Here is a 72,089-nt window from a genome sequence, read left to right as displayed (position 1 = left end):
CTACTATCATACTGCCCCCTATATACAAGAATTTAACTACTATAATACTGCCCCTATGCACAAGAATATAACTACTATAATACTGCCCCTATGTACAAGAACATAACTATATGTACAGCGGTATTGAATATATAACATCAGGAATAGAAAAGCTATAATACTTCCCCCTATGTACATAGATAAATATAACTAAATATAACTATAATACTGCCACAATATACAAGAATACAGTTGCTATATTAATGTCACGATGTACTAGAATATTGATATAATACTGCCCAAAAAAATTACTTACCTTTAAGTCAGGAGAATATTAAAAATCCAAAACGAAATCAACAAATTGAAAAAATCACTGCAACAAACTGCGTTCTGAAAAAGCTCAGGTAGAGTGAATGGAAGCGCTACTGCGTCGTCTTTTGTTTGATACGGTCACCCAATCAGGCGACGCTGTAGTGATGACCAATCGGAACAGAGGGGCGTGAAGAAAGACAACGCAAAGCGCTGTAGCGATCACCAATAGGAACAGAGGGGCGTGAAAAGAGATAACGCAAACCTTATCTAGGGGTTAAAACCACACCTCTGACTCGTCGTGCAAAGACATGTCTGAAACCACACAACGACCGTCGACGTCGCTATGATCTCTGCTTCGTCGCTGCTTTATTTAGCATGTTTGACAGCTTACTAACGATCATCTATGGTCGCTGCAACGTCACAGAATATGGTGACGTTGCAGCGACGTCGTTGTCGTCGTCGTTATGTGTGACACCAGCTTAAGGTTGGTCCCGTAGATCAATCAGTCTGTGTGCTCAGTAGCAGATAGTAACTGAATAGAAGGTAAACACAAGATTTTACTATCCAAGAATCCCCAACCTGCTTTTGGCCAGATGCAATCATCATCAATGACATCAGCTTCGATGCGTGGCGTTCATATGTCCATAAAACAGACATTACTAAATAATTTGAATAGAATTTGAATAGAGGGCCACTGGAGCCGGTGGTGCTGGTGGAGGAGGAAGAGGGCAAGGCCAACATCCCAACGGGCACATTGTAGCTGACCTTTTAAAGTGCTCTCAAATATGTCTCAAAAAAGGAGGTGTGAGACAGACACCAATATAATGTATAAGTTACAGCCCTTTCTAATTGAAAAAGGGAGAAAAATGTAAAAAACGAAATGTGTGAACATAGGCTAAAGTGTATTTTTTTTAGGTCGGGGTTTGATTTTACGTTTTAATAAAATGATTAGGCACTACAAACTGTTTCTTAGCAATTTCCCCTCTTTTACTTTGGTTTGAGAGCTGTTCTGGCGACTACGTAAACGCCGCATGCTGCTCTGAGCATGTTATTCCAAGACACCAGAAATGCAGTCATGCACCTTCTACAGGCTCTGCCCATACTGTTTCAGCCTTTTCCCATCCATTTCAGCCTTTTCATCAGTCACCACAGGTCACCATTAGGTCCAGCCTGAAATTATTCGGGTTTCCCATAGACTTATATTGCACATCGAATATTCGCGAATAGTTGAATAGTGGCGACCTATTCGTCGGATATTCGTGAAGTTGAATATTTTGGTATTCGATCATCCCTAATAGAGTTCCATTGTAAAGAGCAGCATCTCTGTATCCTGTATTCTAGAGGGAGAGTAAAAGATTCTTTTTCTTCTAATAAAATTACTAAAAATAATAAAAAAATAGAATAATTGTTATGTCACCACCGGAGTCCGCTCCAGCGACTTCTGCTCCGATCGCCAGGCGACGCCGTGTTCCTGCAGTGGATGGTGCTGGTGATGGGAGAGGAGTCGATGCCAGCGGCACCGGTGGGCGCAGGTTCCGATCATCCACTGGGCTGGGTTATCTTGGGATCTGCAGTACCACTGACTGACTGTGGGGGGCGTGTGTCTTTCAGCTGAAGTTGCCAGCGTTCAGCTACAGCCAATGGGAAGACATCACACCCTTCTTAGTTCCTCTCCTGTCTGCTGACCTCTGCCAGAGATAGTTCTGATTTCCTGGCTCCTGATCCGTCCTATTCTGTTTTGTGATTCCTGTGTGCTGATTTCTGCGTGTTTTCTGACTACCCTTCTGCCTGCTGTTTTTGTACCTCGCTGCCCGATCTGGATTTGACCTCTGCTACGTTTTCTGATTACGTCCTTGCCTGCCGATTCTGTTCCTGTTCTGCTATTCCTGGTTTGACCCTGCCTGACAACTACTCTCATCGGACTGCAGCCTTCCACAGGTAGTGATCTCCAGGGCCCTGTGTAATTCCAAATCCCTGTATAGGGGTTAAAGGGTTTCAGGGTTCTGGGGGTCCTGCTTGGTGAGTGGCTTCCCTCTAGCCTGTCCATTACATCCCATCTGAGTCTGTTGATCCAGGCAGGCGTTACAATAATGTAATTTTGATTGCGCTTTTTTTAAAAAAAATAATAAACATCCCAAATCAGCAACTAACATGCACATATTTGGTGTCCCTGTAATCGTAACGACCTGAACAACAGAGATATAGGATTTTTTATGTGGATCAGTACATGGCGAAAAAACATGGTGCAACTGATTATTTTTCTCTATTAAAACACACAAAAAATGTATTCAAAATGTAACACTGAGGCTGTGTTCACATGCAGCGTGAATGCTGCATTTTTTCTGCAGGTGTCTACATAACGAGCGCAATAACAATCTTCTCTGATTATTGACTGTTTGCTGCGTTTTTTATGTGTATTCTCCAACATTTCATACATGTTTGGTGCAGATGTGAATTTTGGTTTTTAATGCATTTTAAGACTACGAAAAAGCTTTAATTCTGTGTTTAAACATACAATACAATGTATTGTTTCCTTTGTATTTTTTTTCAGGCTCCACAAAAAATCCTATAGAGAAAATAAAACAAACAACAAAACTGCACAGTTTAGCAGTTTCACTGAGAGATTATGTGACGCCCCTGGACTATTCAGGTCGTCACAGGGTACTGCACGCTCTTTCTCTTCAGTGCAGGATTCAAGCCCCCATGGTTCTGGGTCTCCATCCTACAGTACGGCCTCCACCAGCATTCACAAATCCTAGACACCTTGCACCACACCCTGTCAGGCACACCAGTGGGCTGCTTAAGCTGGAATAGGGCCACCCACCTAGGGGTCAGGCAGGGAGGTGGGAGGTGTCAAGTCTGTTCAGTGGTAGTCCTCGAGCTGGGAGGAGTTCTGAGGAAGCTGGGAGTTGTAGCTCCCAAGAGAGAAGCAGACTAGGTCGCAGACGGTGGTCTGGACCTAGAGGAGTCGGATTCCCGGTCACAGGGGATTGAGGCTAGGTGTCTTGGACCTGTCTTGGAGGGCGTTAAGCAGCCTGGGCCTAATCACCGGTCTTGGACCGAAGGCACAACGGGGTACACGGACCATAGGTCGGGGAGAAGCTTCAGGCGACCAGGCAATTAACCTGTGGAGGGCAGGGCCTTTATGGACTGTTCCCAGAGAAGCTCAGAGATCTGGGGCACTAGCACAACGAGGGTGATAGGGCTTTCCAAATGAGTGGCCCACTGAAATCCCAAGCGTGAGCTCCTGAGAGCAGGCTCCTTCACTTAGCCATAGTGGGGAGCGGGACCCGGAAAGCTCCAAGCTGACGGGCCACAAAGGACACTCTAAATTTTATGCCAGGATGTAGGTCATGGACCATTAGGCAGTGCTGCAGGGGATGGGACCCGGACAAGCTCCCCTCATGAGACAGCAGCAGTCAGACTTGGTTTATTCTGGTGTCAGCATCTGCTTTATTGCTGAGTGAGTACCCGACTGACCCCTGCAACCAGCGAACCTGCGCTCCCCCTGCATCCTTTAACACCATCCAGAGTCCCGGGGTCTTCCCCTACACATGGAAGGTAACATCTTGCTGCCCCACTCCAACACCCCGGGTACTCCCAACGGCAGCGGCGGTACTCCCAAATGCCATACACCACGGGTGGCGTCACGAACTATATACTTATCCTGTGTAAATACCCCCTCTTCCATTTGAGTGTGGCCCCTAGCCCCCGGGTCCGGAGACCCTCGAGCCACGAGTAATCACCACCCCCGGATCCGAGCGGTTCAACCGCTGCAGGGGCGGCACAATTTCATGACATCACATCTACTTTGCTTGGACATTTAGGCCATGTTCACTTGTAGCGTAAATGCTGCATTTTTTGCACATAAATTCTGATGTGTTTAACTGTCCAAGCAAAGTGGATGAGATTTCATGAAAAGCCGCCGCTGAACTGTGCAGTTTTGGTGGTTTTTTTCTCTCTAGAGGTTTCTATGTGGAGCTTAAAAAAACACATGGAAAAAAATCTAGTTATAGTGCGGAATCAAAAATTTTCTGTACTATAAAAACACTTAAAAATGCAAACTCACATCTGCACCAAAAATATGAAATAATGGGGAAAAGGCATAAGAAATGCAGCAGAAATGCAATCATCAGAGAAGATTGAAACTGTGTAGTTTGGTGTAGATGTAGCACCCACGAGGCATGGGTTAAATTACTCAACGCCGGGCTTTTGATGTTGGGTCTGGGATGTCACGGATGGCTGTTGTCCGGTTTCGTGGCCCTGAGGTGTACAATAAAAGGGAGGAGGATGGAGGATGATTGGGATGATGGGAGTTGTCTCGTGACACCACCTGCGGTATGCGGCCAGGGATTAGCCGCCACTGCGGAATGGTGTCACAGATAGGGTAGTTCAGCTTCCCGCAGGTGAAGCTAGGCCCCAGGGAGGATGATTGTGGTAGTAGTGACCGTTGGCGCCAAATCACGGGGCGATGGCGATGGCAATGAAGGACGGACACGGCAGTTACAGTTCCAGGTCTTTACTCACTGTCCTTTGGTTGCCCGGGGGTACTGGTCTCCGCCGTGATGGGCTCAAGCCGATCCCAGAGAAGTTAGAGGTAGCCACCGGTATTTTGAAAGAGTCCTTTTCCAAGGGATGCCCCTCCAGAAGGGAGGAACCCGGGCTCAGCCTCCTGCTCCAAGCCTCAGTGAAGAAAAAGAAGGCAGAAAGTGGTGTCGTGCTGCCAGAACTGCAGTCCCTGAAAGTTGTGTCCAGGTTGCTCCTACTTCTACCCCAAGTGGTGCCCGCCCCCCAGGTGGTTGTCCTAGTGACCGGAAAAGTCCCATGCTTCGTGATGGCCACCCCCCTGTCTACCCTAGTCCAGTCCCAAGTGAGAATGCACCTAAGGCTGGTTTTACACATCCAGCATTTCGCTGCTTTGCCAGATCCGTCACACTACAGTATAGTACAATGGTATTGGTAATAGTAATACAGTACAATGGTAGCGCGCAAGACAGCATGTGACCGGAGCTTGCCGAGATGCCATTGTACTGTATTGCACTGTACTGGAGTGTGACGGATCCGGCAAACCGGCGAAATGCCGGATGTGTGAAACCGGTATAAGCTGTATGTAAGGTGAAATGTGGAAACACCGGTGGTTAACCCCCTCCTTACCCGATATAAATACTGCACTTTAAGTGAGGTGCAGTACCCTATGGCAACTGGTGCCACACGGACAGCGGAAGAAAACAAAAACACTTGATTTCTGCAACGTGTGAACACGGCCATACAGACACAAAAAAAGCAACATCATAGAGTGACGTTTATATAAATGTGAGAAAGTTCTGGCTGCTACAACTGTGAATGAAGGAATAGTCCGAGCGTCTGCCGAACATTCCTCACTCCAAATGGGTGTGGCTTGGGGGGTGGCTAGGGGTGTGGTCAAAATTTGCCAGGGCATGCTACGCGCCACATGCTTTGTCTGTATGACAGTTTAATTGTAAGGACTTTAAGTGTAATATTATACTCTTAGTGTATGTAAACTTTTGACTTTACAGAAAGTAATAAAATTTTAGGATTTTTTTTGCATTTATTTGTAAAAGAACGTAAATTTGATGAAAATATTGTAGTTTTAAAACTCTGAATTTTTAAACTAAAGAGTTATATAACTAAATTAAATAGATAAAAACGATGTGGGCTTCTGCCCACTTTTGATAAACAGTGCAGATAAAGCAGACATCTGTGGAGTGATATTCTCAGGCTGAGAAGATCCAGAGTTATTGGCCCTCCCCATCCTAAAATAACTGCCAAACAGCCTGGTTCATACTGACCTAACAGCCTAGTTCACAGTGCCCCAACAGACTGGTGCATACTGTCCCAACAGCATGGTGAAAGCCCTAATAGCCTGTTGAATACTGCCTAACAGCCTGGTGCATAGTGCCCTAATAGCCTGGTATGTAGTGCCCTAACAGCCTGATGCATAGTGTCCTAACAGCCTGGTGTACAGTGCCATAACAGCCTAGCACAGACTGCCCTAACAGCCTGGTGCACAGTGCCCTAACCAAAGCCTCTTCTCTACTGACATTTTTTTAAGGGAAAAAATGAGGAGAGGATTAAATAGGCAATGTGATGCTGCTGGTGTTGGTGTAGCTGCTGAAGGGAGAGGACATGGTTGATCTGTGCCTGGTGCGTGTCCAAATGAAACACCTTCCTCTGGTACATGCAGGTGACAGGAAGTTCTGTGTCATTTCGTAGGCCTAAGTACCACTGAATGTTGAGACTAGAACATGTTAAGGCTCTTTTAGATTGGATGGCTGAGAGTGTTTTTAGTTACTTCACGTTATCTTCCACCCAGTCCCCTGCTGGCACCTGTGGATCATGCGCATCTGTCTTCCACCTCACTTTAAATCAGCCAAGCAGTCAGATTCCAAAATCATACAGCAGTCACTTCTGCTTTTTGATTACTCCGCTTGCTGGGGGGGGGGGGAGCCACTTGGCCCTGCCCCAGAAATGGCAGAGATTGAGCGCAGTGATGCCTAACCACTTGTTCTGTTGGAGGATAAGTACATGGGTGGGATGGTGCACACGGTCAGCAGATCCCCTCAGAACATCTCTGCTGATGACACACAGGTGCCAACTGCTGTAGCATTCTGCAGTGTCCAGACTTGCAAGGAGGGCAGGTGTGAGGAGTGATTGGAACATGTTGTGGGGGATGATGAGGTTCTAGACCCCAAATGGAGCGAAGGCCATCCGAGTGCATGTGCAGTTAAGAGGAAGTGAAGGTGGTCCCGCTACCACAGCAGCATAGCAAAAGAGGGAGCAGATTGAAAAAGTAGAGACCAGCCCTTAGCCAGTACGTTGGCTACTACTGTTCACCGAACAAATGAATGGAGCACACAAAAGCCAGCTCAAAGCAGCTCCTTGGTGTGGCATTTTTTTAGGCAATGTGCTGATGACAAGAGACTGGTGGTTTGCACACTGTGCTGTCAGAACCAGAAGTGAGGCAAAAATGTTCCGAACCTGAGCATCACCTACATATCGAGGAATCTGAATTCAAAGCATGAGCTGCAGTGGAGTAGACACCTGAAAAACCAGGAAAGATTTGAGTCTCCTCCTGCACCCTCTTCTGCTATGGTCTCAGCCTCTTCCTCCTACTCACGGTCAACAGGGCCACCTGCCTCCCTGCAAAGACAAGATACAACAGAACCACCACGGCAGTGATACCAAGCATCTCTACACCGTCCAATGGAAGTGTTCAGCTGTCCATCCCCTAAATCCTGGAAAGAGGAAGTACCCCACTCACTACCCACCAATGAGCCCTGATCCTGAATGACAGCATTTCAAAATTCCTGGCCTTTGAAATGCTACCATTCTGGCTGGTGGAGATGGAAAGTGTTAAAAACTTATGTGAGTTGCTGACACACAGTACTTTGCAGCCGCCACTACTTTTCCCTGCCATGCACACACATTTTGTGGACCAAATCAGGTGTTCACTGTGCAATGCCATCAGTGGCAAGGTCCACATAACCTCTGATACATGGACCAATAAGCACGGGGAGGGAAGTTATATCTCCCAAACTGCTCACTAGGTAAATGTAATGGCGGGATTGGCCTAAGATGAAAGGAGTTCTGGCACATGTCCTACCACCACCGAACACTGTCGAATGTTTCTCTGCCAATGTTGTCTCTTCCTCCTACTCCACCTCCTCATCTGGTTAACACGAGTACCACCAACTTCATCACAGTCAGGGACAACAACAGGCTGTTCTCAAACTCATCTGTTTGGGGAACAAATCCCGCACCGCACAAGAGCTGTGGACAGGGATCAAAAAATAGACCGATGACTGATTGGTGCGGCTGAACCTCAAACCCAGTCTGGTGGTATGTGATAACTGGTGAAATATCATAGCACCTATGGGTCTAGCCGGTTTTATGCACATCCCTTGCCTGGCTTATGTGCTGAATTTGGTGGTGCAATTTCCTTAAGGATTACCCACATATCAGAGCTGCTGCTGTCTGTGCTCGCTTTCGGAGATCTCACCCTGCAGCTAGCCTGTCTGTACTGCAGCGTCACTTAGGGCTTCCCACACACTGCTGTTGGAACTCCTCGTTGCATATAGTGGAGAGACTGTGCGAGCAGCAGGCAATAGTGGAGCTTCATCTGCAGCACGCACAGATAAGGCTCAGCGTAAAAACACTTTACTACTGAGTCAGCTTCCATGCGGGACGTGTGTGCCCTGTTGCGCTGCTTTGAATACTCCACCAACAAGACCAGCGCTATTGACATCATCATCATTGTTACTATCCCACTTCTATGCCTGCTAGAAAAAATGTTTCAGGTGATAATGAATGAAGTGGTGTCACAGAAGGAAGAGGAACAGGGACCATTCACACCATTACCAGGTCAGTCGTCCACACATGGCTCAAAGAGTGGGTCCCTGTACCAACAGAGGCCAGGTACACAACTGTCCAACCAGGAAACAGTTTTGGAGGATGAGGAGGGGGAGTCAGAACTGTGTTCATAGCAGGGTGGCACTCAAAGTATCTCATGGGCATCACTGGAGCATGGTTGGAAGGATATAGAGGACACAAAACATACATCTGAAGAGGAAAGCTAGTTATTGCCTCTGGGTAGCCTGGCACATGGAAGCTAATACATGCTGCAGTGCCTGCACAACAACTTCCGAGTTGCCTGGATTCTTACCAGTGCTGATTACTGGGAAGCCACCCTGCTACAAGGACAACCTACCATCTTTACTTCCATCACTGGCGCAGAATCAGAAAATGCGGAAATACAAATGCATGCAGGTAGAATAAAATAAAAAAAAGTGTTTACTACCTCCTCCTTCAACTCTTACCTACCATGCCATATCCACATCCACCTCCTCCTCCACTTGGATCATGCTATTGTATTTATTTTTGTATTGTTTTCTATGTTATATTAAGTTATTTCCCTATCCATATTTGTTTGCATTGCAATTGTCCTACTCTTGGCCCTATTTGCTTTCCTTTTATAGCCCCCTTGCTCTTGCTAGAGCCATTTTATAGCCATTTTACAGCACAGCAGTTTGGGTACCTATTGACTTATATCGGTTATGGGGTACGGGGTCAAGATTGGGGTAAGCCCCGATCCCAAACCAAACTTTTAACTAAAGTCCCAGCGAACCTGTACTTCCTTTGAATAATTTGCAACAATCTAAGTCACTGCTATTAACTGGTTAAAATAACACCATTTTGTCTACGGGGGGTTTTGTAACTTAAAAAATGTCAGATTAATGAATTGACTAAAGTTCCTGGCTAGTCAAAAAGTGTAAAAACATTGACAGGTGAGTCTATATGTCAATATGACAATTGATGTTTTAGCCGTTGGTAGTAACCTGTAGGGTGAAAGTGCGATTTTTGCCAGGTTCTTGTATTTTATTTCACAATCTTTACTTTCTTTCATAGGTCTTCCAACCAACTGGCATTACGCTAGTTTTGGCATTCAGAGCTATTTTTTTGCATTTCAAGAGTAATAACTTTATTATTTTGTTTGTCAACATACACATATGAGGGCTTGTTTTTTGTTATCGTTTCAAGCTAAACACTACTTATTAAAGGGAACCAATCACCAGGATTTTCGTATATAAGCTAAAGCCAGTGCTATACTGGCACTATCAGGCTGATTATCTACATACCAATGGTGATCAGCTCGGATGTTTAGACTTTCAAATCCAAAAATGTAAACTTTAAAAAATCAGCAGCTTCTTGAGTGGCAATTGCAATGGAGCAGATAATCTCTGGGTGGGTATTCATATGGATTCCCACCAACCTGCCTGTTGTTCCTCCCACTCTTTGTTCTCTATACTAATGTTACTATTCATCTTTTTCGTCACTAAGATGGCGTCGGAGTTGGCACCTGCGCATAGCGCTTATCCCCGGCGCCATCTCGTGACTACACAACAGGAGAAGGACTTGGGTATTCTCATTACAAATATGCTGAGCAGCAGCACTCAATGTCAAGCAGCAGCTGCTAAAGCAAATAAGATTTTAGGGTGTATAAAAAGAGAGATTACTTCCGGATCCGGTCCTGGCTGAGGTGGAGGCATAAAGAAGAAGCTCCTGCCAACCCCCATGGAATCAGTCAGAATAAAGCTCCCCCGTTCACGTGGCCGCATCGCAAGTAACAAAAGGGGACCAGTAGGTCGGCAGGCATGGAGCGCTACCTGCTACGGAGTGCCAGCAGTGGAGAGTGATCTTGGAGGAGCAGCAACGCTGAATGTCTGCAGGGCATGGAGGAGATAAGCATGGTGCCAGCAAGTCTGCTGGGGGAGGAGCCAGAAAACAAGGCAAGAGAAACAGCAACACTGGGCCTGAGAGGGAGAGAAATGGAGGATGTAAATGAGGAGGCAGAGATCACTGCTGCTGCAGAGAAGTGGATGCAGGGGTCAGAGGAGGGAGGATCACAATCGGAAGACGCAGGAGACATAGAAGGAGCAGAGATAGAGGAAGAAGAAGGCAGCGCTGAAGGGGTGCATGGAGGATTAGGAGGGCAGGATGAAAATGCAGGCCAGCAGTGTAGGGGGAACAGATCTGGCCAATCTTCCCAAAAGTTAAATAAAATCATTAATACCCCTTTTAAAGTAAACAAAAAAACGTGCAAGCACAAAGCTATTACAATCTGGAAAATTACTGGGAGAAGACAGAGGCTCAGCACAGACAAAAAAAATCTAAGGGAACAGCACCACCTGCAGATCATAAAGAGCAACCGCAAGAGTTCACTGTGGATTATAAAAAACTGGCAATAGAAGTGGCCTCTCACCTGTCTAAAGAAATAAAAGTGGCCATTGGGGAAGCTATACAAAATTCACTTGCCAATATACAAAAGCAGTTAAACGACCACGCTAATAGACTAACAGACACAGAACAGAGAATTTCTGATTCTGAGGATGTAATCCAGAGCTTGCAGGAGCAAATTGCAAATTTAGTGAAATCCAATGAATATTTAAAAGACAAGGCAGAAGATCTGGAAAACAGATCAAGACGCAACAACCTGCGTATTGTTGGGATGCCAGAATCGGTATCTGTGGGACAGCTAGACAGCATATGTGAGCAGGAGCTACCACAGGATCTAGGCATAAAAGCAAAGTTTAGAGTGGAAAGGGCCCACAGAGTGGGACCACTGAGGCAACAGGAGGTGAACAAAGGGGATGGAAAAAATTCAAGTAATAAACTCGCACCAAGAGCCAGACAGGTGATAGCCAAATATCTCGACTACAAGCACAAAGAGGAAATATTGAGGGCTTTCAGAGACCGAAAACGCCCATTACAATACCAAGGCAATAGACTGCTAATCTTCGGAGACTAGTCTGCTGATGTTTCTAAGAGAAGGAAAGAATTCAGTAAAATATGCACATTCTTGTACAATAAAAGAGTAAAATGCCAGCTGCTCTACCTGGCTATACTAAAAGTCAGAAACCCTAATGGCTCGTTCTCATACTATAAAGATCACAAGGAAGCGGAAAACACCCTCATGTCAGAGCAAGACAAGAACCGGACGGGAGACCAGGACAGAGGATGCAGCGGAGGAGGCACCAATGGAAGAGGATACCCCACAAGCTTGGGAAGAGAGAAGGAACAACACAGAGGGCAAGTACAAAGTGAGGTCGGAGGAGAGAGAAGACTAAGTCCAATCCAGCAGCACAGTCCTAGGTCGGGTCTCAGGGACCAGCGACCGGAGAAGAATCCGGACACATGATTTGTGAGTGGGTTCACCCTGTTTTTGTTTCTCTTTTTTGTTTTCCTCAACCAAGGAAAGACGCTGATGTTATTGCATTAAGATGAGAGGGGAGAGATGCCACGAGGAGGAGGGAAGGAGGTCCCACTAAACGTTTTTTTTTTTCTCTTTGCTCCGCCCCCCCTCTCTTTTTTTTTTCTCTCTGGATTGCTTACTAGATCCATGCATAGCAGATTGGATCCATTCGGCTGGACAGTGCCCCAATTTCAAGACTGACCCGATTGTTAATATCTCACGAAGGTTTTTCCATATTTACCATATTGCATTAATACTGACATAGTATTTGCGGTCAATGCATGTTATGCGGGGATAAAATACAGGATATGTTTGTTAAAGGGGGTGACTAGGGAGCTTCATATGTTGGCTAGGAAAAGGGGAAGTCACTAACATGGCGAAAAGCGCCGACACGCCCTCAAAAGGGACATGTTGCATAATTGTCCGTTATTTGTTTTTTCATTGTTGTTCTGGGTTATATTTACAAGTTGGGGAAAGGAAGTGTCATTCTGGAGGAGCCATCTGTGAATTTAGAGTTAGCCGTCTCGTCTCCACTGATGCTGGGGTCTTGAGGGATGGAAATGGTAATTTAGTCTACTTAGGCAAAAATAGTACAATTAACAACCTGGAACGTTAAGGGCCTAAGATCACCCAACAAGCGAGCAATGATTCTAAGGCACCTGAAAAGATTAAAAACAGATATTGCTCTACTACAAGAAACCCATTTGGGGAGGGAGGATTTTTTTCGCATAAAGAAATTCTGGGTAGGTTCAGTTTATGGGGCACCGGCGCAAGGTAGGAAGGCGGGCACATTGATTTGATAAACAAACAGCTCAGCCATGAAGTAGTGGCTCACGAGGAGGATGATCAGGGAAGGTGGCAACATCTAACAATTACTAGTCCAGCGGGCACACTCAGTTTACAATGTGTATGGTCCAAACTTGCATCAGATTACGTTTCATGATAATATGAAAGCTATCATACTCTCAGATGAGGCACCCAACATCATAGTGGCGGGAGACTTCAACACAGTACCGAACTCGGCTGAAGACAGAAGGAGAGGGGAGGGGGTAGGGGAGAAGGGTCCCGGGGACAAGAGAATGGTAAACAGGGATGTATCATTAGAAGATATAGGGCTAAAAGATATATGGAGGCTAACCCACCCACTTGATAGGGAATATACACACTTCTCCTACCCACATGACAGCTGGTCGCGCATAGATCAGATTTGGATGTCTCGGGATCTTGTGAATGGAGCAAATAACTGCGTGATTAAGAATATAGTGATCTCTGATCACAGTCCGGTAAGAGTGGACATCAGAGAGAATTTCAGGAGAGGTTCTGACATTATATGGAGATTCCCGTCATTCCTCCTCAGACAGGATAATTTTCACAAGATACTGCGAGAGTGGTGGGAAGAGTTCACAGAGGACAACAAGGAACACAGGGAAACTCCAGTAATGTTCTGGGAAACGGCAAAAGCGGTTCTGAGGGGACGTTTGGTGGGATATGCGGCCATGATCAAAAGGAGGATGAACGAGAAATATAACTCCCATAGTGAAGCAGTGCAGCTAGCATTTACAAATTATCTGGTAGATAGGTCTAGTTCGGCAAGGGACAGATGGTGGGAGGCAAAGAGGGGCTTTGACGAGTGGGCCAAAAAAAAGGAACAACTCTTTTGGTCTCACAAGGAAGACGATCTTCATAGATTCGGCAATAAGGCAGGGAGAATGTTGGCAAATTTAGCAAGGGGTAGCAGAAAATCAACGGTAATCTCCAAAATGAAAACAAAGGGAGGGGGGGTAACCACAGATCCCAAAGATATCAACAAGGTGCTGGGGGAATACTATAGAAAGCTATATGGGTCAGAAACAATGATTTCACTGACGGGGATGATTGGTTAAGACAAGCTCAAATGCCTAGCTTAACGGAGGAAGAACTGGGAGCCCTAAATGCAGACATTTCAGTGGAGGTAACAAGAACAATCGGGAGCTTAACACCAATAAAGCGCCAGGACCTGACGGTTTTAATAGCGAATTTTATAAAGCACTTAGGGATCTAATTGCACCGGACTTAACCTCAGTTATTAATGCAATCCTGGGAGGAACAGAAATCCCTAGAAATGCCAACATAGCATACATTAAATTACTCCGGAAGGGTAACAAAGACCTAGATGATCCCTCTAGTTACAGACCCATATCGCTCATTAATCAGGATTTTAAAATAATGTCCAAAATCATGGCCGATAGACTAGCACTTATTTTGCCTAGGATAATCTCCGAACATCAGGTAGGGTTTATCAAAGGGAGAAATGCGGTTACCAACATCAGGAAGACGATCTTAGTGGTAGATGCGGTTATATTGGGGCATGCCGAGGGAGGGGAAAAACCTGCTTTAGTTACACTCGACGCTGAGAAAGCGTTCGATAATGTTAATTGGAACTGGCTAGATAAGGTGATGGAGGCCATAAGAATTACCGGTAAAATGAGACTTTACATCAGAAGTTTATATGCCAACTCGGGAGCAAGGATACATACCCTGGGCTTCCTGTCGGAAGTGTTCCCCCTGATGAAGGGGACGAGGCAGGGCTGCCCGCTATCTCCCCTACTATTTAACCTGGCAATTGAGCCATTATCTAGAGTTCTCCAGGGTCCTAACAGCTTCAAAGGGATCAAAATTAGGGGGGCAGGAATGAAGATAGCGCTTTTTGCTGATGATGTGATACTGTATGTGGGAAACCCAGGCGTGGACTTACCCCAAACCCTTGACATGATTGAAAAATTTGGATCATTCTCAGGCTTTAAGTTAAACAAAAAGAAGTGTGAGATCTTGTTCTTGAGGGGAGGTGACGGTATTGTTGGGAGAAATCTGAGAGATGGTTGTATATGTGGGATCCCTAGAGCACAGACATCAATCAAATATCTGGGAATGCAGATAGGGAGAACGGTGGAAACAATTTATAAAATGAATTATGGCCCGCTGATCAGGAAAACCATAACACAACTAAGGGGATGGAAAGGCTTACCCTTACCATTGCTGGCAAGATGCCACTTGATAAAAATGATGAGCTTTCCTAGGCTGCTGTATCCCTTTCAGACAATTCCGCTACTATTAAAACTAAAAGATGTTAACAGACTCAACGCATCATATGCGGATTTTGTGTGGAGGGGAAGGAAACCCAGAATAAAATTACGCACATTGATGAAGTCAGTGGAGGAGGGAGGAATCAATTTCCCGGACGTTAGGGGGTATAACCTGGTGTGTATTATGAGACACGAGATCGACTGGTTGAGAGGAACAAGAAGACACTCAGGTCATGACATGGAGAACAAATACCATGGGACCAGGGGGCACTCACTGCGAGTGGAAGAAAAGCGATTCCGACAGCTAAATAGGAACGGGTTCTTTACAGTTAGAGCAGTCAGACTGTGGAATGCCCTACCACAAGAGGTAGTAATGGCTGATACTATAACAGCTTTTAAAAAAGGGCTGGATGATTTTCTCAGTACACACAACATTGTCCGTTATACATGACTTAAGCGGGCTTTACACACTGCGATATCGGTCCCAATATCGCTAGTGTGTGTACCCGCCCCCATCGGTTGTGCGGCACGGGCAAATCGCTGCCTGTGCCGCACAACATCGCCCAGACCCGTCACACATACTTACCTGCCCGGCGACGTCGCTATGACCGGCGAACCGCCTCCTTCCTAAGGGGGCGGTCCGTGCAACGTCACAGCGACGTCACTGAGCGGCCGCCCAATAGCAGCGGAGGGGCGGAGATGAGCGGGACATAACATCCCGCCCACCTCCTTCCTTCCGCATAGCGACCGGGAGGCAGGTAAGGAGAGCTTCCTCGTTCCTGCGGCGTCACACGGAGCGATGTGTGCTGCCGCAGGAACGAGGAACAACCTCGTTACTGCTGCAGTAACGATTTTTGAGAATGGATCCCCATGTCACCGATGAGCGATTTTGCACGTTTTTGCAACGATGCAAAATCGCTCATCGGTGTCACACGCAACGGCATCGCTAATGCGGCCGGATGTGCGTCACCAATTCCGTGACCCCAACGAGTTCGCATTAGCGATGTCGTAGCGTGTAAAGCCCCCTTAAGTGATCAAATGTATAATTGGTGGAGGAAAGTTGAACTAGATGGACCTAGGCCTTTTTTTTAACCTATGTAACGATACAAATATGTAAATCATTTTTGTTACACTAATTGGAAGGCAGAAAGATTAAAAAAAAACATAACTTTAGGATTTTTTTTTTAGATAATGTGGTGAACACCACTCACTACATAGACTTTATTCCAATTGATAGAATTATGGTGTTACTTTCATTTTATTGTGTTATGGTAAAGTGCTTTTGCAAAAAAATATAAGTTTCTTGATTTCTTTTTGGGGGGAGAGTAGCAATTTTCTGAGACCTATAACGCTTTGTTTCAATAGACAGCTTGTTTATATTTTTGAGGACATATTTCAGTACCATTTTTGGGTACATACATTTTGCAAAGAAACAAAAAATGACAGAATGAAGCAAGTGTAATTACTTGCAAGCTATTATGACTGGATTAAAAGCATAGCACAAAGTGCAGCCGCGCAATGTGTGTGCTATAAGTGAAGTGAATCTTGTGAAATTTGAATTCACCAGGTTCATTTCTTTTTTCTCAAAAATTAAATACAAGGAAAATCAATTTGACACAAACTGAAAACAAAAGACTGCAAAGTCTTTAATTGTCCATAACACAAGTGTGTAAAGGATCATTCGTCTTGTTATTCTCATACAAGTGCTATCCGAGTTTTTCACATAGTGCAGCCAGAATGGTCTGGTTTTTTCATATGTGAAAAATACTGATGCCTGAATGAGGCCTCACTGAGGTCTCCGAGGACAATATTGAATCCCTCTCTGTTTTTGGCCCTGTGCACACTAGCAAAAGGATTTTTCTCCAGAAATTTCTTGAGAGTCTGAAAGATTAGCGCACTTGCGTGCTAAAAACGCACCAATAACACACAGAAAAACGCATGCGTTTTTACCGCGTTTTTTATAAGGTTTTTTCCGCAGGTTGGTCCCTGCGTTTTTTTTACCATTATCTATGGCAAAAAACGCAGGTACCTGCAGAAAAGAAGTGACATGCTCATTCTTTTTCTCAAGAAATTCTGCAGAAAGAATGTTCTTGAGAAAAAAAAAAAAACTCACTGCGCACAGCTATTTTTTTTTTCCATAGGTTTTGCTGGGGAATGTCTGCAGAAACAAGAATTTCTCAAGAAATTTCTGCAGCAAAAACGCACAGAAAACGCGGGTAAAAACGCAGTGTGCGCACAGGTCCTAACACAGGCACAGCTTTAGGCTATGTTCACACAGGGCATCTTTTACTGCGTTTTTAGTGTATTTTTGAGGCCACAAAGATGCACCTAAATGCATGCATTTCCTTCTCCAGCAAAGTCTATGAGATTTCTCTTTTGTTGTCCACACAGTGGATCTTTTTTTGGCTGCATCTTGGCTGCGTTTTTGAAGATGCAGCATGTCAAATCCTTTTGCGTTTTTCCAGCGTTTTTGAGCCCTTCCAGTCAATAAATTTGAGTTAAAAACCGCTTTGGGCAAAATGCGATAAAAACGCGTCAAAAACACATGCATTTTTGCCGTGAGTGCGTTTTTTTTGGGCTGCATATCATGAACATAGCCTTAAATGTTCAAATGATCTCAAGTGCATGTATGCCATGTAGGGAGAATGACATACTTTGCTCAAACGTAGTGCAGCCAGAATGTTCCAGCCACTGTTGCTTATAACAAGGCCCAGTTGCAGTCAACAGGGAGCAACCTATCATGAGATTTGCTATTTTAAGTAGAGTAGCAACCTATCTGCTGTATGGCTTATGTGGCCCCTGCCCAGCAGCTATAAGAGCTTGCAAACATCTACCTTTACAAGGCTTTAAATGACTGAGGGTGGGGAGTGTCCACAAAGCCCTGTTACATGATGATGGGGTCATGTTCATTAAGGAGGATGCAGGAGTTGGATTTCCACCAAATGTTGGTGACACTAGACATAGTGCCCAACATTGGCTTCACTAGCAGTCCTGATTGCAAAAGTGAATTATTGTAGTCCAAACCATTCACAGAGGGCCATGAAAGGCAAATTGTGTAGCTGTCCAAAGTTGCTACTCCACATGTCTAAGGCCTGTTGCACACGTCAGTGAAAAACACAGACGTTCTTCACTGATGTGTTGAGGGTACTTTACAAGCTGCGACCTTGCTAGCGATCTCGTTAGCGATGTGAAATTCTAGATCGCAAGTGCGATCTTTTGAGATCGCACATAGGTTATTTTACGCATGTGCGATCTCGAAAGATCGCACTTGCGATGTAGAATTTGACATCGCTAACGAGATCGCTAGCGAGGTCGCAGTGTGTAAAGTACCCTTCAGGCTGTGTCCACGTTGCTTTTTACCTGCTTTTTTGCTGCTTTTTCAACTGCAGCGTTTAATGCCAAAATGGTTTTGTTCTGCTTTTCAAGCTCTGGCTAGGTCACACACCACTGGAGTGACTTCTGCTTTCTCGAGTCTTAGGCTGGTTTCAGACGTCCTTGTTTCAGGTACGTGTGACATCCGTTTTTGACACGGATGACACACGTACTCATTATTTGTGGTTACTCACACGTCTGTTTTCACATGGACCGTATGAGCCCCCGTGGCTCCGCACGCACACACGCAGGCATGTCCGTTTTTTTTGTCCGTTGTCCCATTGACTTCCATTATATTGGTACTCAATTCACACCTGAGAATCCCGATGCTGTATTAAGTAACGAGCATGCTCGCTCATCACAAATAACCTGTGATTCATTACGGTGTCCTGTGGGGCTCAGTAAACAAACACGTTTTAAAAGACTGGCTGTCCTACGTCTGGATTCACCAACCAGAGCGCAAGCAAACCGTTGCACATCCAGGAATCCGTCACGAATGTACCATGGACTGCACACAGACGCTCTAACAGGTCACTTTTCAAAATTATCATACGTATAAGTTATATTTTTAGCTACTTTATTTTAGCTACCAGGTGCAGTGAGTGCTGTTAGAATACTCCAGAGTGGGTATTTTTAGTCTATATATCCAACTGTTTATTCATGTGCAATACGATTAATAAAATTATATAACTTCGCATTCCTGCACAGGTTTACTTGCATTAAGTTATTTTATGCCCAGTTTTGAATACTTCTATCACCCTCCTCCATGGTGATTTGGACGAGAGGTAGATTTTTATTTTTTACTGCCTGCCTCTTAACAGACAAACACACAGAGCCTATTCTCTGCAACTGCTACTTCTTACCCCACCACAACTTTGTCAGTGAAACACCAGTGTACATTATTTACTCATGACATTTCTGCATTTCTTTTGAGGCGAGGGTGTTGGAAGAAAGATGAGCCTTTGTACTACCATGCTGTGCCAGATGTGTGCACTTTTAAAAACAAAAAAACACAGCCTCTCAATAGGACTAACTTATTGGCCTGATGACTGGTATACTTCATTGCCATGCACATGGCAATATATTACACGTCAATGTCACAATACCAGAACTTGTTGGACCCTGCTTGGGGCTGGCTCTAACAGGCCTCCATACATGGCAGATCCTGAGGTTATCAAGTGACTTCCAGCTGCCCCGTGATCAGGTCATTGGGTTACCAGAAGACGGAGAGGAGTGGCCCACTCCCCCCTCACAACTAACAGCTATGGGACTCTGGAAGACTTGATCCCAACCTGCTCACTATCCACAGAGAAACATCAACACTGCATGAAGCCCAACAAAAACTTACATTCACTTACCGTAGGGAATTGGGCAGAGATTTAGAAGAAAAGAAAAAAAAAAAATTACCAGAGGTTAGAACCTTTAGTCAAAAGTAAAGATCAGACAAATATAGATATATATAGCCCACTTAGGGGCTCCTTCAGATGTTCGTGCAACAGTCTGAACAGACTTGGCAAGGCTCTCCATACCAGAGCGTGACTGCTTCATATATTTCTGCTAGCTGTTCTCCACCAGCCAACACTCGGCTCAAGGGTATACATCTCCCCCCCACCCCCTTTCCCAAGGGTTTACATCTCCCTTCCCTGGTATACAGCTCTCAGAGTGTGCAATGTACACAGCAGGATTTGTCTCTGTGCTTACAGGACCTGTGATTATGTCACATGGAGGGTAGGTCACATGTTCAGTTCCTCAGTGTATGCAGGACTCTGCTGTGCTGGTTGTCATGGTGCTAGATCAGGTGGAGTTTGTGTGGGGTCAGGAAGGATTTAGAGTGTGGATATAACAGAGCTGTGTGTGTGTAATGTGCAAAGGTGTGGGGGGGGGGGAGGGGCGAGCCGCATGTGTAATGTGCGAGGGGCGGTATTAGCGAGTAACCACTATGGAAGAGAGAAATAGAGAGAGCGAGAAATAGAGAGATATACACACATATACATACATATATACACATACATACATACATACATACATACATACATATACACACACACCTGTCAGACTTGGGTCGGGAGCCCAACAACCAGTCTGTACATGGACCACAATGCACTGACTAGCCGCCGCAGGTCTCCCATGCCAAGCGTGACAGGATTACAGAAATATATTATGCTTTCACACTCTGGCCAGGAGTCCGTGCATTGTAGTCTTTCACAGCCCTAATAAAACACATGATTTTTCTACAACAAAACCCTCCTCCCACAAGAAGAAGAAAAACAAAAAACACACAACACACCAGTCAGGAGAGCCCAAATTAAGTAATCATATATATTTATTTATTTTCACTCATGTTACATGAGTAAAGACAAGTGGCATTTCTATCCATAGGATTAATATTCCTATGGAATATGCCAAGGAAAGTGCAGTAATAAAAACACAACACAAAAATAGAACATCTGAACTTTAAACACAAATTAAGCTACACAATGGGAAGTGTAAAAATATTGCACATCTTAAGTGTTCAACATCTGGACAAGCCAAAGATGTATTGCTTGTATCATGGAAGCTAGGTTACCTTCTATGATAGGAAGGAACAGGAGAAGGTGCTGTAGAAACAGAACATGAGCTAGCCTCAGGAAGACATAACCAACAGTTTTAGGAAAAGTTCAGAAAGCAGTATATCACAGTCCGTATAAAGAATGTAATGCGCGGACTTACCAAGGGTCTCCAGACCCAAACTTACAGCTCCATATAGGCCCATGAGGTTGGCAGACCCAAGGTCAGTCCATGCATTCTGCTTCGAATACAGACTGAAATACAGCATTCTGAAGCTGGACTTAAATGGTCATATTGGCACACAGATAATCGCTAATATAAAGTAGGAATTACAGCAGATTGGCTTCTGGATTTCTATTAGTAAAGGGAACCTGTCACTTGGATACATGTTGCTCATACCACAAGTAGCAAGAATCAGAACTTGGCTGCACATTTGCAGCCAGGTATATTTTTTCGCTGAAATGACAAGTGTTGCAGAGAAAACTCAGTGTGTACATAGAGAGAAACAGCTTTGTGCTTGTGTAGTCTCTCCTGTGTGGAGCATTGGAGTTTTCTCTGGAGCACCAGCATATCAGACTAGTGCAGCCAGGCTCAGATCCATGAGGCCTGAGGTTTGGGCAGCATTAATCGATTGACGAGTACCCTTTCAAGAGCTAATCTGACCACTCTCACACCAAGTCTACAGCTATCATCCAGATTACATGCGCCTGTCCTATTCTAATAGGAAAGGTGTACAATAGCAGCCGATAGGTGTAGACATCACAAGCCCCACTGTCCGCCTGGTATTGAAGTGATCAGGGCCAGATTACCCAGTTATAAATGTGCAAACAATAGAAGTGTTTCCCCAACAAGCTGTAAAAGCCATCAAGCTACTGTACCAATGGGCCTTAAGGCTGAAGTAATGCAAATTTATGCAGTTTACAATACTTTGTAAAACAAGCAAAGTGGGAACAAATTGCACAGATTTGGAGGAAAGGAAAGCAGTGACTTTAGATCACTCATCAGAAACCTAAAGTGTTGTAGCCCAGATTATTCAAAATATATTAAAGCTAAGGAAAACTAGTGGAGCATGCCATGCATAGTGTGTTACCTTTCTAATGGCAGCCTAAGTTATATACCGGGTTAGCAGTTTATCACTCAACCTAAAATAAGTTAATGTTATGCCAATGGCAGTCAATAGCACCCTATCTGGTTAGATCACACCGGTCACAAAGCATGCGGCAGCAGTTTTCCTGCCATTTGTGGTATACTCTGTTTAGCTGCTCATTGCAGCACTTTGATTCTACGGGTAAAGCTTTATTGGGTTTGAGTTCATAGGCTTCTTGCATGTCAGGCTGTCATTGCCCTGAACAATCTGTGTAGGTCGTCACCATGTTTCCTCGCCGCTGAGTGACAGTTCTGCAGTGCTTGCTCGATCCCTGGAAACTGCCGTCTGTTCTGACATTCTGCCGCTGAGAGTTCCCAAAACTATTGAATGTAAACATCTTTTCCATATCTTCAAACATGTCATTAAATAAACTGCCCCCAAAGCCAAAGTCATCAAAAGGGCGTCTGTGCCTATTGGAAGGATCTTGCTGGCTCCTAAAGTGGGCATTGTCGAAGTGTCTCTTTGATCTAGTGTTTTGGCTCTCCCCGAAGAATTCAAAGTCTTTAAACAGATCATCAAAGTTAAAATTGAAAGGTTGGTGGAAATGCTTTTCGCTGCCGCCTCTCCCTCCAGCGGTGAAAGTATCATGGCCGAACTGGTCGTATTCCTTGCGTTTATTGTCATCAGATAGAACCTCATACGCTGCATTAGGAAAAATATAGACACAAAAAGTTAAATACGACAGCAATATTCACAATCAGCACAACATATGCATGACTTATTGCTATGAAGTCTTAAGAGTAGGCAATACCAAGGTGTGCTACGATTACCAATAATAAGGATGTTTAGTTAGATAGCTGCCGTTTACCGCCGCAGGAAACACCAATATTTCTAGTGAAAACTAAAATTCAGATGATAGACAAAGGAACACAGCCCCAGGTCCAAACTTAAGGCCCCTATATGCACCATCATGTACAGGAGCGCCGATCACATACGTCCGATTTCTGACTGCCGATGGCAGAGAAAAAGTGGCAAAAAAAAAAAAAAAGTTTAAAGTAAAATGGTAAGGGGCAGCGATCATTGTACATACCAATCCGTGCTGTTGGAATCAAGTGACAGCTACATAATATCTGGCCTTTTCTCTTGGAATCAGGCTGCTTCTGAATCTACTCCGAAGTCCCTGACAGACTGATGTAATGATATGGCATGGAGTGTGAGAGGGTTAATCTGGTCTGCTTTTAACACTAATATTTGAGGACATATTGACTAGATCTATAATGGGACTATTTTTGGTTAGATTTTAATGCATCGAACCAGTCTAATGTGTTTGGGGCTTTTTACTACAGACACCTTTTACATTCAGCTAGCCTCAGGTTGACACGGTCAGAAAATGAAACTTCAAGTGGGGACCAAGAGAAGAAAATATTTCCCTCACAACCCCATATGATACGCTGCAAAGATCTGTGATGTCAACCACATCCTCAGACTTACGAAGGCACGTTGGCTTTACAGGGCATCATACAACTGCATTTTAGTGCCCACACTGCAGCTACAACTTTACACTTAAAGGGAACCTGTCAGCAGATTTTGGGCCTATAAGCTGCGGCCACCACCACTGGGCTCTTATGTACAGCACGTTAGAATGCTGTATATAAGAACCCAAGCTGCTGTGTAGAGTGTAAAAATGCCTTTATAGTTTGTTGGTACGGTAGAAGGGTGGCTCAGTTCTCCAGTACCGGCACCTCCTCTTTCGGCCATCTTTGTCCTCCTTGTGAAGCCGGGGTGCATGACACGTCCTACGTCATGCACACGCACCGGCGTTGTACTGTTCAGGGCAGACCAAAGTGCGCCTGTGCAGGACCTCAATGCCGGCCAGTGTGGATGACGTATTCACCATGCACCTTGGCTTCAGAAGAAGGCCAACAAAGATGGCCAGAAGAAGAGGCACCGGACCCGGAGAACGGAGCCACCCATCTGCACCGTACCGACCCTTTAGGCAAGTATTATAAAGTGAATTTTACGTTCTACACAACGGCGTGGGGTCTTATATACAGCATGTTCGAATGACAGGCTCCCTTTTAGACTATGTGCGCACTAGAAAGTGCCTTTTTCTTAAGGAAAATCCAGACCCTCATAAAGAATCCCACACCTACAGGTAAAAAAAAAAAAAAAAAACCACACACAACCACGCAGTGTGCGCACAGCATTTTTTAAAAGCCATAGGATTTGCTGGGGAATGACTGTAGCAATGTTAGATACATTTTCTGAGGCAAATCCGCGGCAAAATCCGCATCGTACACAGGGCCTAAAACAGCTTTAGGCCGGTTTCACACATCCGGCTTTTTGCCGTTTTGCCGGATGCGGCGCTCTCCCGTACAGTTAATACAGTACAGTGACAGCGCAACAAGCGCCGGTCACATGCTGTCATGTGACCGGCGCATGTGACCCGGAAGTTACAGCGCTGTCACTGTACTGTATTAACTGTATGGGAGAGCGCCGCATCCGGCAAAACGGCAAAAAGCCGGATGTGTGAAACCGGCCTTAGTGAACCAGACATAACCCTTTGGTGATACCAGGATGGTTCAATAAGGACAAAAATCTGGATCGTTGAGACTTTCTAATACACCCTAATGTCAAATGAAACCATCCTTGTGCCAGTGAAGGAAAAATCGGTAGAACGCTTGCAGTTTGGTAGATTGTTCAGTGCATGGTGTTAGGAGCATTTTATAACAAGGTGGCATTGGCAGCAAATTAAACTGCCAAAGAACAAAGTCAAGAATGTGTGCGTGAAATAAAATAAATAAATAAATAAATAAAAAAATGGTACACTGCCTGGATATCACGTGTGCTTACCTTCAGCTATTTCTCTAAACTTTGCTTCAGCATCAGGACTCTTATTTTTATCAGGATGATACTTCATGGCCAGTTTGTGGAAGGCTTTTTTGATCTGTCGCTCGGAGGCATTTTTTGGAACCCCCAAGATGTCATAGTAAGTCTTTTTAGCCAATATGACTTCAGATATAAATAATATACAAACTGCAAATGTGAGCACAGACTGAGCTGAAGCCATCGCTGAAGTTCCTGGAAGACAAACAAGTCTTGTTAGGAGGTGTGAGGACGATTGCATCAGGTCTATTGTGGGCCCTGAGGCGGTACAAGGTCTAGCGTGAACAAGCTTAGAGGGGATTGCAGAAACAAGCAGAGCCTGCCCTGCTGTGTACACATACAGCGGCAATATTTACCGTTATAGTTACTCATGTCCCATGTGGGCAATGAAAGCGCAACACATGAAGAAGCAAGCTAAGAATACAGAAGTGAAAACTACCATTAGGAAGACACAGCCTGCAGTAGTGGTAAGAAGTGCCAAGACTGATGAAAGAAAACCAAATCAGACACATTGAAACAAAGGCTTCCCAAAAATTATTTAATATTGAATTTGCAAAAGAGCATACAGGTACCTTCCATGGGGTGGTCATGAAAACTCCAAGTGATGGTAACCGCTCATCTAACAACATCCGGCAGCAGGCCATTTACCAGTAGTCAGCATTATTAGCATAGTAAGGTAATGCAGGGAGTCAAGCAGGAAAAAGGAGTTTGGAGAATGGTTTGGTTTTAGATTTTGTAGAATTATGGAGATCAGCAAGCTCCTGAACAGCACAATCCCCATCACTTAAAACAGGGGTGGGCAATTCATTTTCCCATGGGGCCGCATGAGAAATTGGGATGGTCTTAGAGGACCGGACTAATATAAGTAACTCAGTTCTACCTAATACACTACATCCCTACACCGCCTCCATATACCCCACCTGCAATATACCACATCACTACACCCCTATATACACCTGTAATAAACTACTGTACTACACCCCTATATACTACATCTGTAATAAAGCTACATCACTACACCCCATGTACTACACCACTATACTATACACACACATTATATACATACATACATACATACATACATACATCCGGCTCCACTGCACCAGCTGAAGATGGGCGGGCCGGTCACAGACAGAAGGCGGGCCGGTCACAGACAGAAGGCGGGCCGGTCACAGACAGAAGGCGGGCCGGTCACAGACAGAAGGCGGGCCGGTCACAGACAGAAGGCGGGCCGGTCACAGACAGAAGGCGGGCCGGTCACAGACAGAAGGCGGGCCGGTCACAGACAGAAGGCGGGCCGGTCACAGACAGAAGGCGGGCCGGTCACAGACAGAAGGCGGGCCGGTCACAGACAGAAGGCGGGCCGGTCACAGACAGAAGGCGGGCCGGTCACAGACAGAAGGCGGGCCGGTCACAGACAGAAGGCGGGCCGGTCACAGACAGAAGGCGGGCCGGTCACAGACAGAAGGCGGGCCGGTCACAGACAGAAGGCGGGCCGGTCACAGACAGAAGGCGGGCCGGTCACAGACAGAAGGCGGGCCGGTCACAGACAGAAGGCGGGCCGGTCACAGACAGAAGGCGGGCCGGTCACAGACAGAAGGCGGGCCGGTCACAGACAGAAGGCGGGCCGGTCACAGACAGAAGGCGGGCCGGTCACAGACAGAAGGCGGGCCGGTCACAGACAGAAGGCGGGCCGGTCACAGACAGAAGGCGGGCCGGTCACAGACAGAAGGCGGGCCGGTCACAGACAGAAGGCGGGCCGGTCACAGACAGAAGGCGGGCCGGTCACAGACAGAAGGCGGGCCGGTCACAGACAGAAGGCGGGCCGGTCACAGACAGAAGGCGGGCCGGTCACAGACAGAAGGCGGGCCGGTCACAGACAGAAGGCGGGCCGGTCACAGACAGAAGGCGGGCCGGTCACAGACAGAAGGCGGGCCGGTCACAGACAGAAGGCGGGCCGGTCACAGACAGAAGGCGGGCCGGTCACAGACAGAAGGCGGGCCGGTCACAGACAGAAGGCGGGCCGGTCACAGACAGAAGGCGGGCCGGTCACAGACAGAAGGCGGGCCGGTCACAGACAGAAGGCGGGCCGGTCACAGACAGAAGGCGGGCCGGTCACAGACAGAAGGCGGGCCGGTCACAGACAGAAGGCGGGCCGGTCACAGACAGAAGGCGGGCCGGTCACAGACAGAAGGCGGGCCGGTCACAGACAGAAGGCGGGCCGGTCACAGACAGAAGGCGGGCCGGTCACAGACAGAAGGCGGGCCGGTCACAGACAGAAGGCGGGCCGGTCACAGACAGAAGGCGGGCCGGTCACAGACAGAAGGCGGGCCGGTCACAGACAGAAGGCGGGCCGGTCACAGACAGAAGGCGGGCCGGTCACAGACAGAAGGCGGGCCGGTCACAGACAGAAGGCGGGCCGGTCACAGACAGAAGGCGGGCCGGTCACAGACAGAAGGCGGGCCGGTCACAGACAGAAGGCGGGCCGGTCACAGACAGAAGGCGGGCCGGTCACAGACAGAAGGCGGGCCGGTCACAGACAGAAGGCGGGCCGGTCACAGACAGAAGGCGGGCCGGTCACAGACAGAAGGCGGGCCGGTCACAGACAGAAGGCGGGCCGGTCACAGACAGAAGGCGGGCCGGTCACAGACAGAAGGCGGGCCGGTCACAGACAGAAGGCGGGCCGGTCACAGACAGAAGGCGGGCCGGTCACAGACAGAAGGCGGGCCGGTCACAGACAGAAGGCGGGCCGGTCACAGACAGAAGGCGGGCCGGTCACAGACAGAAGGCGGGCCGGTCACAGACAGAAGGCGGGCCGGTCACAGACAGAAGGCGGGCCGGTCACAGACAGAAGGCGGGCCGGTCACAGACAGAAGGCGGGCCGGTCACAGACAGAAGGCGGGCCGGTCACAGACAGAAGGCGGGCCGGTCACAGACAGAAGGCGGGCCGGTCACAGACAGAAGGCGGGCCGGTCACAGACAGAAGGCGGGCCGGTCACAGACAGAAGGCGGGCCGGTCACAGACAGAAGGCGGGCCGGTCACAGACAGAAGGCGGGCCGGTCACAGACAGAAGGCGGGCCGGTCACAGACAGAAGGCGGGCCGGTCACAGACAGAAGGCGGGCCGGTCACAGACAGAAGGCGGGCCGGTCACAGACAGAAGGCGGGCCGGTCACAGACAGAAGGCGGGCCGGTCACAGACAGAAGGCGGGCCGGTCACAGACAGAAGGCGGGCCGGTCACAGACAGAAGGCGGGCCGGTCACAGACAGAAGGCGGGCCGGTCACAGACAGAAGGCGGGCCGGTCACAGACAGAAGGCGGGCCGGTCACAGACAGAAGGCGGGCCGGTCACAGACAGAAGGCGGGCCGGTCACAGACAGAAGGCGGGCCGGTCACAGACAGAAGGCGGGCCGGTCACAGACAGAAGGCGGGCCGGTCACAGACAGAAGGCGGGCCGGTCACAGACAGAAGGCGGGCCGGTCACAGACAGAAGGCGGGCCGGTCACAGACAGAAGGCGGGCCGGTCACAGACAGAAGGCGGGCCGGTCACAGACAGAAGGCGGGCCGGTCACAGACAGAAGGCGGGCCGGTCACAGACAGAAGGCGGGCCGGTCACAGACAGAAGGCGGGCCGGTCACAGACAGAAGGCGGGCCGGTCACAGACAGAAGGCGGGCCGGTCACAGACAGAAGGCGGGCCGGTCACAGACAGAAGGCGGGCCGGTCACAGACAGAAGGCGGGCCGGTCACAGACAGAAGGCGGGCCGGTCACAGACAGAAGGCGGGCCGGTCACAGACAGAAGGCGGGCCGGTCACAGACAGAAGGCGGGCCGGTCACAGACAGAAGGCGGGCCGGTCACAGACAGAAGGCGGGCCGGTCACAGACAGAAGGCGGGCCGGTCACAGACAGAAGGCGGGCCGGTCACAGACAGAAGGCGGGCCGGTCACAGACAGAAGGCGGGCCGGTCACAGACAGAAGGCGGGCCGGTCACAGACAGAAGGCGGGCCGGTCACAGACAGAAGGCGGGCCGGTCACAGACAGAAGGCGGGCCGGTCACAGACAGAAGGCGGGCCGGTCACAGACAGAAGGCGGGCCGGTCACAGACAGAAGGCGGGCCGGTCACAGACAGAAGGCGGGCCGGTCACAGACAGAAGGCGGGCCGGTCACAGACAGAAGGCGGGCCGGTCACAGACAGAAGGCGGGCCGGTCACAGACAGAAGGCGGGCCGGTCACAGACAGAAGGCGGGCCGGTCACAGACAGAAGGCGGGCCGGTCACAGACAGAAGGCGGGCCGGTCACAGACAGAAGGCGGGCCGGTCACAGACAGAAGGCGGGCCGGTCACAGACAGAAGGCGGGCCGGTCACAGACAGAAGGCGGGCCGGTCACAGACAGAAGGCGGGCCGGTCACAGACAGAAGGCGGGCCGGTCACAGACAGAAGGCGGGCCGGTCACAGACAGAAGGCGGGCCGGTCACAGACAGAAGGCGGGCCGGATGTGGCCCGCGGGCCACCCCTTGCCCAGGTCTGACTTAAAAAGGTCTGATGTCTCCCGCGAGCACTTTATTAACTCTGTGCATTTCTGACTCCACAGATGCTCATTTATTCCTAAGAGGACTTTTGAGCCTATTGTATGGGGTCTCAGGGCATATAACAAAAAACTTTATTCTTTAAAAAGGGAATTTGTCAGTAGGATCAAACTGACCAAGTCATCTAAATGGGGATGTAGGGGAGAACATTTCATTTACTTATTCCAGAGAAATGTAATTTTTTTTTTTAATAAGACATTGGATCAGGCATTTTATTCAGATTCCTATCACCTATATGCCCCTACGAACAGCTTAGGCTAGTTTCACACATCCGGCTTCTCGCCGTTTTGCCGGATTCGGCGCACACCAGTACAGTGCATACAGAACAGCATCAGCGCCGCAACGTCCGGGTCACATGCTCCGGTCACATGACAGCATGTGACATGCGCTTGTCGCACTGCCATTGTACTGTATACACTGTACTGGCATGCACCGAATCTAGCAAAACAGCGAAAAGCCGGATGTGTGAAACCGGCCTTAGGAGGGTCGATCCTACTGATTGTATTACAATGGCGTTGAACTTTATTCTCTCTATCCCTATACTGGATGGTCGCCGTGTATTCACTTTTGCAATTGTAATCCGACAAAAAAAAAAAAAAATTTGAGGGAGAAAATTAGCTCATGTTTAGAGCTCATTGTATCAAAGCCTATATAAAAGCCAATTGTATACTAGAAACAAGAATTCCAAAAATGTGATCGTTTTGGATGAGTCAGACTCCATATACAAACCCAATATAAAGTGCTCTCTACAAAGCCAGAATGAGTCAACACATTATGCTTCTCCATGATTAGTGTGTCAGGCACAATTACTTATTCCTAATTGGGCAATCATTGCAGGCTATTGAGGCAGACACAGAATGCACACGTATCAGAGCACTTGTCACAAGCTGTACGCTTAATACAGGGGACAATACTAGACCTCTAAAAAAAAATGTTTTTTTTCAATAATCCACAATCCTCAGGTATTTCTGGGCGCTACAGCAACTGTTGCCCACATCTAGAGCTCCTGGCACATATTTCTATCACCAGTCTGAAGACTAACACCTTTACAGTAGTGCTGAGTCATCATCCACAAGGAAAGGTGACTTGGTGACATGGCAGGTGTGTGGCCAGAGCGACACTACAAGCCTCAGCAGTAACGTCTGCAGTCAGGATATCATTGCCTCATAAGGGAAAGGTGACAGTCTTCTGGCCACTGACTGCCAATATACTGAACCATAGTTAGGTTAAGGAATGTTGTCACATCCTTTCCTCAGGAGATACACATAGCATCACCACAGCCAGGAGAAACAGAAACTGGAACAGAAGCTGGAGTCACATCTGCACTATGACTACCAGATTTCTAGCTCACAGTGGATTCACCCAAATATGAGGGGTGAACAGACCCTAAATTAGAAGGCTAGCCAGGAGGTACTTGTCCTGGGCGCTCTAATGAACAGCAAGCAGGACAGAAGAGCTCGGACATGTACGAAGGGGACTGAATAGTCACTCACTAACCCTCCTGTGCCAGAGCTAAGCGGAAAATGGGGCTTGCAGGATCCAAAATAGCTGGTGAACATTAAGTTAAAGGGAACCTACCATCAGTTTGACCCTATGAACAAATGCCACCACCTGTTTTTTTTGCTGCATTCTTCAAGTGCGCATCAGTGCCTGACTCCCCCTGTATGACCCCAAAAATACAATTTGATATTCTCCTGCACTGTATATAAATTAGGATTGTTGGGTCAGATAGGCCTGCGAGTCTAGTGCAGAGAAGTGAGATCTTGGTTCACTATGCGGACGAAGGACACGTAATCCACATCAAAAGCAGGAGGACATGACTAGTAACAGAGGAGGGACAGACGCCGCTGCGAAAACGCCCACTGGAGCAGACCACCCTAATTTATATACAGCACAAGAGCATATCAAATGGGATTTTTTTTTGGGAGGGGGGGGGGGGGGTGAGGTGCTAATAGAAACGTTTGTAAAATGCAGCAAAAGAACAGTGAAAAGGTGGTGCCATTGGCTCATAGGGCCACAAACTGGTGACAAGTTCCCTTTGAAGTATTGTGGTACTTTTACCCACAGTCAATTTTAAAGAAATTGATCTTAGAGAATGGTGAAGTAGGGCTTGCAAGGCTGCGCCAAATGACCACTCTGAATATGGAGAGTTAATGTTCCTTTATTTCATCTTTAGGTCGACGCGTTTCCGGAGTCTCAGCTCCCTTCCTCAGGACACACAGGACAAAAGTAAATCAAATCTTTGTCCTGTGTGTCCTGAGGAAGGGAGCTGAGACTCCGGAAACGCGTCGACCTAAAGATGAAATAAAGGAACATTAACTCTCCATATTCAGAGTGGTCATTTGGCGCAGCCTTGCAAGCCCTACTTCACCATTCTCTGTTATCAGCCGTTTTGGGTGCTGCTGCCGTTGGCCGTGTTTATTGCCTGCTCAGTGGTTGTGACTCTCACAACTTACGGGGTGAGTGAATTTCTTTAATTACCCCACGTATTTCTCAGATAAGACCCTATTTTGCGCTTTCTTTCCACAGTTCTCTGTGGAAAGAAATTGATCTTGGAAGAATATATATATATATAAAAAAAAAAAAAAAAAAAAAGTATAGGGGATACTACAGCATGGCAATTCATTTTTAATTAAAACATTTCTTTAAAAAAAAAAATAAAAAACCCCAACAGGTATGGCAATGTTTACCTCACAAAAAAAAAATCAGCCAGTGGTCTGATGCTTACCAGTCCGTATACCATACTATTTTACTTTCTCCCCTAGTCAGGAGATGAGGTATGATCAGACCATGTCCCTGTACAGTCAGACACATCCATTACACAGAACATAGCAGGGACACACACATTTATTTTTTAAAAAAAAAAAAAAAACACATCCAATTGTGGAGATTATTATTACTCCAAGATCTATTGCTTAAAAGGAACTTTACTTGTAAGACAACCCCTTTAACAATCAAAGGCTTAGATCAGGCTGCCGTGAGAGGCCACAGGCCATAATGCCAGGTCTGGCAATGTCTCCCATCTATGGGGCCATAAGGTCAGAGGCAGTCAGCCCATGTGTGGAATGTGAAATACGCCAGTGTGAACTGGGCCCGAGGCAAGAAAAGCCCAGTTCTGTTATGTAACGGCCACTGCTCCCAGGGGCGCCCTAACGCCCCCTCAATAGTGTACAGGAGCCGAGTACTGAGGGCAGCTCTCCCGGGCATCATATAAGTGCATTGTATGGGTACACTGCCCTCACATGACACTTTACGGCTAGGGGACCGTTATTCATAGCGGGAGTCTCTGCCCTGATACTGGCGCACTCGGTACACATGAGCCCCCTAATCTCCACTGACCCCAATGCTGCCTGCCCGCTGACCCCTCCGTGCACAAAGCCACTTACCAGCCTCCCGCCGACAGACAGCAGCCACCAGCAGCGAGCCGAGCACTGACTTATAGCGCAGCGCCGACCCGAGCTACGCCTCTCTGCCGCTCTGCTACACGACACGCTTTGCTATTGGTCAGCACTCCTCACGTGGTTTTTTAAGCGCACGTGGAAGGCTGTTGTCTTACAGAGACCATGACGTCACTTCCGCTGAGAGCGTTTGGTCGGACTGTCGTCACTCGCGCGGGAAGAGCAGAGTGTGTGGGTGGAGCTGGCCGGGGAGTAAAGTCCTAGTGTGCGCTCCGTGAGCGGCTATCTGGAACAGGATGGCGGGTCAGCAGATTCCTTCTGGCTGTATAAATTAGCGAGTTATTAATAACTAGTGACAAGGTTAGGGCAAGAAAGGTCACCGGGTCACTTAGGATTAGAGGTTCTGCCCTCATCAAAAATGGCAGCTGCACGTCTGCTCCTGCTGATAGCCAGTGCCAGGTGAGCGCAGGCTGTGCTCGGGGAGTCAGGTGCCCGGATGCGGAAGAGCAGGAGCGCTGCCCCTGGGTATTGTGCCCCTCGTGTCGGTGGTCGGCCCTGTGTACAGCGGACAGCACGTGGTAGCGGCGAGGTGTGTATGGAAGGAGCTCTGTAATGGTCTCCAGCCATAGTCTGTGTGCGGCGCCACTGCTGCAGAGAGTGCTGGGGACAGCGAAAGTCACCCCTCACTCTCTGCCTGGGGGCTTGTGCGGATAGTGTGCGCACCTGACCTAGGTGGGGTGATGCCCTGGTGCTCTGCGGAGCAGGATGAGTCTTTAGGCATTAAAGGGAACCTGTCACCTTTTTTGGTGTATAAGCTGCGGCCACCACCACCAGGCTCTTATATACAGCATGTTAGAATGGTGTATATAAGGGCTCAGGCCGGGGGTATAACATGAATAACACTTTATGATACTTGCCTAACGGTCGCGCGGTGGGCCTTATGGGTGTCTCCGGTGTCGAAGCCGCCTCTTTCGGCCATCTTTGTCCTTCTGTAGCCGGGGTGCATGACGCGTCCGACGCCATCCACACTCGCCGGCATTGAGGTCCTGCGCAGGTGCACTTTGATCTGCCCTGATCAGGGATCAAAGTATTGTAGTGCGCCTGCGCAGGACCGGCGAGTGTGCATGACGTAGGACGCATCATCCACCCAGGCTTCAGAAGGAGGACAAAGATGGCCGAAAGAGGAGGTGCCGGCACCGGACAGCAGAGACGCCCATATGGCCCACCGCAGCGACCGTTAGGTAAGGATTATAAAGTGTTCTCACAGCGGCCTGGGCTCTTATATACAGCATGTTAGCATGTTGTATATAAGATCCTGGTGGTGGTGGCCGCAGCTTATAGCCAAAAAAGGGGTGACCGGTTCCCTTTAAAGAGTTATTCCCATCTCCAAGTTCCTATCCCAAAATGTAGTAGGTGTAATAATAATATTAGCGAATACCTCCAATTAGAAATGTGGTATAGCTCTCCTAATATAGCCATGACTATTACCTCATGTGCAGGGCAAGGTTACAAGCAACTAACTCACTGAGTGGATGTGGCCATGAACTCCTAATCTGCATATATAACAGCCTTTGGACTCAGAGATTCATGCAGGCAACATCATAAAAATCAGTTGTTTGATCAATAAATAAATTAAAAACTAAATAAAATAAATATATACAAACAGGGAACATATACATAGCCGAAGAATGGGGCTTTAGGAACTAGTATGTCTAAGGCCTCTTTCACACATCAGGTTTTCTCCATCAGTCACAATCCATTTTGTGACTGATGCTACAGATACGTCGCAGATTGAGGTAAAACTGATGACTGATCCGGTAAAAAAATGGATAGTCATACCATTTTTTTCCCTAACCAGCAGTGATTTTACAACACTTCTGGGCATGCTCGGTTATAAAAAAAAAAAAAAGGAATCTGATGACGGATCCTTCGCCCATAGGCTTCCATTACAACAAACGATGGATCTGTCGCAGTCCGTTTGGTTTTTTTTTCGACGCACACAAAAAACATTACTATGGATGTTGTCTCCGTCATATTTGTCGACGGATCCATCGAATGACAGATGTAACATGAGGCCTTCTGTCGCTAATACGAGTCAATGAGAAAAAAACGGATCCAGCACAGGATGCTTTTTTTCACATTTCGACGGATTGTGGCTGATGGCAAAAAACGGATAGTGGCCTAAGACTAGTGATCAAGACACGTATCTACCAGTATTGGTACACACACACACACACACACACCCACCCCATCAATGTGCTGATATAGTGAGTGTACAATACAATGAGGGGTCACAGGCTGACTGTCCCTCCAGCTCACCATGTGTATGTTACCTCAAATCTTTATTTTTATATAGCGCTAACATATTCCGCAGCGCTTTACATACATTGGCAACACTGTCCCCATTGGGGCTCACAATCTAAATTCCCTATCTGTATGTCTTTGGAGTGTGGGAGGAAACCGGAGTACCCGGAGGAAACCCACGCAAACACCAGGAGAACATACAAACTCCTTGCAGATGGTGTCCTTGTTGGGATGTTACCTTTTTTTTTAATATATATTTTTTTAATCTATTTATAAACACAATCATTTTAATGTTGCTGCCTGCATGAATCTCTTTAACCCCAGGTAATTCCATGGGGTTTGCTATATAGTCAGTTTCTGTCATGCACTGAAAAATGTTTCTGGACCTTAGTGATTTCAATATTATTACACCTACTACATATTGCGATAGGATTTTGGAGATGGGAATACCACTTTGTTGTCCAGTGAATTGTATGGAGCAATACCAGATGTGACTTTCCCCATTGGTGTTACGTGGAGGACACTGTTCTGCGGTCTTGTGATGGTTTTTGGGGCCTCATTGCTTTTCCATTTGAATCCATTGGCATACTTGAGGACCAGAAGTTTGTGGGCATTAGCGACCAGACTTAGTGGGCTCATGTTCACACCCTCTTACTCATGTCAATACTGCAATTATGCCCCCAATGAATATACAAAGATTTCAGTATTCTGTTATATATGTTATAGGCAATGTATGAAAACCCAGCATTCTATAGAATACCTAGGCAATGTATACAATCCCTATAGTTTCAGGCAAGGTATGAAATATCTGTGTTCTATACTTTCCCTAGGCATTACATAAAATGTCTAGGTATTATAAAGAATGACAAGAACTGCTCAGGCAAAGTCTGATATAATGTCCAGATTGAAAAAGTTAAGCCTGCTTTACACCATATGATCCAGCATACAATATCGTATGCGATCGTACCCGCCCCCATCGTATGTGCGGCACGTTCAATTTGTTGCCCGTGTCGCACAAACGAATAACCCCCGTCACACGTACTTGCCCGTCCATACGACCTCGATGTGGGCGGCGAACGTCCACTTCCTGGAGTGGGAGGGACGTTCGGCGTCACAGCGACGTCACGCGGCAGCCGGCCAATAGAAGCGGAGGGGCGGAGCTGAGCGGGACGTAAACATACCGCCCACCTCCTTCCTTCCGCATTGCCGGCAGGAGCCGCAGGACTTAGGTAAGATCTGTTCATCGTTCCCGGGGTGTCACACACTGCGATGTGTGCTACCCCGGGTACAATGAACAACCTGACGTTCAATTTTTAGGAAATGAACGACGTGCATGCGATGAACGTTTTACCGTTCAATCGCACATAGCTATTACACACTACAATGTACCTTACGATGCCGGATATGCGTCACTTACGACGTGACCCCGCCGACACATCGTAAGATATATTGTAGCATGTAAAGCGCCCTTTAGCCATTACATAAAATGTCTGGGTGCCCAGATTGGAAACGTTAGCCATTACATAAAATGTCTAGGTATTATAAAGAATGTCAAGAACTGCTTAGGGCAAAGTCTAATATAATGCCCAGATTGGAAAAGTCTTTAGTAACTAACAGTCAAAAAACTATTGAAAGAAGTAACAAATAGTCAAAAAACTAATGACAGAAGAAATCCTAAATGAACAACAGGATATCATTACTGGGAAAAAGAAGAATCAGAAGTGTAATTCCTGACCATTAACAGCACGGGAGGCTAGAATGGCATTTTAATGCTAAAGGCAACTGAGCCATTTTCACAGATCTGCTGCTGCCTGCTCTGTCCACCTACTTTTGGATGCTAAGGGCAACTAAGCCCAAGAAACGTATGAACATCTGATATATTTCAGACTTTGACGACCCATTTCCGACAATGTATACATTGCCTAGATATTCTATAGAATGTCTATTTTTACACATTGCCGGTAACATATACAATAAATGTCACATGACCACTAATGAAAGATCCCCATACTTGTGATCATGTGCAGAGTAGCTTCTTACTATACAGAAGAGAAAGTGGTCATGATGCAAGTAGGGAAATCACTTCTGAGCGGTTACGTGATGACTATCGAAACTGTGGAACAACTGAATCCTAACAGTGTTGATATTACACACGTTTTGTTAAAATGCTCCAAAAATCTGAAAAGTGTCAGGAAAAGCAGTATGTATAATATGCATGTTTATTGTGCATTTCTATGCAGCATTTTTACTAGTGTTAGTCATGTAGTCATATGAATAGGGGAAAAGCGCTGCAAAGATGATGAAAGAAGTGGCGTATTGTGTCTTGGCAAAGAAACAGAAGAGCTCAAGATACGTGCGGAATAACTGCATCTGCATGAGGGGTAGAAAATCTCATTGATTATGCTGGTTTTGTAAAACGCTGCCGGCATGCCGGCTGTGAGCATGCATTTAGCATTCCAGCGTGGCACTCCCCTGGCTAACTTTTAACTTGCCCAGGAAAACACCTTTAACCCCTTCAGCCCCCAGCCTGTTTTCACCTTAAAGACCCGGCCATTTTTTGCAATTTTGACCAGTGTCACTTTGACAGGTTATAACTCTGGAACACTTCAACGGATCCTGGCGATTCTGACATTGTTTTTTCGTGACATATTGTACTTCATGTCAGTGGTAAATTTAGGCCGATATGTTTTGCGTTTATTTGTGAAAATTTCGGAAATTTAGCGAAAATTTTGAAAATTTTGCAATTTTCAAAATTTGAAATTTTATGCCCATAAATCTGAGAAATATGTCACACAAAAAAGTTACTAAATAACATTTCCCACATGTCTACTTTACACCAGCGCAATTTTTGAAAAAAAAAAAAATTCCGTTAGGAAGTTAGAAGGGTTCAAAGTTCATCACCAATTTCTCATTTTTCCAACAAAATTTACAAAAAAAAATTGTTTAGGTACCACATCACATTTGGAGTGATTTGAGAAACCTAGGCGACAGAAAATACCCAAAAGTGACCCAATTCTAAAATCTGCACCCCTCACTCTGCTCAAAACCACATCCAAGAAGTTTATTAACCCTTTAGGAGCTTCACAGCAACCAAAGCAATGTAGACGAAAAAATGAAAATTTTACTTTTTTAACACAAAAATGTTACTTTAGCCATAAAAATTAGTATTTTCACAAGGGTATCAGGAAAAATGCATCATAAAATGTATCGTGCATTTTCTCCTGAGTACGCAGATACCCCATATGTGGTGGTAATCAAATGTTTGGGCGCACGGCAGGACTCGGAAGGCAAGGAGCGCAATTTGAATTTTTGAGTGCAAAATTAGCTGCACTCATTAGCGGACGCCATGTCGGGTTTGAAGACCCCCTGAGGTGCCTAAACAATGGAGCTCCCCCACAAATGACCCCATTTTGGAAACTAGAGCCCTCAAATATTTTTTCTAGATGTTTGATGTGCACTTTGAACCCCTGGGGGCTTCACAGAAGTTTATAACGTTGAGCCGTGAAAAGAAAAAAAAAATTTTTTACCACAAAACTGTTGCTTCAACCAGGTAGCTTTTTTTATCACAAGGGTATCAGGAAAAAATGCACCATAAAATTTATGGTGCATTTTCTCCTGAGTACGCAGATACCCCATATGTGGTGGAAATCAAATGTTTGGGCGCACGGCAGGACTCGGAAGGCAAGGAGCGCCATTTCACAGCAAAATTGGTTGGAATTATTAGCGGACGCCATGTTTCATTTGGAGACCCCCCTGAAGTGCCTAAACAATGGAGCCCCCCCACAATTGACCCCATTTTGGAAACTAGACCCCTCATGGAATTTATCTAGCTGTTTAGTGAGCACTTTGAACCCCTGGAGGCTTCACAAGCGTTTGTAATGTTCAGCCGTGAAAATATTTTATTCTTTTTTTTACCACAAAATTGTTTTTTCAAACAGGTAGCTTTTTTTTCCACAAGGGTATCAGAAAAAAATGCACCATAAAATGTATTGTGCAATTTCTCCTGAGTACGACGATACCTCATATGTGGTGGAAATCAATTGTTTGGGCGTACGGCGGGGCTCAGAAGAGAAGGAGCGCCATTTCACAGTAAAATTGATTGGAATTATTAGCAGACGCCATGTTTCATTTGGAGACCCCCCTGAGGTGCCTAAACAATGGAGCTCCCCCACATGTGATCCCATTTTGGAAACTAGCCCCCCCCCCCCCATACAAAAAAAATTAGTTTGGCGAAATAAAAAATACAGACATCAGTAAAAAAAAAAAAAAAAAAGAGCGCCTGCCACTAAGACCAGTGCCAAACGTGAGAGCAATGCACGAGTCTCGTATCGCATCATCCACTGCAGTCTGGAAGCGAGCAACTGCGCTAGATAATGCGATGCGAGAGGGCGGGGCGGCAGATGAGAAAGAGCGCAGCGGATGGAAGATGGGAAAGGGCGCAGCGGGTGGAAGATGGGAAAGGGCGCAGCGGATGGAAGATGGGAAAGGGCGCAGCGGGTGGAGGAGCGGCAGAGGATGGGAAAGGGCGCAGCGGATGGATGATGGGAAAGGGCGCAGCGGGTGGAAGATGGGAAAGGGCGCAGCGGATGGAAGATGGGAAAGGGCGCAGCGGGTGGAGGAGCGGCAGAGGATGGGAAAGGGCGCAGCGGATGGATGATGGGAAATGGCGCAGCGGATGGAGGAGCGGCAGAGGATGGGGGGGGTGAGATGGGGATACCTACCTTACAGGATGGATCTAGGCAGCAGAATCACAGCAGACAGAAGAGGCAGCAGATGAAGGAGGGTGAAAAGGATGGGAGAGAGCAGGCAGCAGATCAGGGAGGGGGGCAGAGTCTGATGGGAGGGGGGAGGCAGCACATGGGGGGGGAGGCAGCACATGGAGGGAGGGGGGAGGCAGCACATGGGGGGGGAGGCAGCACATGGGGGGGGAGGCAGCACATGGGGGGGAGGCAGCACATGGGGGGGGGAGGCAGCACATGGGGGGGGAGGCAGCACATGGGGGGGGGAGGCAGCACATGGGGGGGGGAGGCAGCACATGGGGGGGGAGGCAGCACATGGGGGGGGAGGCAGCACATGGGGGGGGGAGGCAGCACATGGGGGGGGAGGCAGCACATGGGGGGGGAGGCAGCACATGGGGGGGGGGGCAGCACATGGGGGGGAAGGCAGCACATGGGGGGGGAGGCAGCACATGGGGGGGGAGGCAGCACATGGGGGGGGAGGCAGCACATGGGGGGGAGGCAGCACATGGGGGGGAGGCAGCACATGGGGGGGAAGGCAGCACATGGGGGGAAGGCAGCACATGGAGGGAGGGGGGAGGCAGCACATGGGGGGGGGAGGCAGCACATGGGGGGGGAGGCAGCACATGGGGGGGGAGGCAGCACATGGGGGGGAGGCAGCACATGGGGGGGAGGCAGCACATGGGGGGGAGGCAGCACATGGGGGGGAGGCAGCACATGGGGGGGAGGCAGCACATGGGGGGGAAGGCAGCACATGGAGGGGGGGAGGGGAGGCAGCACATGGGGGGGGAGGCAGCACATGGGGGGGGAGGCAGCACATGGGGGGGGAGGCAGCACATGGGGGGGGAGGCAGCACATGGGGGGGAGGCAGCACATGGGGGGGAGGCAGCACATGGAGGGGGGAAGGCAGCACATGGAGGGGGGAAGGCAGCACATGGAGGGGGGGAGGGGGAGGCAGCACATGGAGGGGGGGGGAGGGGAGGGGAGGGGGGAGGCAGCACATGGAGGGGGGGAGGGGAGGCAGCACATGGAGGGGGGGAGGGGAGGCAGCACATGGAGGGGGGAAGGGGAGGCAGCACATGGAGGGGGGGAGGGGAGGCAGCACATGGAGGGGGGGAGGGGAGGCAGCACATGGAGGGGGGGAGGGGAGGCAGCACATGGAGGGGGGGAGGCAGCACATGGAGGGGGGGAGGCAGCACATGGAGGGGGGGAGGCAGCACATGGAGGGGGGGGAGAGGAGGCAGCACATGGAGGGGGGGAGGGGAGGCAGCACATGGAGGGGGGGAGCCGATTAGGTGCAGTGGCAGCCGATGGAGGCGGCGGCCGATCGGGTGCAGCGGCGGCTGAAAAAGGTGGGTGCGACTGAAAGGGGACGGTGGCGGCAGGGACAGCGGCGTGGCGGGCAGCAGAGGTGGATCGGCGGGCAGGGACAGCGGCGGGAACAGCGGCGTGGCGGGCAGGGACAGCGGCGTGTAAAGCGGCGTGGCGACCAGCGGTGGATCGGCGGGGAGCGGCGGTGGATCTCGGCGGGGAGCGGTGGTGGATCTCGGCGGGGAGCGGCGGTGGATCTCGGCGGGGAGCGGCGGTGGATCTCGGCGGGGAGCGGCGGTGGATCTCGGCGGGGAGCGGCGGTGGATCTCGGCGGGGAGCGGCGGTGGATCTCGGCGGGGAGCGGCGGTGGATCTCGGCGGGGAGCGGCGGTGGATCTCGGCGGGGAGCGGCGGTGGATCTCGGCGGTGGATCTCGGCGGGGAGCGGCGGTGGATCTCGGCGGGGAGCGGCGGTGGATCTCGGCGGGGAGCGGCGGTGGATCTCGGCGGGGAGCGGCGGTGGATCTCGGCGGGGAGCGGCGGTGGATCTCGGCGGGGAGCGGCGGGGGATCTCGGCGGGGAGCGGCGGGGGATCTCGGCGGGGAGCGGCGGTGGATCGCGGCGGTGGATCTCGGCGGGGAGCGGCGGGGGATCTCGGCGGGGAATCTCGGCGGGGAGCGGCGGGGGATGGGGGTGCTATAACTTACCGATGGGCACCTGCAGCGACCGCTCTCATCAGCTTTCACGGACGGAGTGAAGCTGAGGGTAGCGGTGACGGCACAAGATCCACAGTGATTGGGAGAGATCGGTCACAAGGCCGGTCTCTCCAATCAGAGCTGGGGGCGGGTGAAACAAAGTTCACCCAGCTCCAGCCAGTCATCAGTGCTACAGCAGCACTGATTATGGCTGGATTGCAATGTGTTAGCCATTTTCAATGGCTGACACATTACAGTGACTGTAATTGGCTGAGCGGCGTTCGTCAGCCAATCACAGCCTCTGTAGGTTCGGGGAGGAGGCACCACCCCTCCTGAGGTCAGGCAGAGGTCCCCTCCTTCCCGAATCCACCGTTTAGGTAAACAAATTTCACTCCCAGGGGCTCCGGGACCGCGATTTCGCCAGGACGTACTGAGTACGTCATGGGTCGTTTAGCACCATGTGACCATGACGTACTCAGTACGTCCAAGGTCGTTAAGGGGTTAAAGATACTGTGCGAGCTGCTACATGCTGCCCGATCCATAGGCCACATGTATGATCAAAGCCAGGTGTGTTTGACTCTGAAATCACTCAGCAGTTCAGAGAAAAGCATAGTTTAAAGGGGTTGTCCACTTCTGGGGACACTTTCCATGCACATTAAGCTTTAGGTCAGAAATCAGTTGAGAGGAGCTCAGAAAAAGATATGAGTTAGAAACTGTCCTATTGGACTCTCAAAGTGAGCTCACTAATGGATTCTCAATTAACTTATTCTGCAGCCAGCAATAAACAGTGCCACGTAGAGCCTTTGATGATGGAAACCTATTAATGAAACCCAATTAAAAAAAAAATTGGTCAACAATACATGCATTTTGGTAAAAAAAAAAAGGTCACCAAAGGTGGATAACCCCTTTTTAAAAGCCGCTGAGGTCTGAGCCACATGGGAGGCTGGTCGGAGAGGAAGGTCGCTGGTACTTCTACTCGCCCACTGCCTGTGAGTGAAAGGTGTCTGTCTGCGCTTGTACAACAAGACCTGTCATTCCAGGGCAGCAGGTGGGGCTGAGCCGCCTCGGACACACCCTCCCAGGTCGGTCCACAGCGCCTTCCAAAAACTTCACCACTCATCAAATGTTTTTTTTTTGTTTTTTCCTCCCCTTCTTCCAAGAGCCATAATATTTTTATTTTTCCATCGGTATAGCCATATGGGGGCGTTTTTTGAGTTGTACTTTTGAATGACATTGTGTAATTGTTGGGGCAGGTGGCTGATTTATAATTTGGATGACTGCCAGCTAATGTATATGGGAGGCTTTACAGAAAGGGATCGGCATACTTGCATTATCGGGGACCGGAATCTCGTGGGTGTGACCGGCCGGAGTTAGTGGTCTGTTGATAAATGGAGACAGAATAATTTGCATATTTATTGTACATCACCTAGTACTGAAATCTCTGTATATTCATTGGGGCATATTTGCAGTATTGACCAAAGGAAGTGGGTGTGAACACAAGCCCACTAACTCTGCTCATGAACTTCTGCTACCCAATACTATAAGTATGCCAATAGATCCAACTGGAGAAGCAACGAGATCCCAAAGAACATCACAAGACCGCAGACCCGTGTCCTCCACGTAACACCAGTGGGGAACGTTACAACCTGGAACTGCTCCACACAATTTAGTAGACATTCATTCTGCCACATATTGTACTAAAAAACAGAAAAAAGAAATTCAAAGTGCAGTGAAATTGCAAAAAAAAGTGTAATGCCATGAATTTTATTTACCATGTTCGCTGTATGGTAAAACTGGCCTGGCAGTGTGATTCTCCAATTCAGTACAAGTTTGTAGATGCCAAACGTATAGTTGTATTTTTATTTTCACTAACAAAAAAATTTAGAATCTTGTCACCAAAAAAATTGTGCTTTTGTCACCATTTTCTGAAACCAGTAGCGTTGTCATTTTTCAGGATCTGGGGCTCAGTTACTGATTATTTCCTTTCTCACCTTTTCATTGGGGGACACAGACAGTGGGTATTATGGTGTCTCCAGGGGAGGCGTGACACTAGATTGAAAAAGTGTTAGCTCCTCCTCCCACAGCATATACCCTAGCTAGGCAGGAAACTAGCTCAGTTTTTTCTAGTGTCAGCAGGGAGGCTGACATGTCTGGCCTGAGCTCTACTAGTGCCTTAGGCCAGCTTATTTTGTTTTTATTTTTACTTTTTATTTTGTTTTATTCATTCTATTTTTGATATAGGGCAATACCAGGGTGCCTTGCCACCCCCGTTCCCCCCCGTGTATGGGCAGAGGAAACCTGGCGTGCACAAGCCGTCAGTCTTCCCTCGCGCCCAAGTGGTCGGGTCTGCGTACCCCTCCAGGCTCCCTGGAAGCACCTCACACCAAGGTAGCTCCAGAGGGCTGAGCAGAGCCAAGGACCTGCTTCAGCCTTGAGCCGAAGATGCGTCCCTGAGATCCCCGCATCCATCACCGACGCGTCTTCAGACGGAGCCAGGAGCAGGTAGGGAGACGAGTCATCTGTCCCCTGCATCCAAACCGCCGCCTGGAAAGGCGCCGGTGGGCCGATATAGGCCGTGATCCCGGGGAGCATCATTAATTTAGCCCCCGGCTATGGCCTGCATTCTAGCTACGCCCCCTCTCACTGCTCTGGAAGCCGCTCCCTCACTCAGGAGCAGCTCCTTTCCGATTGGCCGTCACACTTAGTCCCAGCCCTGAGACCAATCAGTCTCCGGGGGCAGTCTCTCTCATGCATGCTGCCAGAAACACTGGACGCCATTTTCCACGTGGGGAGCAGACTCGGATGAGATCGCCTCCTTGGCTCTGCAGTTCTGCAGCACTATATACCGCTGTGCTCAGCGGTATATCGCTGTCTCTCTAGCGGAGTGCGCCTGCTGGCTTGTGGTGTATATCAGCTATTAGCGGTATATACTGGCTCTGCCTGCAGGTATATGCCGACTGTTTGACAGTATATGCCATTTTGCTATCGGTACATACCGGGTGTGCATAGCAGTCACTTTATAATACTGCTAGTGGCTCCTCACTCATACTAACAGCGACATATCCCTATATAGGGCTGTAGGACTCTGTTGCTGACATGCGTAACCGCAAGGGTGATAAAGCTTCCCAGGCGTCCTCTACGGACCTGTATTATGCTTGTACCACCTGTGGACGCTCGTTTTCTAATGGCCGAAGCTATCCACTATGCCGGGGCTGCGATGGCCCTACTTTTCAAATACAATTTGATATATTCAAGGGGTCAATTTTATCTCAAAAAAAGGCTGCGATGGCCCTACTAACGTGTCACAACAGACCCAGTTGCCGGACCAGGAGGCCGCGCAGGTTTTGGATTCTGCCCCGGCCACCGGCCAGGCAGCACCCCCGTCTGATGACTTAATGCCTGCATGGGCTCTTCTAATGTCTAAAAGGTTAGATGACCTTGCCGCTCAGATATCCCAGCCGTCCTCAGGCTCCCACAGCCTTCCCCCGGCCCAGCTCCCTCAGAGGAGCCCGCCTGCTTCGTCTGGTCCCTCTTCCCCTGAACGTAAAAAGGCTCTTTCCGAAAGGCGCCATTGCGACCTCTATGCCTCATCCGACTCGGACGATAGTCAGTCTGACCAAGGTTCCGTGACTGTTAGTAGTCACAATTCTCAAGACTCTGACTCTGATTCAGATGTCCTTCCTGAGTCTAGGCATATAGAAGACACACTAATTTCGGCTGTCAATCTCTCTGTCGATCTCTGATCAGCCTCCTGACCCGACTTCTCAGATGGCAATCAAACGGCCCAAGAAGCCTCCTAAGTCCTTTGCCCAGGATCCGTTTTTTCGGCAAATTATATCTAAACGGTGGGATCACCCTGATAGAAGTTTTAATAAAAAAAACCCTTCTCTTCATTCGCTTATCCCTTTCCCTCTGAAATGGTTAAGCCCTGGTCAGTACCCCCCGTTGTGGATCTGCCAGTATCCAGACTGGCTAAACACACAGTCATGTCTGTTTCAGACAACGTGTCTCTCAAGGACTCATCCGACCGTGCAGTTGACGCTGCGGTCAAATCTATTTTCCAAGCTTCGGGCTCCTCTCTTTGCCCCCTGTTTGCCTTAACATGGGTCGCGAGAGTTATGGGTGTGTGGAGCAAGAACCTACGCAGGATGCTTCGCTTTTGTAATGTTCCCCCGGCGGCTTTTGAGATCCTTGATTTGTGCTCTCTAGCCTCTAATTATTTTCTTCACGGCTCCCTAGATGCAGCTAGTTTGTCAGCCCTAACGGCGGCCAATGCTGTCTTTGCCCGCAGAGTCCTTTGGCTAAAAATATGGAATGCAGACAGTGCCTCCAAGAAATCCGTGTCCACACTGCCCTTCGATGGCCTGCGTCTGTTTGGAGAATCCTTGGACAAACTCATCTCTGAGACGACGGGTGGTAAAAGTACCATTCTACCTCAAAAGCGGTCTGTATTCAGGAATTTTAAAAAATCTCCTTGGCGCAGGCAGTCCTTTCAGCCTTCCCCCCCCCCCAAAAACCATCAGCCCAAGGATTGTCCCAACGCTCGGATCGAGGATCCGGTCCCTCAAGGGGCTCTTCCTGGCGTTCCCACTCCAAGCAACCTAAACCCAAAGGACCTCGCTCTGTACAGGCCCCCTCAGCATGACGCCAGGTATCCTCAGATCCGACTCCTGTTGGAGGGCGGCTTCTGCTTTTTCGGGATATCTGGCTAGACCACACTCACGATGCTTGGGTTCGAGAAATCGTCACCTCAGATTACAAGATCGATTTCCATTCTTTGCCGGCCAACAGGTTTCTGCGTTCTTGTCTTCCAAAGTCCAAAACGCAAAGCCAGGCCTTATTTCAGGCCATAGCCTCTTTACAGAAAGCAAACGTTATCATTCCAGTGCCCCTGGAATAGTTCGGCAAAGGTTTCTATTCAAACCTTTTTGTCGTTCCCAAAAAAGATGGCTCTGTCCGCCCTATCTTGGACCTCAAACGGCTGAACAAATTCGTACGGATTCGAACTTTCCGAATGGAATCATTGAGAGCAGTGCTAGCCACCATGGAACCTGAGAATTCCTAGCTTCCATAGACGTTCAAGATGCTTATTTACACATTCCCATATGTGTCTCTCATCAACGGTTCCTTCGTTTTGCCGTAGAACACCGTCATTTCCAATTCAGGACCCTCCCCTTTGGGCTGGCCACTGCCTCGGGTCTTCACAAAGGTCATGGCGGCCGTCATGTCAATTTTACACCCCAGAGGCATCCTGGTCGTTCCCTATTTGGACGACCTACTTGTCAAAGGGAGCTCTCTTCAAGTTTGCTCAGAAAGCGTGCAGATTTGCCTAGACACTCTGTCAAGGTTAGGGTGGCATATCAACTTCAACAAGTCATCCCTTATTCCTCATCAGCGCATCACCTTTTTAGGTATGCTGATAGACACTGCTCAGTCCCGGGTTTTTCTTCCAGAAGACAGGTCTTCCCTGATCCGGGCCGCCCAATCGCTCCGCTCTCGCCGTCACACATCCCTTCGGAATGGAATGAGAGTGTTAGGCAAGATGGTGGCGGTCATAGAAGCCGTGTCCTTTGCTCAATTCCATCTGCGCCCTCTATAACTGGATCTTCTATCCTCCTGGGACAAGAATCCAGCTTCCCTAGACCGGTCAGTCCGCCTATCTCTGTCTGCGCTCAGCTCCCTCGTCTGGTGGACTCAAGCCTCATCCCTATCTTTCCGTGGGCGCAGTTCCGCCTACCCTACATCTTCCCTCCGTTTCCTCTCATTCCGAGAGTAATCAAGAAAATAAAAGCAAAGGGAATCCCGGTGATCCTCGTGGCCCCGGACTGGTCCAGGAGAGCCTGGTACCCAGAGCTTCTCGAACTGCTCGGCGACACTCCCTGGCGTCTTCCTGACCGCTCGGATCTTCTGTCGCAAGGTCCAATATTCCACCAGAATACAGCACAGCTGCATTTGACGGCGTGGCGCTTGAATCCTTGATTCTAGCCAAATCAGGTTTTTCTTCTAAGGTAGTTCATACCATGCTTAATGCTCGGAAGCCCTCCTCCGCCAGTATCTATCACAGGACCTGGAAGACCTATCTTTCCTGGTGTGACCGTCATAATCGGTCGCCCCTTACCTTTTCAATCCCTAATGTTCTTGCCTTTCTGCAAGACGGTCTGGACTCGGGACTGGCTCTCAGTACCCTTAAAGGACATGTTTCTGCCTTGTCAATATTTTTCCAGAAGCAGCTGGCTTCTCGCCCTCAGGTCCGTACCTTTCTTCAAGGGGTAGCGCATTTGGTCCCTCCTTATCGCCACCCCTTAGATCCCTGGGATCTGAATCTGGTTCTCTGAGCTCTTCAGCTTCCTCCCTTCGAACCTCTGAGAGATCTCTCTTCAACGGCTGTCCTGAAAGGTTGCCTTTTTAGTCGCCATTACCTCTATCAGGCGAGTGTCCGAACTAGTGGCTCTTTCCTGTTGCTCACCTTACCTGATATTCCATCATAAGGTGGTTCTTCGGCCTTCCCCCGCCTTTCTCCCAAAGGTCGTATCTTCTTTCCACTTAAACGAGGACATTGTGTTGCCATCATTCTGCCCGATCCCGGTCCACTCTTTTGAAAAAGCCCTTCACACTCTAGATCTCGTCAGGGCTCTGCGGATCTACATCTCCAGAACAGCGCTGTTGCGCAAGTCCGATGCCCTCTTCGTCCTCTCAGAAGGACACAAAAAGGGCAATCAGGCTTCTAAATCCACGATTTCTCGATGGATTAGGACTGCCATCTGTGAGGCTTACAAAGCACGAGGTGTTGTTCCTCCTCAATCTGTGTGGGACCACTGTACGCGAGCAGTGGGTGCTTCCTGGGCTATCCGCCATCAGGCTTTGGTGGCCCAACTTTGCAAGCCGCTAACTGGTCCAGTGTGCACATGTTTACAAAATTCTACAGAGTGCATACGCATGCCTCCGCGGATGCTGCTCTTGGAAGACAAGTCTTTCAGGCAGCAGTGGCCCATTTATAAGTGGCCACTGCTCGGTTTTTGACAGTGTTTTGATATGAGTTCACTGCACTTGCAGTCGTTAGTCAGCTCTTAGTCTGATGTTCTACACTGTTAATAGTTCAGTTCCCACCCAGGGACTGCTTTGGGACGTCCCACTGTCTGTGTCCCCCAATGAAAAGGCGAGAAAGGAAATGACATTTTTGTGTACTCACCGTAAAATGTCTTTCTTGGAGCCTTTCATTGGGGGACACAGCTCCCACCCTTGTGGTTTTGGTTGTCCTTCTCCTACTGCTTTTACACCAAACTGAGCTAGTTTCCTGTCTAGCCGGGGTTATATGCTGTGGGAGGAGGAGCTAACACTTTTTCAATCTAGTGTCACACCTCCCCTGGAGACACCATAATACCGACTGTCGGTGTCCCCCAATGAAAGGCTCCAAGGAAGACCTTTTACGGTGAGTACACAAAAATGTCATTTTTTGCGTCCTGCGCTGATATTTTTAATTATACAATTTTTGGTGTGTTGATCGCATGTTATTTCATTTTACTGCAATGTTTCGGCAACCAAAATTCCATTGCGCCATTTAACGATCAGATTATTTTATATTTTGATAGATCAGGCATTTCTTGGTACGTGAGACCTGCAGGCTTTTGTGCACTCTGTTCACTATTGTTTTCCTCCCATATATACATAGTAGGGGGACAGATGCCATGAAATACCCTGATGAGTGTATATGTACTATGGCCCCTTTGGTGGTAGATTGGCCCCTAATCGTAAAACTGAAGTAGATCCTAGTGGAAAGCTATGTTTTTGTATGTTTTTTTTCATGCAGGTTTTTGAGTTAATAGATGAATACTAAAGAGAAGTGAAACATTCTTAATAATAATCCTTTTGGGGGGCTCTATCCTGTTTTCAGTCCAGCAACCTGCATGAAAAATTGCTTCAAAACTGTGTGATTCTAGCCCGAGTCCCCTACATCTCCTGTATAATAAAGGGGTATAGCCCCCCTATATGTTGGAGACTTTACATCCATTTTAAAATGAAATAGTAAATTAAAATCTGGCAGAGATTTGTCGTTCTAGTGAGATAAATATCACATGTGCACTAATTTCCCTGCACATAGGAATTGCATGGTAGGGCCAATATTGTAGCGTTTTAGCTGCAATGTAATGTCAGTCTAGGGCTATGCCTATCTGTAGAGTAGGAGGTCTGAATGCTGCTGTCTCCACTGAGGGGCTTCACAGATCCCTGACTTGTATGGAGCAGATGTGGACGGTCTTGACCTCCACTCCTGCATAGAGGATAATATACTATTTTGGGAATAATCTTTTTACTGTAGAAGCCTATAACCCATTTAAACACTTGTTCCTGACGTTAAACCGTGTAATCTACCATTTCAGGAAAGCAACAGAATCCGAGTGAAATGCCAACCTGCCAGACAATGACTTACGAGTTGCATCATGCATCATCCCTGGAAAATATGCCTTTAGAAGAGCCATTAGCAGAGCCGTCTGACACTCTACATAGATGTAATGTGTATTTTAGCAATGAAGCACAAACCTCTGACAACTCACTGGTGTTCCCTGCTATTAAGCATACGATAGAGCAGCAGGGCTCGGCTGAGGAATCCGTCATAACCATCATTGTTCCAGAAGACATTGCAAAAAAAACAAGTATTTTGCCCATCTTACAGGATCATCACTTCACTCATGGGGAAAATCTGGATGTGGAGCACATTTCTTCCAATGACTCGGACACAGGTGATGAGTTTTTAGAAATGGAGCATTCGTACTGCAGACATGACAGGAAGCGTCTCCGGAAGACCATAACTAAACTCCAGGCCAAAATTGCGCTGCTAGAAGTGCAGGAGAATGTCACTCTTGGCCGCCTGAGCTTTTTAGAGGAGCTGATCGGACAGTTAAAAGAAGAAAACTTGTTATCAGATGAAAAGCTAAAAATTCTTGATAATTGTCAGAAAAACTTTTGATTTTGCAGTCATAGAATAAATGTGTTTACAGAATATTTATTACGGTTCATAGTCTACTTGAAATGCCAAACGCTGCTTTAACATGTCCATGTATCACGGCTCATGTACGGACTGTGATTTCTGGAGTGGCTGAACGCCGCATGTCCATGTATCACGGCTCATGTACGGACTGTGATTTCTGGAGTGGCTGAACGCCGCATGTCCATGTATCACGGCTCATGTACGGACTGTGATTTCTGGAGCGGCTGAGCGCCGCATGTCCATGTATCACGGCTCATGTATGGACTGTGATTTCTGGAGCGGCTGACCTCCGCAGCCACATGTCCTTGTATCACAGCTCATGTATGGACTGTGATTTCTGGAGCGGCTGAACTCCGCAGCCGCATGGGCCTCAAGGTGCAGTTGTTTCCATGGTTCTTTTTTCACATTAGTAATTTACAGACCATATTTTCAGTATACAATAAAATTTATTTCTGCTTGTATATACTCTATTGGTCTGATTTATCGCAGTGTTGTCTCCAGTTTTGCTCATTTTGGGTTTTTTATGCCAGTTTCCCCATGGTGGGTGTTTATTACACCTGAAATGTACTCCAGGCCCTAATGGAGACGGATGACACTTGTAAGATGCGTGTAAGTCAGTGATGGCTAAGGGCTGTTTCACACATCCGGCATTTCACCGGATTCAGCACACTCCGGTACAGTGTTAATACTGTACAACGGCATCGCGGCAAGCTCCGGTCACATGACAGCATGTGACCGGAGGTTTCTGCAATGCCATAGTACTGTATTACACTGTACTGGAGTGTGCTAGATCCAGTAATCCAGCGAAATGCCAGATGTGTGAACAGCCCTAACCACCGAGCTTGGTGTGACAAAATTAATATATATATATATATATATATATATATATATATATATATATATATATATATATATATATCTCTCGGGTGGTGTGTCACGTCTCGAAAAATCCATAATCTTGTGTTATTTGTAGCTCTAATAACAAAAAGATATCTGATAATGACTGCTGGAGGGGAGGGGGAGAGTAGATAATGATTATCTCCTCTGCCGCCCCCAGCAGTCATTATCTCCTATCCCCCCCCCCCCCCCATCAGTCATTATCATGTACCTTTATTTTATATCCAATATATAGGACAAGGTCCATTTGGGATGTCTAATGTGGATCTGTTTACTGCATTCATGTACAGGAGTTTTTCAGATGTGGACCTACCACTGGCATACATGTGGTAACTGGTCTCACTTGACTTTTAAGAGCAATGAACGGTAAAGGCTGGGTATGAACTGGTGCAATGTTTGTTTTCATGGCCAGCTCTTCAAAACTGTCATATGCAATTGTTGCCTCAGAATCTGACACACGGCCACCATATCTCCCGGGAGCGGAGGCTTGGAAAACAGCCTTCTATCTGGTAAACACACGCTGCTCCAGATGAAATGCATCTGAAATCAGCTATACCTGATGATTTATTTTTTTTCTTCAATCATTTTAGCTTGTGTTTTATTTACGTATTTTTTGCTTAACTGTTATCAGTGGCTAGTCGTAGAATGAAGGGACATGAAGGGCCATCGGTTCCAACCTCCTGTGAGTGCAGGTTTTCTAAATCATGTCTGCTATATGTTTATCAAGCTTCTTGATTTCCTTTAGGGTATGTGCGTACGTTGCATTCTGCCGTGACAAATATTCTGCAGTGTTTTGTCACTTCATGTGCGTTTTAAAACGCAGCCGAAAAGCTTTGTTTTGGATGTATTTTGAATGCAGAATTCATGCGCTCTGGATGCTTGCTCTGCCATAGACAGAGTGGGAAAAGCATCCAAAACGCACAAAAGAGGAGACCTGTTGCTTTTTAGAACGCAGCAATTTTGTCAAATTTGGCGTCCAAAATGCTGCGTTTTAAAACGCAACATGCGCATGGAATTTGCTAAATTGTCAGACTTTGCTGGAGACGCAGAACGCATGCGTTTACTCTGCAGTTCAAAACGCTGTGTAAACGCATGAAAAACGCAACATGTGCACATAGCCTTAATCGAGAGTTCACTACCTCCTGTGGCAGCCTATTCCACTCTTTTACTGAACTCACTGTAAGGCCCATTTCACATATCCATGATTCCGGTACGTTTGACGTCTGTTTTCATACAAACCGGAGAATCTCGACATACGCAGACCCATTAAAATCAATGGCTTTGCACACGTATCCCTGTTTTCTCACGGATGCGTGTCCATGTGGAGCACAAACATGTCCCCCATGGCGACCTGTCCATTTTTTTTCCGGCAGCACAGGTGTCACACGGACCACACACTGGTGTGATCCCTGTGGCATGTACCGGAGAAAACGTGTCAGTGAAGTAAAATGATTTTCTATACTCACCTGTCTCCAGCCCTGCTGTCTTCGGCGCTGCTGTCTCTTGCTTCCAGGCCCGCTCATTAAGCTCATGCATATTCACTGCACCACGGACCGAGAAGCAGCAGCAGCAACGCTGGGGACAGGTGAGTATAGAGGTTCCTGCTATCCGTGTGCTATCACTGATGGCACATGCTAAACATGCACTCACACCACGGACCATGAAAAACATGTCTTTTTATCACGGTCATGTGAAGGGGGCCTAAGAGAGGTTTTCCTAAAGACTTCTGACTGGCCCTCCTTAGCTACATAAGCAAGGATGATTGACCTTCGGGAAATCAATATCCAACACCACGGAGACACCATCACGTGTTTCTCAACGCAGTGATTCTAGAACCCTCCTTAGCTGTCCTGAGTTAAAGTGCGTTTACATTGTAAGATAATCCTAGGAAGGCTCTTTCACAATAAGCTTGTGAGCGGCTGAGAAAAAAAAACTTGTTTATTGGGTGAAATGATATTTTAAGCAAGCTTAAAAATCATCATTCTCGGCGACGCATCATTCTGTGTAAGCGGGACTTGCGCTATCGGGGACAATGGCTGCCTATGTGCACTGAGCGACCTACTAGCACTGGATGCCTGTGTAAATGGTCTCTTAAACGAAAGCCAATCGGTAAAGAATTACTGATCGTTTAGTCCACCGGTTGGACTGTGTGCAATACTTTTCTCTTATGTTAGCACTGGATTGCTATAATACAAAGTTTGTTAGCAAATTTATGCTGGTGTTTCTGATGAGAGGCATTGGGATGAATTGTCCTTCTTATGCCCTGGATAGCAGCCTGTATTTCCCTAGTATAAACCTACAACATCCCTTTATAGGGAAGGTCTCAATCCAAACAACCAAAACAAAATCTCAGTATCCAATCCACAATTAAACAAGATGGTAAAGAAGGCTACGGCTATGTGCGCACGTGTGCGTAATTCATGCAGTTACGCTGCGGCTTTGTAGCGCAGCGTAACTGCATGCGTCCTGCGTCCCCTGCATAATCTATGGAGATTGTGCAGGGGCCGTGCGCACGTGGCGTCTTAGAGCGCAGCGCTTTGGCTGCTGCCCGAAGCGCTGTGTTCAAGAAGTGACATGTCACTTCTTCCGTGGGCTTTGCCGGCAGCTCCTGCTCTGTCTATGGGAGGAGCTGCAGGCAGAGCGCATGGAATCAGCTTTTTTTTTTTCTCTACGGACATTTTCTGCAGCGATTTGAAGCGCACGTGTGCTCTTCAGATCGCTGCAGAAATTTCTGCAGGGCTAGTACGCAACGTGCGCACATAGCCTACTGGTAAAGAAAAGACCAAAACAAGTACTTTGTGAAATACAAAATAATTTATTATAATGATTGTGAACAAGGACATACAGTGATGGCGACCAAGATGACAATATCGCCAGACACAGAGTTGCACAAACACCACCTGATGATGTTACAAGGCTGCTAGTCCACAAAAGGGTTAATGTGAAATCGCATTAACCAAGGGGTGAAAGGATTATATGATAAATAATTAACTGCTTACAGTCACCCAAGTGCTTTCTCCCTGTACGGGCCAAAGACATGTCAGCAATTCATAATGTTAGCAGAATATTACCTTGAGACATGTTGGAAGAGTACTAGCAGGCAAAGCAGGTGGCGGTGTGCGAGGCCTTGGCATGCGTTTCACCGGGCGTGGCTTTGTCAGGAGGCATGGCCAAAGTGCATAATGTGAGGGTTTATATATAAATGTAAGGGATCCATCAGCAAATCTGCACGCTCCATAACATTTGGGGCATCATGACGTGGAGCGCGCCGATTTGCTGATGAATCCCTTACAGTTATATATAAACCCTCACATGATGCACTTTGGCCATGCCTCCTGACAAAGCCACACCCAGTGAAACGCACGTCGAGGCCCTGCCCACCGCCACCTGCTTTGTCTGCTAGTACTCTTCCAACATGTCTCAAGGTAATCTGCTAACATGTTGAATTGCTGACATGTCTTTGGCACATATAGGGAGAAAGCACTTGGGTGACTGTAACCAGTTAGTTATTTATCATATAACCCTTTCAGCCTTTAGTTAATGGGATTTCACATTAACCCTTTTGTGGACTAGCAGCCTTGTAACATCATCAGGTGGCGCTTGTGCCACTCTGGCAATATTGTCATCTTGGTCGCCATCACGGTCTGTGTTTCCCTAGGTCTATATCAGAGAAGAGTAGAGAGGGGTGATGAATGGCGTGCCAAATGATCACTTGTAAATGTCAGATTAACGTGTCTTTACTATTGGCATAGGTCTACGCGTTTCAGGAACTCTGCTCCCTTCCTCAGGACCGACAAGCGCCAAAGAAACATCAAATCTCTTCTCTGTTATCTGCCATCGGGTGGCTGCAGCCTGGATCATAGTTTTACACGCGAGTAAAGGAGTTGTGACTTGCACAACTGCATCTGGTGAGTATTCACTCCCCCCTCCTCACCCCATATTATTGGGGTAATACCCTATCTGCGCTTTTTTTTCCACAGCTCTATTTATTCCCTAGGTCTTTATAGGAGAGCCTGACCCAAAAATGACATTTGGGCAGAACACTGTCTTCCTGACCACATTGATGCTGATAAAAAAAAAGTGCATTTTTTTTTCATGTAATAAGTTAGAGTAAACTGTTAAGCTGTGCAGAAAAGAAATGCATAGTGTGGTTTTGCCATGGGCAGGTTCCATTTTTCAGTATGGGATCTCTTAAGCCTAGGGAAAGTCAGGCTGTTGTCATTAGTGTAATCAGAACAGAGGACGCGTCTTCCTGATAGTCATTGGGCAATTTGTTATAGCGTAAATGTAGTAATACAAAGAATTCAACCAGTGTGAAAAAGCAATTTATTTCCTGGAGTGCTCTAACCCCTCGTGTAGATTACTGTAAGCTTTGGAGAAGGGAGTCAAGTCTTTTGAAGCTTGCACTAACGTATAAGCGTTGATGTGCTGATCCATCTTTCGAAATACTGTGCTACCCATGAGAAGTGTGTGTGTGTGTGTGTGTGTGTTTATATTATAGTGGATAGCAAAAGTCTACTTGTCCCTTGGTCTATAAGCTGCGGCCCCACCACCAGGCTTTTATATGCAGCATCTTAGAATGCTGTATATAAGAGCCCAGGCCGGGTGTATAACATAAAAAACAATTTATAATATTTACCTAACGGTCGCACTGTGGGCCTTATGAACGTCTCCGTTGTCCGGTGCCGGCGCCGCCTCTTTTGGCCATCTTTGTGCTCCTTCTCTAGCCGCGGTGCATGACTGGTCCGACGTCATACACACTCGCCAGCATTCAGGTCCTGAGCAGGTCAGATCAAAGGATTGTAGTGCGCCTGCGCAGGACCGTCGAGTGTGTATGACGTAGCCGCGTCATGCACCCAGGCTTAAGAAAGAGGACGAAGATGGCCGAAAGAGGCGGCGCCGGCACCGGACACGCCCATAAAGCCAACCGCGTGACCGTTGGGTAGGTATTATAAAGTGTTTTTTATGTTGTACCCCCGGCCTGGGCTCTTATATACAGCATTCTAACATGCTGTATATAAGAGCCCGGTGGTGGTGGCCGCAGCTTATACACCAAAAAAGTGGTGACAGGTTCCCTTTAAAAAAACATTTTTTTTTGGAATTAAAAAAAAACAATCATAGGAAGAATAATTTCAGAACTTTTTTTCACCTTTTTAATGTCACTCCTAAGGCTGGTTTTACATCAGCGTTTTCCTGCCACACTGCCGGATCCGGGACAAGTACAGTTCAGTTCAATACAGTTCACAGACAGTGCGGCAAGCCCCGGTCACATGCTGTCACATGGCTGCATGTGCCCGGAGCTTGACAGTGAACTGTATTGAACTGTACTACACTTATGCCGGATCTGGCAGTGCGGCAGGAAAACGCTGATGTGAAACCAGCGTAATCTATACGAATTCATTGAGAAGCAAGCAAATCATTTTTCCTGGGAAAATACGCATAACAAAACTAAGATAATGTTGTTGCATATGTGTGAACACCCTCATATAATTGGCGACGTAGTTGTGCTCGGTATTAGACTTCTCCCAAACATCCCCAGTCTTCTGGAACTCACTGCCTCAACACGTCAGACTATCTACTACACTTGCAAACTTCAAACGGAACCTAAAGACTCTGTTCAGAAATGCATATAACCTTCAATGAGCTGCCGCCCCACCACCGTGCGGAGCTGCCGCCCCACCACCGTGCGGAGCTGCCGCCCCACCACCGTGCGGAGCTGCCGCCCCACCACCGTGCGGAGCTGCCGCCCCACCACCGTGCGGAGCTGCCGCCCCACCACCGTGCGGAGCTGCCGCCCCACCACCGTGCGGAGCTGCCGCCCCACCACCGTGCGGAGCTGCCGCCCCACCACCGTGCGGAGCTGCCGCCCCACCACCGTGCGGAGCTGCCGCCCCACCACCGTGCGGAGCTGCCGCCCCACCACCGTGCGGAGCTGCCGCCCCACCACCGTGCGGAGCTGCCGCCCCACCACCGTGCGGAGCTGCCGCCCCACCACCGTGCGGAGCTGCCGCCCCACCACCGTGCGGAGCTGCCGCCCCACCACCGTGCGGAGCTGCCGCCCCACCACCGTGCGGAGCTGCCGCCCCACCACCGTGCGGAGCTGCCGCCCCACCACCGTGCGGAGCTGCCGCCCCATCTGCACCCCACCTACTGTCTCCTCCCCATAATCCTATAGAATGTAAGCCCGCAAGGGCAGGGCCCTCTTCCCTCTGTACTAGTCTGTCTACTGTAACTTGTATATGTATTTTGTATGTAACCCTCTTCTCATGTACAGCACCATGGAACTAATGGTGCTCTATAAATAATAATAATAATAATAATAATAATAATAATATTAGCCAGTCACATTTAGACACGTTAATAGTAGTTTGTACACAGTTACCATCATTTTAAAGTGATTATAATTAACCACATATAAAGTTTACCTGCTCTGGTAGGATTTTCCTAACATTTTCTTAGTTGCATTGTACAGCAAAAGCTATAGGCTCAGTCACACTAAACAACTTACCAGCGATCCCAACAACGATACAACCTGATAGGGATCGCTGGTAAGTTGCTAGGAGGTCGCTGGTGAGATGTCACACTAAAGGCCCCTTTACACACTGAGACTTTCTAGCGATCCCACCAGCGATCCCAACCTGGCCGGGATCGCTACAAAGTCTCTGGTGAGTCGCTGGTGAGCTGTCAAACAGGCAGACCTGGCCAACGACGCAACAGCGATCCGGACCTGCAGAACGACCTAGCTAGTCATTGGGGACGTTGTAAAGCAGCTTTTTGAAAGGGAAGTCACTAACGAAGTCGCTGTAAAGTCCCCTTTACACACTGAGACTTTCTAGCGATCATGCTGCACGGCGGGAAACAAAGGACCAAAGAATGGCCCTGAACGATTTGTAGCGATCAGCAACTTCACAGCAGGGGTCAGGTCGCTCATGTGTTTCACACACTGCAATGTCGCTGGGGAGGTCGCTATTACGTCACAAAACCGGTGACGTTACAGCGATGTCGTTTGCGATGTTGCAGTGTGTAAAGCCACCTTAAGCGACGCTCCAGCGATCCCACCAGCAACCTGACCTGGCAGGGATCGCTGGAGCGTCGCTACACGTGGAAGCATGCTGTGCTTGGTAACTAAGGTAAATATCGGGTAACCAACCCGATATTTACCTTGGTTACCAGCGCACACCGCTTAGCGCTGGCTCCCTGCACACCTAGCCACAGTACACATCGGGTTAATTACCCGATGTGTACTCTGCTACGTGTGCAGGGAGCCGGCTTCTGCGGACGCTGGTAACCACGGTAAACATCGGGTAACCAAGTAGCCCTTCCCTTGGTTACCCGATATTTACCTTCGTTACCAGCATCCGCCGCTCTCACACTGCCAGTGCCGGCTCCCTGTTCCCTGCACTCCTAGCCACAGTACACATCGGGTTAATTACCCAATGTGTACTCCAGCTACGTGTGCAGAGACCAGGGAGCCGGCACTGACAGCGTGAGAGCGGCGGACGCTGGTAACGAAGGTAAATATCGGGTAACCAAGGGAATGGTTACTTGGTTACCCGATATTTACATTGGTTACCAGCGTCCGCAGAAGCCGGCTCCCTGCTCACTGCACATTCAGTTGTTGCTCTGTCGCTGTCACACACACCGATGTGTGCTTCACAGCGGGAGAGCAACAACTAAAAAATGGTCCAGGACATTCAGCAACAACCAGCGACCTCACAGCAGGGGCCAGGTTGTTGCTGGATGTCACACACAGCAACATCGCTAGCAAGTTGTGCCTCAGCAGCGATGTTGCTTAGTGTGACGATACCTTATGGTCTGTAAACAACTTCAACACAACAAAGGGATCCTATTGATAAAAGTTATCAGAAGGGCACAAAAAATGTCCAAGGTCTTAAATATACCATGAAACACTGAAGACAGTCATCAAAAATGCCTTAAATTTATCCCAACAGTGACTTTACCTACAACTGGATGTCCTTCAAAAATTGGTGAAAAGACAAAAAGAAAATTGGTCTGAGAGGCTGGCAAGAGGCCTACAGCAACATTAAGGCTTTGTGCGCACGTGTGCGTTTTGCATGCTTTATGCTGCCTATTGCATTGCAGCGTAAACGCATGCGTCCTGAGTCCCCAGCACAATCTATGAAGATTGTGCAAATTCCATCCGCACGTTGTGTTTTAGAACGCAGTGATTTGCATGCTGAAATTTTTTTGCCGAAACGCTGCATTCTAAAAAGCAACATGTCACTTCTTTTGTGCGTTTTGGATGTTTTTCCCACTCTGTCTATGGCAGAGCAAGCATCCAGAACGCATGAATTCTGCATTCACAATGCATCCAAAACCCAGCTTTTCGGCTGTGTTTTGAAACGCACATGCAGTGACAAAACGCTGCGAAATATTTGACAACCCGAACGCAGTCGTGCGCACATAGCCTAAAGTAGCTGTAGGAATGTCTTGCAGGTACCAGTTGTGTACTGCATGTTATAACAATCTTCTGTAGTCTTGAAATGTCTGGCCTCTAGTGAAAGGTGGTAAAACAAGCCTTTTCTTACAAAGAAAAACATCCAAGCTGTGCTATGTTATGCCTAAACCTACTTCACGTGCAAAAAGCATGTGGGAAAATGTCTTGTGGTCTGATGAAACAAAGTTGTAACGTTTTAGCCATAAGTCCAAAAAATCTGTTTTGCGCAAAGCCAACACTGCGCATGCACCAAAAGAACACCATACCTACAGTGAAGCATGGTAGAGGAAGTATTATCCCTTAGGGCTATTTTTTGGCAGCTGTGGCTTTAGTCGAGGAGGAGGAAATTTTGAACAGTTCCAATTAGTCAATTTAGCATTAAAAACTGCAGGCCTTTTGCTAAGGAGAGTCATTTCACCTCTCAACACAACACCTAACCCTAAGCATACCTCCAAATCAGCAAAAAAAATGTCTTTGCTACAAGAAGATTGAAGTTTTGGAAGGGCTCAAACAGAGCCCAGATCTGAATACAATTAAAAATCTAGAAGACCTGAAGAGGGCGCTATACACAGGAGATGACCTTGCAATCGGACATATTTGGAACACTACAGCTTGCAAGAGTGGGCGACGATTGCCAATTCTAGATGTCATGCTGATAGCATTCAGTGTTTTTGTATAGGAAGCTAATTTAGTTGAAGTAACTTGAATTTATGATAGACTAACGGTTTGTATATTAATGTAACCATATTATCTTGATTATTTTTATTTTCTACTGAAACTTATTTTATTTTTCAATTAATATACAGATTATAGAGGGAAAAATTTTGGAAATGATGCTTCTTAGTATGATATCCCTACACGAAAAAATCCTTGCATTTTGAAGGGTGTGTAGACTTTATTCCCACTGTGTATATGCACCTAAGAATACTACTTACAGTTGTTTTATAGTCCATGTTTTATGATATAAATTTGCTAATTTTACTCATCCAATGCAGCCTAAATAGAGTTGAGGAAAGATTTGCATGACCATGGTTGTCGGTCAAGAGTCCTGCAAATGTTTTTCTACATGCCACCATCCCCGATGCTGCTGCTGATTAGAAAGCCGGTATAACATTATCATTGCGGTCTGATGCACACATGATGTCTTGCCTGGCATACTAATTGGACGAGGAACCTGTGGTGTTGGCAGGTCGGAGTTAAGAAAATATTTGGTCCACTGACCTCATTTTGCTACTGTATTAAAGGGAACCTGTCACCACTTTTTTGGCCTAGAAGCTGCGGCCACCACCACCGGGCTCTTATATACAGCATGTTAGAATGCTGTATATAAGAGCCCAGGCCGCTGTGAGAACATAAAAAACACTTTATAATACTTGCCTAACGGTCGTGCGATGAGCCATATGGGCGTCTCCGTTCTCCGGTACCGGTGCCGCCTCTTTCGGCCATCTTCGTCCTACTTCTCTAGCCACGGTGCATAATGCGTCTGACATTATCCACACTCGCCGGCATTCCGGTCCTGAGCAGGCGCACTTTGATCTGCCCTGAGCAGGGCAGATCAAAGTATTGTAGTGCGCCTGCGCAGGACCGGCGAGTGTGTATGACGTAGACGCGTCATGGACACAGGCTTCAGAAAGAGGACAAAGATGGCCGAAAGAGGAGGCGCCGGAGAACGGAGACACCCATATGGCTCACCGCACGACCGTTAGGCAAGTATTATAAAGTGTTTTTTATGTTCTCACAGCGGCCTGGGCTCTTATATACAGCATGTTAGAATGCTGTATATAAGAGCCCGGTGGTGGTGGCCGCAGCTTATACACCAAAAAAGTAGTGACAGGTTCCCTTTAAGGGCCTGAGGATCTTTTTGCTCAATTTGCATCCCAAAGCCATACTACATGGCGGAAAAAAATCTCAATTCCTACTAAGCCTGAATGGTGCAGTGATTTCACTGATGTTTAATTATGGGATCAGATCATGTAGATTTATAGATCTGTAGTTTGACATCAAAACCATTACTGATTTATTTTTTTCTTACCATTGTGGATTTTCTAAATCCTCATTCTCCTTGGTTGAACAGTACCTGTGCCAAAAGTCTGTAATAAACATGTCTGCATAGCCCAAGTAGACCAGAAAGAACCTGGACAACTTGTGCGGCATTGGTCCCTATGCACTTGGAGAAGTGCCATATTTAGGGATCTTGGCATGCACTTCTATGGACACCATATTGTGGCATGTACTACTTGAAGCATGAGTGTCTGAAATTTGTGATATTAGAAAGCCTTCTTTAGATTAGAAGTTGTAATCTCATAACAAGCTTTGGCATTCCTAGAAACAGTGTTCTGTAATAGTATAAATGCTAAGACGTCAGTAAGGCAGCTGTATTTTCCTTCTATCCACAGCAGATGGAGCTCCGATGATGCTTAAATTGCTTCTACAACATTGGCAGATGTTCAGATGTCGTATATTTGCTTTGCTATTACTATTTAAATGTATTTTCTATTCTGCAGTTTACACATTTCTATTAGTTTCCACCATTTCTAGTTATTGTGCTCATCCATTATGAAAAGGAAGCAGGCGTCTGTTATTACCGTAATTAAAAGCGGTTATGAGGTTTTCTGTAAATTGTACGAAATGTGCAAGATCCCACAAAACAAATGAAAAAACAATCTGACATTATCAAGATCACTGCCCTCCATTTGCTTGATTGACAGCTCAGGCTTTATAGGAGCTAGAGGAGGGTGAGGATAGATGGATAAAAGAAGGTGGGAAGGTGTAAAGAAAAGGGCCACTACATCAAAGGCACACAGGACACCTCATTTGTCTTTAATATAAAAAAAAAAAGTTTTAGCAAGTACAATCATGGATTTGGAGCCTTTTGGTACCATTTTCATTACAGGCTATGTTCACTGACAGATCTCCTTTATAGGAATCTTGTCAGCAGATTTTTCATGTGTGAATGAAGACTAGGACCTTCACGAGCGTCTGTGCTGCTTTCCATAAAGGTGTATATTATCCCCTGACTCCTACTGTATACCCTTTCAAATCCGTTTTATATTCTCTCGCGCTGTATATAAATCTAAGTGGTCCGGTCCAATGGACGTCCTTGGTGTGTCATCTGACCCTCCTCTGCACCATTGATTGCTGTCCTTTTCCTCTGATTGACGTGGATGATATCGTCTGCATCATCCACATAGCTGGAGGAAATCTCGCATATACACATCACCGGATCGCATATGCACACTTTTCCTGACTGCGGAGCCTAAAACTTAAGTGTGCATGTGCAGACTGGCGGTGTGTCTATGTGGGCACCAGATTTCTTCTGGCTATGTGGATGACTCAGGAAATTTCACATCTGCGTAGACATTGCCGGCTTGCGCATGCGCACTTCATTGCCTCAACTTTCATTTCATGATCAATACTACGGCCTCTATTGTTTCAATCCCTAGATAATGTACTAACTACTAAGTCCCAATTCCCTTCTCTTTATAGGTTACAAAATGTTGTGGTTTTTTTTTGCTACTTAAAATCACATTCTCTCCTACAATACACGTGCTGCGCCTTCGTACTGCCTCTGGTGTGCTCTTGCAGGCGGTTTTGCATAATCTTCCAATGGGCGGCATCAGGTGACCACTGTGACGGGATGAAAGAGGAACCCAGGAATAAGGCCACCATTTTCATGGTCCACATTTACCAAATACTCAGTGTGAACTTGGTGTAAGTAATGTGAGGTTTTTAGTTTGTTTTAGCACTTACATGGGCTCATTTTTTAAAGGTTGATCAGTAGTCAGCACTATCTTTAACACTAGAAGTCCCTGAAATTTCGAGCTCTCCCTGAAGTCCCGAAAGAGGGTCAAATGACCCTTAAGGTACCATCACACATAACGAGATCGCTGCAGAGTCACGGTTTCTGTGATGCAGTAGCGATCTCGTTATGTGTGACACCTACCAGCGATCAGGCCCCTGCTGTGAGATCTCTAGTCGTTGCAGAATGGTCCAGGCCATTTTCTTCAAAGGCGATGTCCTGCTGGGCAGGACCCATCGCTGTGTTTGACACTGTGTGACAGGGTCACAGTGACTGCTGAGATCGTTATACAGGTTGCTACTGTGACCTGTATCGTTCCTGCATCGTTGCTAAGATCTGACTGTGTGACATCTCACCTGCGACTTCCCAGCGACTTATCAGTGATCCCTATCAGGTCGCCTTGTTTTCGGGATCACTGGTAAGTTGTTGTGTGTGACTGGGCCTTTAGCCCAAACTAAATAGAACTAACTGGAAACTAAATGGCTAAACTCAATGGAAAACAACAACCTCCTGTGGTGCGACAGTAATGGCCTTAATTACAGAACAAAAGACGGTGATTATAGGATGTTAGCTAAAATCCTTCAGGTCATTCGACCCGTCTCTGGGTTCCAAAGGTAGAAATGTTAAATGACCCCTCTCTGGGACTTCTAGTGCTAAGCAGATATAAAAGGTACCTTTGTTTGTGACAAAGTAAAAAAGAACACCTACATGTGAAAAATAAAAGTATTTATAGTTAGAATTTGCATACTAATCCTAAGAAAAGACATTCTCGAAGTATGTAACAAAAACAGGTAATTACTATGACTGGTTTAATAAAATGCAACTAATCATCCCATACTGAGGAGTCCCAGGCATTACTAATACTAGAGACATGGAAGACTCCTGGTAGAACAATACCCCTCTGATGAATGAACACTTATACATAACGTACGTAATTGGCTTCTTCCAAAGTCTTTGTCTGCAATTATTGCTTCCTGAACGTGACATTTCTGTTGATTTGTGCTTCATCTGGTTATTGCCACGCGGAATCTCACCACAGAAATACATCCAGGGGGTGACACGGCTGCTTAGATTTCCCAGTAGCATTATAATTGTGAATACAAGGCCTAAAAATAAATATGACACCGCATATTAGGGTTTGGGTTTTTTTTTTATTAAGGCCTATAATATTCACCACCAGTATAATACCTATCATTTGGATTTCTTCATGTTTTATTTATTGAATGGAAGGTTAATTATCTTCAGAAAGAACTTTTCTCTACAGAACACTTTATATTAGTCAATCATTACAACTTTTAAAGGGAATTTGTCACCAGCTTTCAGATACCCCATCTGTGAGCTGAATAACATAGGGGCAGAAACCCTGATTCCAGTGCTGTGTCCCTTACTGGTCTGCTTGCTCTCATTTTGATAAAATTACAGTTTTCTCTGCTGTAGATTTAGCCATTCTTCAAATGTTGAGCTCTGTATAACCCCGACTTTGAAGTCACCTGATACATAATCAGCTCAATTTGATATTTTAATAAAGGACACTTAAGGGGGCTTTACACGCAACGACATCGCTAACGAGATGTCGTTGGGGTCACGGAATTTGTGACGCACATTCGGCCTCGTTAGCGACGTCGTTGCATGTGAAACATACGAATGACCGCTAACGATCAAAAATACCTAATCGTTGATCGTTGACACATCGTTCAAATTCCAAATATCGTTGCTGTTGCAGGACGCAGGTTGTTTGTCGTTCCTGAGGCAGCACACATCGCTACGTGTGACACCCCAGGAATGACAAACAGCGTACCTGCGTCCTCCGGCAACGATTTGGGTGTGTCTTTCCTTCGGCTGCTCTCCTCCCCGCTGCTGCTATTGGCCGCCTGCTGTGTGACGCCGCACGAACTGCCCCCTTAGAAAAGATGCAGTTCGCCGGCCACAGTGACATCGCTAGGCAGGTAAGTATGTGTGACAGGGACTAACAATATTGTGCGCCACGGGCAGCGATTTGCCCGTGACGCACAAACGACGGGGCAGGTGCTTTCACGAGAGACATTGCTAGCGATGTCGCTGCGTGTAAAGCAGCCTTTAGTTTCCTGGACTTGAAATCCAATTCAAACTTGCATGTTTTATCGGGGATAGCAACTTACTTATGCTAGATGACACATTTAATAATATTTATTTATATAGCGCTATTCCACAGCGCTTTACATACATTGACAACACTGCCCCCATTGGGGCTCGTATATAAAAATGTATTGAACATTCATCCTGCAACTTTATTGGAAATTCATTCTTACGCCTTTTCCTTTTCTCTTCTCTTCCCGCTTCTGTTGATACCTTTTTTCTGATAGAAGGCTGCGGATCTCCTCTGTAAAGCATTCAGCAGTAGTTCCCCATCATGTTCACGTTTCATCTCCTTGATACCCTAATGAAATCTTTCTCCTTGCTCTTCACTAATAGCATAAAGGTTTTCAGGAATGTAGTCCAAACGGGAATGTAAAAAATGTAACTTTTAATTCATCAGACAACCCAAGGCTTTGAAACATTTCAGCATGTTCTCCATGATCAACTTAAATTTTGGGTCTTTGCGGTTACCTAGAAATTTCTTCACGATTTTGTTAAAAAGAATCCCAAGCCCTTTTCTCAACAGCTTTCATTTTTGTTTCAAACACGTCTTTCATGAGTTTACGAATATCTGAACCCACAAAAATGTCTTCCTTCAGTTTTGCTACAGACAGTCCCTGAAACTTGATACAAAAGGTACTTAAAAGTCTCGCTTTCTTTCAGTAGAGATTTCACAAACTGCTTCATCAGTCCAAGCTGAATATGGAGTGGTGGCAGGAGACCTTTAGTGGGATCAACTAAACTTTCTATAATTGTGAGTCCAGGTAGCTAAAATGTTTTTGTTGGCCAACTGTTTTGGCTCCGGTGATGAGTTTTATACCGGTTGTCCCATTCACACAAAAAGTATGAGTACTTCGTGTATCCTCCTTGCTTCCCAAGGAGCAAAGAGAGAACTTTCAGATCACCACATATTGACTATCCTTGATCCTCAAAGTTAAGTTTCTTGAGACTAAAGTCTAAATTTTCATAGCTGAAAGCTAGCTTTCATAGCTGCTTTCAGACTCGTTATTGATTCATCAAAAAAAAGTCTTCACTCGCTCACATTCTACTCAATGTTACATTTTTCCATCAGCCCAGGAACATCACTGTAATACTCCAGAGCACTGTCTTGAGAAAAGTATGTAAGGAATTCCTTTCCAAGTTTCTATACCATGAAAAAGGTACCAAGAGCTAACAGGCTCGTGGACATCACCACACTGTTATGATCTATGTAAAAAAAATCTGCCTTTACTGCCTATAACAACCAATCACAGCACAGCTTTCATTTCTTACACTGCTGAGGTAAACTGGAAGCTATGCTATGATTGGATACTATGGACACCACCACTCTCTTTGGAGGCTGGGGTAAGAAAATCTCTACCCAGAGCAGCCAATCACAGCACAGCATGCATTAATTTCTAACCTATTAATGATAGTAAAATAATCCACCAAAGGTCACGCAAAGGTGTCAAAGTATGGTGCAAGAAAAGCCTATGGAGTTTGTGAAAAACCTGTACGTGATGGAATTTTTTTATATTTTTACTGAGTTCAGCGACCAAAAATATATACAAATCAACTGTTATTTTTCAATCAATTTTACCCTGGCAGACCTGTGTGATTAAGTTTTTGATTACATTTTATTTGAACTATATACAGTACATACACACATTATCCCGCCTTACATGCGCTAATGATCGATGGAGATCTGGGTCCTTGGACCTCAGTAATCGCTCAAAAAATTACTTTGTGCTGCGCAGCTCATCATGCAGAATCACTTGGCTCTTGATAACACAGGTACAGAGTATGGAGTCATACATTTGTTAATGAGCCTATACAAATTTTTGTTCATGAGATAAACAAAGAGCCTCATAACCGGTATAAATATATATGAGCATCAGAGACCTCCTCAAGTGAGGGGCCCTGTGGTAGACACCTACTCCAAGGAATTCATGAAAAAAAAAAAAACAGAGGAAAAGGAGTATATACTGTGCAGAATGATAACAAATTTTATTGAATTACATGATTAAAATGACACACAAACAATCAGGGCTATGATAAAAAAGGGTTAAAACCACATGGAAGGGTAATAATTCTGGGGGACTCAAAGTGCCCTGAAAAACACTCAATGTGGGATTTACAGAGAGAATAGAAAACCCATGGGAGGTAAGAGACAATATTCAGTATAGTAAATCACAATGCAATGCAAGAGAAATGAGTCAGTGCTATAGATTAAATATAACTGGGCATCCAGTCTACCAAAGTGCATGTGCCAGATAAGAACAATGAATCATAATAAGTACCATGGAAATGGTAATGAAGCAATCACCATAATCAAATAAAGATTGTCAGGGACAAAGAAGGCTCCCCCAGAGGGATATTATCACCCAACCTGCCCTATAGCCATCCTCCAACGTACGTTTCGCTAAACGGTGAAGCATAGTGGCTCCAGCTTCATCAGGGATGAAAAAAAAGTTACATTGAGAGGTACACGTTAAATGATTGTAATGCCCTATCAACAGTTTCTGTATGTATTCAAAAAGTTTGTTTAAAGGAACTGAGAGTCCTCAGAGGTTGATACCTTTTAATGGCTAACTGAAAAGATGGTAATAATAGCAAGCTTTCGAGACGCTCAGGTCTCTTCTTCAGGCTCAGTATAACACAAAATCTGAAGAGTCACATATTTATACACAACAGAACATAGAATGGGGCAGTAAATAAAACAAGTGACATGAGGTGCACTGTATGTATTCAGTTACACAAAATGTGATTGGAGGGTCGTCAGATGTACTACTACAATATACTTTAAAAAGAAAAAAATCAGTCTTATTACTTATGTAGACAAAAAAATAGTTTTACCGTTTAGTATATTATTAGTTTTGTTATCTATGTCTTTGATCAATACCTTACCGGCAGGAATATAAGCCAACCAAACAGCCCACAACTGAGCGCTGAAGAACGGTGTCCAACGTGTGACATAAGAGATAACTTATTCTCACATTCTCAATCATGGCTTTTGATATGCCATTAACACTACTTACTCTTTATGCCATTGGATCATGAACTAGAAACCTCTTGTGCTTTTTCACATACACAATTTTTTTTTCCCAGAAGATATTTATTTGGTATATATGAAGCATTATAACTGGAATGAGAAATATAGCTATAGAAATCCAGGTCACATATGCCACTAAGCCCCAAGGTTTAATGAAGAGAGCCCAGCATTCAATAATGCCTGGAGCAATCTCTATTTTAGAGAAAATGAAGGCCTGGGGAACACTGAAAATGACGGAGACTGACCAGTGTGTGCAGATTGCAGAATAGCACAGAGCTCTTTTCTTCTGAAATGTCACCATGGGGTAACATATTGCTTGAAACCTGTCCATGGTCATTACAACTATCATATACGTAGACGCAAGCATTCCAACTAGCAGTAAATACTTAATAATCTGACATAGTGGATCAAGTCCAATGAAAACATCAGCTGAGGGGATACTTGAAAAAAAATGCCACAACCGGATCAGCAAAGCTTAAAGGGGTACTTCAATTCCAAGATCCTATCGCAATATATAGTTGGTAGTAGATTTAACAATAATAATACAGTATTAGCAAATACCTCCAATAAAAAAATGTAGCATAGTTCTGATATAGTTATGTATCTCACCTCATGTGCAGGGGCATTGCATCTAGGGTATCTATGGTTACGACCATGAGCAGCTGTCACTATATGAGTGGTCGTAACTATGGATACCTAAACAGCAATGCCCTGCACATGAGATAAGAGACATGGTTGTATCAGAACTATATTATACTACATTTCTAAATGCAGGTATTTGCTAATATTATTATGCCTACTATTAATAGAGATCGGATATTGGAGATGGCAATAACTTTTTAAATGAGAGCTTCTTTCTTCTGTTCCATGAAATGAAGATGAAATTTCCAATTGTAGCTGCAATAAAAATGATTCAGAGAATAGATATTTAAGCATAAGCCAAATGCCTGGTTATTTTAATCCCCTTCTTGCTTACTTCATAGTTTTCAATAGCATGTTTAGTGTGGTCGAGCTTTTCTATTATAAAATCAGATTTTTTTTCAATATATGAAAATGCTACTGAACTGATGTATTGTTTCCATGAAGGTTCCTTTGCTGACATTCTCTTCATAGAGCTAAGAGATACCAATATTAATTTGGATGTCCTTATGATGGAAAGGTATTCTTTAATGGATACGTACAGTATGTAGCTGTTGGTCGCTGTATTTGACACCTGCTATGGCTGAGGGACACTCCTCTGGACCAAATCCATGAATTGTCCTCTGTAATGAAAGACTATCACTGTCTTATTTATAAGAATTTTACATATTTGTAGAAAATGTGCTTGATAAATTATAACCAACTGATTCCATATTCAGGGATAATTAGATAGTGCCTCTTTTATTTAAAATAAACCCTGGAGGCGTAGTTATCTTCCAGGCAGCATCCGCCCCATAGCCTGAAAGAGCTCATTTACATAAAGTGATAAAAGATGATATTTCAACAACAAGGCATCTGATAGGAGACATAAAAGGTAAGACTATTACCAGCAATCTATCACCTGTATGCCCATATTAACACTTTAAAAAGGTCAAAGTGGTGACAGATTCCCTCTAATATTGCGTGTCATACAAAGGCTAGCTTAGGTTACTGATGCTGATTTTATCATATGTATACCTATTTTAGGTAACTGCACAATGCCCCCCAAATTCTTGTGCATTAACTCCTCAGCCCACACACACACACACACACACACACACACACACACACACACACACACACACACACACACACACACACACACACACACACACACACACACACACACACACACATATATTATATACTCACACAGTGGGTACAGAAAGTATTCAGACCCCTTTACATTTTTCACTCTTTGTTTCACCACAGCCATTTGGTAAATTCAAAAGAAGTTCATTTTTTCCTCATTAATGTACACTCTACACCCCATCTCAACAGAAAAAAAAATCAGAAATGTAGAAATTTTTGCAAATGTATTAGACAATAAAAACTGAAATATCACATGGTTATAAGTATTCAGACACTTTGCTCAGTATTGAGTAGAAGCACCCTTTTGAGCTAGTACAGCCATGAGTCTTCTTGGGAATGATGCAACAAGTTTTTCACACCTGGATTTGGGGATGCTCTGCCATTCTTCCTTGCAGATTCTCTTCAGTTCCCTCAGGGTGGATGGTGAATGTTGGTGGGCAGCCATTTTCATGTCTCTCCAGCTCAATTGGGTTTAGGTCAGGGCTCTGGCTGGGCCAGTCAAGAATGGTCACAGAGTTGTTCTCAAGCCACTCCTTTGTTATTTTAGCTGTGTGCTTAGGGTCATTGTCTTGTTGGAATGGGAACCTTCGGCCAAGTCTGAGGTCCAGAGCACTCTGGAAGAGGTTTTCTTCCAGGATCTCTTTGTACTTGGCTGCATTCATCTTTCCTTCAATTGAAACCAGTCATCCTGTCCCTGCAGATGAAAAACACCCCCATAGCATAATACTGCCACCACCATGTTTCACTGTTGGGATTGTACTGGGCAGGTGATGAGCAGTGCCTGGTTTTCTCCACACATATCACTTAGAATTATCACCAAAAAGTTCTATCTTCGTCTCATCAGACCAGAGAATCTTATTTCTCATAGTCTGGGAGTTATTCATGTGTTTTTTTGGAAACTTTATGCAGGATTTCATATGTCTTGCACTGAGGAGAGGCTTCCGTCAGGCCACTCTGCCATAAATGCCTGACTGGTGGAGGGCTGCAGTTGACTT

The 72,089-nt window shown here is 46.7% G+C and overlaps 2 protein-coding genes and 1 pseudogene across 3 annotated transcripts; 1 reads left to right on the top strand and 2 right to left on the bottom strand.

The window, feature by feature from the left end:
• Positions 1-20,809: 20,809 nt before the first annotated feature.
• On the bottom strand, positions 20,810-33,076 carry DNAJB9 (DnaJ heat shock protein family (Hsp40) member B9). Its single transcript, XM_075342493.1, has 3 exons — positions 32,986-33,076; positions 24,983-25,210; positions 20,810-22,831 (listed from the first exon to the last, which is right to left on the bottom strand). Exons 2-3 carry the CDS (start codon positions 25,197-25,199, stop codon positions 22,380-22,382), a joined length of 669 nt encoding a protein of 222 aa, XP_075198608.1. The 5' UTR covers positions 25,200-25,210; positions 32,986-33,076; the 3' UTR covers positions 20,810-22,379.
• Positions 33,077-33,189: 113 nt separating this feature from the next.
• Positions 33,190-51,485, top strand: THAP5 (THAP domain containing 5). Of its 2 annotated transcripts, none has more exons than XM_075342491.1 (2): positions 33,190-33,300; positions 50,417-51,485. In XM_075342491.1, the coding sequence occupies exons 1-2, from the start codon at positions 33,294-33,296 to the stop codon at positions 51,001-51,003; spliced, it is 594 nt and encodes a 197-aa protein (XP_075198606.1). In that variant the 5' UTR covers positions 33,190-33,293; the 3' UTR covers positions 51,004-51,485. The 2 variants fall into 2 exon arrangements, with proteins under 2 accessions (XP_075198606.1, XP_075198607.1); XM_075342492.1 differs by lacking the exon at positions 33,190-33,300 and adding an exon at positions 33,334-33,586.
• Positions 51,486-63,452: 11,967 nt separating this feature from the next.
• On the bottom strand, positions 63,453-70,435 carry LOC142302392 (isotocin receptor-like; annotated as a pseudogene).
• Between the last annotated feature and the right edge of the window lie 1,654 nt (positions 70,436-72,089).

Source organism: Anomaloglossus baeobatrachus, chromosome 4 (genome assembly GCF_048569485.1).
Source record: "Anomaloglossus baeobatrachus isolate aAnoBae1 chromosome 4, aAnoBae1.hap1, whole genome shotgun sequence".
Lineage (NCBI taxonomy): Eukaryota > Metazoa > Chordata > Amphibia > Anura > Aromobatidae > Anomaloglossus > Anomaloglossus baeobatrachus.
The sequence above is the reverse complement of the archived record's forward strand: the minus strand, read 5'-3'. Positions and strand labels throughout refer to the sequence as shown.

Excerpts from the sequence above, each read along its gene's own strand:
- DNAJB9 (XM_075342493.1), bottom strand. The coding sequence starts at position 25,199 with ATGGCTTCAGCTCAGTCTGTGCTCACATTTGCAGTTTGTATATTATTT. Across the intron at positions 22,832-24,982 it reads GTTTAGAGAAATAGCTGAAG|CGTATGAGGTTCTATCTGAT; the intron begins GTAAGCACACGT and ends TTCCTAATGCAG.